This window comes from Nuphar pumila, chromosome 7 (assembly GCF_984573655.1).
Source record: "Nuphar pumila chromosome 7, dmNupPumi1.hap1.1, whole genome shotgun sequence".
NCBI lineage: Eukaryota > Viridiplantae > Streptophyta > Magnoliopsida > Nymphaeales > Nymphaeaceae > Nuphar > Nuphar pumila.
The window spans coordinates 109,330,932-109,403,020 of NC_143255.1; the positions used below are offsets into that span (position 1 = coordinate 109,330,932).

General features: G+C 35.8%; 1 protein-coding gene across 1 annotated transcript; it reads right to left on the minus strand.

Moving 5' to 3' along the window:
* Nucleotides 1-1,045: 1,045 nt before the first annotated feature.
* On the minus strand, nucleotides 1,046-48,131 carry LOC149832876 (Ubiquitin-like superfamily protein). The gene is made up of 18 exons (XM_090014759.1): nucleotides 48,015-48,131; nucleotides 45,128-45,245; nucleotides 34,807-34,924; nucleotides 31,807-31,917; nucleotides 30,577-30,695; nucleotides 30,398-30,484; nucleotides 30,098-30,277; nucleotides 29,938-30,007; nucleotides 29,707-29,861; nucleotides 6,974-7,138; nucleotides 6,825-6,896; nucleotides 6,593-6,719; nucleotides 6,021-6,515; nucleotides 5,784-5,941; nucleotides 5,429-5,704; nucleotides 4,626-5,255; nucleotides 1,528-1,683; nucleotides 1,046-1,442 (listed from the first exon to the last, which is right to left on the minus strand). The coding sequence occupies exons 2-18, from the start codon at nucleotides 45,242-45,244 to the stop codon at nucleotides 1,371-1,373; spliced, it is 3,108 nt and encodes a 1,035-aa protein (XP_089870885.1). The 5' UTR covers nucleotide 45,245; nucleotides 48,015-48,131; the 3' UTR covers nucleotides 1,046-1,370.
* Between the last annotated feature and the right edge of the window lie 23,958 nt (nucleotides 48,132-72,089).

Genomic DNA, 72,089 nt, shown 5'->3' on the forward strand with positions numbered 1-72,089 from the left:
TCGTTTCGTTCACATTTCTTTTTCCACTTCTCACAAGCTTCCAAAATGAATCCCAATTACCGCTTCACACTACTTTTTAACACACTTCCCGCTTCGGATTCACGCATAGCTTCCCGATAACTATGCTGCAAACAATATAGTAGACTTACCCTAAGCGTGAGGAATGCACCTATATAACACCATTATACCAAATGGTTAATTTGTTCTTCCAACTTTAGATAAGTGTCAACGTTACCAACAACTAAACTCCCCGGATTTCATATTTTTCCTAATTCATAAATCAACATGCATTAGATTTAGTTGGCCAGAGGATTCATCGTTGATTGATTTAATATTTAATACACTCAAGAAACATAAGCGATATTTAGTTTCAGACAGTAAACAAACAGGCTAGTTTTGAGATCGATTCTCCAATAAGCTACCAATATAATTCAGAAAAACAAGCATTATCGTTAGGGTAAAATCTCCAATAAATTGCAATATGATGAAAACAATTGTACTTTTATCACTACAATGAGCAGATCACCATTTGAACATCACTCATTCAATTTTTCAGCAAGTTCTTAAGAAAAAAATCCCCCAAACGTGTTTTGATGTACTTGTACTGGGAATTTTTATTCTTTTTCACTGAGGTTTCCCTGAAATATACACAAAGACCATGGTCAGCACAATGGCGCTGTGATGGATCAGGATGCTTACCCCCATAAATTTTGCATTTTCTCAGCAAACACTGAACGTGTGCATTTTCAAATATCATATTAAGAAAGCCATCTTACAGCTAACACTGCCTAGCACACCAAATAACAACTAATATAGTAACACGTTTCCAAATACTCCTACAGAAGATAAAGAGGAATTATATATCGCAGTTGATTCAAAAGGAAATAATTTACCTTCTTGCCAAGGAAAGAATGAACAATTCCTGCATACCGAAATATCGAACAGTCGCCAAAGACTAGGCTTTCTTGATATGCTCATAACTCTTCCGTTAGGAAAGGGTGCAAAGCATCAGTCCAGTGTCAGCCTCAAGATGTAGTTACAAAACCATTTTGTGAAAAGGCACTTAGGCCCCAAGGATTATACATATCACCAGCAAGCACAGTCACAGAATTGCAGAAAGAAACAAGCGGAATGTGTAACTATAAAACAAGTTAATATTGAATGAGGAAAGAAAAATAAATCACATATTAGTGAAATCAACTAACCCCAGTAATAGACTTCTACCAAACCAGAAAATCGGGATAATTAACTAAGTTGTAGAAAGGGGCTCATATTCTAGCAGATAACACATTGATGATTTGCTATGAACACGTCTGATACACTTCGTATGAACCCAAAAGAACAAAAACCGCAGGCACATTAGAGCAATGTCATAACTCCTCTGATCTGTGTTCTGGCTCAAGCCGACGGTGAAGACTACGATAAAGCATCTGCATAAAATCCTGCCACAGAAAATGAAATGGGGCATTAGAACACTTTCATGTAATTGAAGCTAGCACATAACGTATATATGTCAAGGTAGCATACATGGGCAAGTCTGTCATCACTGCATAGTTCATCAACAAGGCCTAAATCATCAGTGTTTAGACCATATACGCTGCCCGCATGCTCAACCATTGCACGAAAAACATCACCAGGTGAACTGAGGGACTCAATCTGCGAGGCAACATCCTGCATATCAATCTGAAATATAAAAGAGCACAGATAATGAGATTAAAAGCTAATATTAGAAGAGTAAATGTCATCTACTAAGGTTAACCACAACACATATATACAGATACAGTCCACTTGTCAACAAGTGGGTTTTTTTTTGCTAATCCATGCCAAATGCTTGTCTGGACATGCACCAAAGTCTAACATAAGACAACAAACCGCTTGAAACAAAACTCATTCGAGTTTAATTAGTCTAATCCAATCTCAACTGAACTCATTGGAGTCTAAGACTCACTTAAGTCCGTAAGTTTAGCTTTAAGTTTGGGCCCACCACTTGCACAATCAGGGAAGAAGATAGCTTGCTCTAACTCATGTTCACTGATGGACTCACAAAAAAAACCAACAAACCCACAAGGAGCAACCAGCTAACAAGTGAGTTCATGAACAGAACATGATAGGAAGAAATTATGAATCAAAATTTTGGTTTAGATCTTTTAAGTTACAATGACAGCATCTTTTTTTCTTTTCAAGTCAAATGAATAAATACATTAGAGAAGGAAGAAAAAATCTCAAGGGCTGTCAATGGTCAGATCTTAGACCAGGTACCCACCCGACCAGGATCTGGATGTTAGGGTTTGGCTATAAATATGAAAATCTGAATAAAAAAATGTTATGGGTATAGGGTTATATTTTGAAACCCAACCGGATACAGGTTTGGGTCTGAGCATAGACTTAAGATCATAGTCACTGATATTATCAGTATTTCAAGGTCAGACAATATTTCCACGGGATTTCCAAAATATGATATCGTGATATTTTCCTGAGATTTTCAAAATATGATATCACAATATTTTCCCAAGATTTTCAAAAAACAGCTTTTTATATATTTTAGGTATCTTTTTTTGTTTCTTTTATATTTTAAAACCGAGAAATTACCTTGAGCGATACAGGTGACTATGCTAACAAGGTAATATATTCTCACTTTAAAAAGAATGGAGAGGAAAGGATTTGATCCATGCTCTCTAGGTTGAGATGGACTGCTAACCACCATACCAACTAGTCAGTTTTGGTAACGTGGTTATACAAAAAGAAAAACTATATACATGTATACTTTCTAATGCAATTCTTAATGTGACCTGAATCAGCTATTTGCTAAGTTGGGTTTGGGTGCTTCAAATACTTATTTGGGTGGGTATAGGTCCTTTCATGTATTACTGGACAACTATCAGAACCAGAACAAGACCAGGTCATTATCAGTATAATTTATTGTAATCATCTAGGAATGGGACTTGTAATTGCATCTTGTAACTGAAGGTATCCTAATAATATGCCAGAACCCTGAACACTCTAAATAGAAGTGCCTCCAAGGGACTGCACACCTGGTCATTCATGTTCTTGGATTCCTTATAGCAGTTGGCAGCCTCTCTCTCTCTCTCTCTCTCTCTCTCTCTCTCTCTCTCTCTCTCTCTCTCTCTCTCTCTCTCTCTCTCTCTCTCTCTCTCTCTCTCTCTCTCTCTCTCGCGCGCGCGCTCGCTCTCTCTCTCTCTCTCTCGCTCTCACACACACACACTTTACGCGTTTTACACAAAAAACATTGCAGACATAGTCATATATAAACTTGCAAACCTCCTAAGACAAATACATTTCATTGAGGAATAGTTTCAGGTGTAGGAGAAATCAGCAAATGAAAGCTTGCAGTGAATACAAAATGGCATTCTGGGCTTCTATAAGGAACCAATGATGAATTAAACATACGGCAAGCTGGTAGCACTATAATAAGAGCAGGGATCCAGAGCGGCTAAGTGGCATGGCTATTTGACACAGCCAATCACATGGCAGCATTTCATGTGGGACCTGCACTCTGTAGCTATGGGCCCCATGCATTGCTGTCATGTGATTGGCTACTGTCACATAGCCATGGCACTTAGCCCCTCCTTTGATCTCAACTCCTCTAATAAAGGCTCTTTGAGAAACAACATCAAGAATAACAAAAGATCAACGTCATTGCAAGAAAAAATCCCAATACAGAAGCAATGCTGCCGGAGTTGCTTTCAAACTGTAACCGCATAAAAGATCCTGCATGTCATGACAATAACATACAAAGGTACTAAAACTCATTTTGAACTGTCAAAAACAGCAAAATACTATAAAACCAGCAAAGAGTGGAAGTAAGGGATCTATAAGCATAGGTTCAAGACAGGAAGAAAAGGATCTTTCGGAGTAGGTTAAGACAGGACAAAAGTGTCTGCCCAACATATGCTCAAAATCAAAGCGATCCAAAATCTGTGCATGAAATTATGATTTATCCATGTCCAGCAATAATAGTTCCATACTAAGATTCAATTTTGGAGAATCAAAGGAACGGACTTAATCAAAAAGAGGATAAAATCAAATCCCACACATGCATGTGCACACAGACCTCTTAAGACTGAATGATCCTTAACAAACTGAAAACTATGCAACTGACACAAATGATCACAAAGAAAATATCCCTAAAGGAATACAATAAACAGAAATTGATAGTAAACACACTAGACAACTTAACAGCTCCTATTCACCTTCTAAATAATATATTCAGGGCAACTAAACGTAGTCTTGGTTACAATGACAACAAAAGAGCTTTCATCGATGGTAACCATACAGTGGCAAGCAGTCACTTTGCTACCTTGAGAGGGGTGGGGAGAGGATAAGAAGACATCCCAACACAAATTAGTTAACCAAATTGGAAAATTCGACAGAATAATACTAGTTCTGCCCCCCACTTCTGGTCAGTGTCCAGCTATAAACTGTCACGAGACGATATATCAAGTTAAACCTTGAAAAAATAAATACCCCATGTCAAATGGTTTGAATACTGGATAGCAACAAACAATCTTCAATGGCTCAAACATAGAAAGAATTCAACCGACTTGTATACCATCATAAGGACATATAAAAAATACCAACTGGAAAAGTGAACAGGTGTCACTAACCTGGGACTTAAGATCATCCAGTCCATTCTTAAACTCTAGTGGCCTACGATCTTCATCTGCAGTCTGAGAACCAGTAGTAACACCATTGACAGAAGCAGGGTGAGCTGATATACTGCCCAACGCTTTTGTTGCGATTGGCATCATCTGTTGAATCATCTTTGAAAAATCAAACCCTTGACCAGTTCCTAAACCAGAAAGCATTCCTTCAACATCCTGGTTTCCAACCTCTTGAACAACTTGTTCAATAGCATTTCTCATTGAAGGACTAGAAGCAAATTGGCCCATTATGTTTCTCAAAATATCTGGAGAAACACCACCAGCTTGCTCTGAAATTCCAGATAGAAGGCTGTTTAACGTAGGATTGTGGAGTACTTGAGACATCATACTTGTAAGATCAACTTGTCCACTACCACTGGTCCCTTCTGAAGAAACACTGCCAGGCATCTGACCTACAGAGGAAAATTGCAGTGATGTGCCATTGGCATCACCGCTGGTTGTGCCAGACTGACCTCGAGAGACAAGTGACTGCAAAATGCTTTGGCCTCGAGAGATTACTTCCATGCTCTGATTTACAGGTACTGAATTACTTCTTTGGCCCTTCACTTGTTGATTCACTGGCCTATTTCTCCTCTAAATACAGTAAGATCACCAACAGTTAATCCTCTCATCAGATTATACAACGGCATATAGCGAAAAAGAACCAAGGAAAAAAAATCCAACTTTAGGTCAAGAAACAAGTAATGGTCTTGAAAGAAATTTTGGAAAACAGAGCAAACAATTGCAAAGTCCAATGATTATGTTACCTTCAAAGGTGAAGGCTGCAATCCCCCTAAGCCCAATCCCAATGGAACTTCTTCATCGTGATGAGATACAACTTCGGTTTGGTTGGATCTTGAAGCATTTTCTAATGCAGATGTAGAAACTTTTTTCTCCTTGTTCTCAGTCTTTGATTCTACAAGAAATGTTTCTGTAATGGAGCAATCTGTAGATTCTTCTGGAGTTCTGATGGATGTTCCGATAGTTGAAGTCATTCTTCTATCCATGTCATTGGGATTACTAAGTTGATTCATAATTGAAAGCTGCAGGAAATGATTAACCTCAGATATCCGTAGACCAATAAAGCAAAAACATACTATCATAAGAGGCCAATTGTTCAACCTCTACAAGTTCTGATGTAGTGCTACAAGAACTCTCAGGTTTCTCTGCTGCCTCAGTTCCATCAGTTGTTGCATTAGAATCAACATGGTTTACAGCATCAACATGTCTGTAGGAAGGATGACCAGTTGGCTGGGAAACAGAACTTGACAAGCTTGAACCTGGGAAGGATCACTGCAATGAGATGTTGTGCTGTTTATGATAATCTAAACACAGCATATTAATTTGTTGCATACGTACCTTCAAGAACTTGGGGTCTTTCTGCCGAGTGTGCTACACCAGAAGCTGTCAAGGTAGATCCACCTAAATGACTTACAGAACTTGCATTGCTTTCGACACCTCTAATATGCATCTGAATCTGAGCTGTAACAATTGGAATTGTCATAGATTGTGAAAGCTGCTGATGAGGAACAGTGTCTGAGCCAGACCCTGCTCCACCAGCAACTGCTGTGGCGGGCCCTTGTGAAGGAATTGACTGGTTGGTGACTGTCTGTTGGGGTCTTGCATGAAGCGGGTATAATAAATTCAAGACATGATTTGTTGCTTCTGTGGGCTGTGCTGGAACAGCTGCAACTGCTGTTCTCAAGGGCAAAACTCTAGCCCGGCTTGAATCTCTAGGGTCACCTGAGCTAGTTGCATTTGTGCTCACTTGTTCTGAATTTTGTGTTTCAGCACGAGATGCTCCCCCTGTAGCCCTTGCACCAGCCAGCGACAAAGCTGGAGCTGCTGAGGTCCCTGATGGAACAACAGGTCCAAAAGCATTAAGGAATCTGCATCCAGCTACAATATATTTGAAAACACGACTTCCTTACCAGCATGTATATGAATATTGACATTCCGTGGTGTATCTGATGGAGTGACTTGACCAGGTGAACCAGCAGATACATGAAGAGGAAAAGCAGAATTTGCACCGAAGGGACTCACTTGGAAGGGTAAAGGCTGCAAAATAGTATAACAGTGTCAAAAACAGAATGCTGTAAGTATGCAAGTATCACAATAAAGAAGAAAGGAAAAAGTAATCTTATCAATGTTTCTGGCTAAAACCTGAACCATCAAAGGATTTGGTCCATGTCGTGAAATATAAACTGCCGGACCAGAATTCACAACTGATTCAGCCTGCAATTAAACATACATTACTACATTTCTTTCCACAGATTAAAAAGTTCAGCTGAGAAGCAAGAAGAGAGACATACAGGAGACTGTCCCATACGCAGCATCAGAATTGTGCGACCAAGCTCTAAAAGTAGAGCACCTAACTGTTGCATAGCAACTCCAACATGGGCTGCTTCAGATTGAATTTGATTACGCACCACTGGATCGGTGATACCACCTTGTCCTTCTAAGCGTCCAGCAACATGCTGCATGTTCAAAATCCTGTGAATGAGTTCTAAATCTTGTACTCCTCATCCATTTAAAAAGTCAAATATTGTTTAGTGGAAATTATTGAGAAAGCAAGAGCTTCAAGAACAATTAATCCAATTAGGAAAAATTATGTGAATTACAGAGACAGTTACAGCATCCACTACAGTAACATGCACAAGACTTCAAATGAGATTCACATATACGAAATATTTGAAGCAACTAACTGGTGGCAGCAAGAAAATAAGCTGGAATATAGAAAACTTTTACCTATATTTATATCATTTAGGTGTGCGGATGACAATAGCATATTTTTTGCATGAAAAAAAATGGTTACTAGGCAAGATAAGCAGTGCAGGTTCATAAGCCACAGCATGAAAGAAAAGGAGAACCCACCCAATGAACATCCATAATGGTTGTAGAAACGAACAATGAGGACCATTTAGTTTTCATTGTTTTATTGCACATTTTGTAAATCACACCCTAAAAATGTGATCTCACATTCACAAAGGACTAAAAATTTGGCCTTTATTGCATCACAATTTTAAAACAAAGTATTCAGGATTTCTCATTGAAATTGCGCAATCTAAGACATGATTTATATCAAACAAGGAATAATAAACACTCAAATTTAGTAGAAACCACCTGCAACATTGAAAACTAAATGGTCCATTAACACATCCATGCCTAAATTGGTGAAAAGGAACCCAAGGTGACAGTCAACATCAAAGTCCGTGAAGGGCTATATATGGCTGTTGTTGAAACCCATCCACCCTGCCAGCATGGTGGAAGGTAATTGCAATAATTAGATATTTCCTCAGTACAAGAGTGAGGAGATCTTGAGGGTATGTTTGATGGTGTGTCCTTCGCGTCGCACGGGACGCTGTTGCCATCAAACCTTTGATGTGGCGTCCTATTTTGAGTGTGATTTTCGCACCCCCCTGTTACGGTGAGAACGGGAATGCGGGGGGCGGTGTTGAAAAAAGAGGGGGTGTACCCCTGACCCTCTCTCTCTCTCTCTCTCTCTCTCTCTCTCTCTCTCTCTCTCTCTCTCTCTCTCTCTCTCTCTCTCTCTCTCTCTCCTGTGCAGGTCGGGCGTGGCCACCGCCGACCTTCTTCTTCTTCTTCTTCTTCTTCTTCTTCTTCTTCTTCTTCTTCTTCTTCTTCTTCTTCTTCTTCTTCTTCTCTCTCTCTCTCTCTCTCTTTCACCCCTGTGCAGGCAAGGCGTGGCCACCGGTGACCGGCCACGCCACTGGAGACCTTCTTCTTCTTCTTCTTCTTCTTCTTCTTCTTCTTCTTCTTCTTCTTGCTCTTTGTTTCTTTGATTTACAATATTTAGGTTTTTTTTTCATTGATTAGGGTTTTTTTAATTTAGGGATTTCCATTAAAGCTTTGAATCAAATTTCTTAAATTAGGGCTTTTTTAGTTAATTTGATTCTTTGATTTTCATTGATTAGGGCTTTGAATCATTTTTTTTAATTAAGGCTTTTTATAGTTAATTTGATTAGGGCTTTTCTTGTATTTGATTAGGGATTTTTTTTTGGTTAGGGTTTGAATTAGGGATTTTTTATTTAATTTTATGCTTTTTCTTATAGTTTACAAATTTTTGGTTTATTTATGATTTATTTTATTGTATTTTAAGGTTTTATGATTTAATAGGGTTTGATAATATGATTTTTTATAGTTAATTTGCTTTTAGGGTTTGATATTTTTATGATAAACTTTCATAATTAGATGTGATATGACATTGATTAAATCATTTATATAAAAAAATATCAATTCTTATTTTTTCCCAAATTACTCAAATTGTAAGCATTTTATAGTTTTTAGATCCAATCCGAGATCTATATTTGGGGCTAAAATCTATAATAAACATGTTAAAACACTCATACGGTTGGGCAGATCGAGTCGTACGATCCAAAACGAAGTTATTTGACCCATTATTTGCGTGTGTTCATGTTGTCTGCACACAACGTAAAACAAACCTTGGACACAAGGAGCACAACTTCAGGGGCGGATCGGGGGGCCTAGAAGGGGCTTGGGCCCCTCCTAAAGTTTAAGTTTTGAAATTTTTCATTCCCTAAAACCAGTTTAGGTTTTGAAAATTTTGCAGCTATAAGGTTGCATTCCTATTATCTGCATGCCTATAATCCAATAATTAGGTTGCATTCCCTAAAACCAGTTTAAGTTTTGAAAATTTTCATTATTTTATTATAAACATTTATATTGCCCCTTTATATTTTATTTTTATATTTTATTTTTTATTTTATTATAAAAAAATTTTGCCCGCCTTTAAGCAAAATCTTTTTATTATTTTATTATAAAAAATTATATTGCCCCCTTTATATTTTATTTTATCATAAAAAATTTTTGCCCCCCTTTTAAGCAAAATCCTGGATCCACTATTGCACAACTTCTTACAATCAAAACAAACGTTTGACTTGGTACAGTTGTTACAAAACGAGTGTTCTGTCCATATTTTTTGTTCATTCCATCCAATCCTGGACAAGCCATCAAACAAGCCCAGATGGGTCACAGGTTAACATTTGGTCATGTCGCCGTTACCTACAAATGAGTTTTTTTTTTCTTTTTCATTTGTCATTTTTTGTTGTTTTTCATGAAACTAACCTTATAGATGTGATCTACATGTTTAGGTTAGTGTGAACCAGCTGTTAGATTTCCCAATTATGACGTGTAAGCAAGCTTTTATGAGTTTTGAAAAAACACCAGTCTATAATGTGTGATATTTTCTTCGCTTATAAAATCATTTTTTTCTGAAAAACACGATCCAACAGCCGATCCCAAACATTTGGACCATGCTCATTCAGACAGTCATGTCACTATGACCAAATCTTGCCCCATGTATATATATAGAGAGAGAGAGAGAGAGACTAGAGTACTCTCGGGAAGGTGGTGACGGTGGTCATGATTGGGGGCAGCCTCGTGGTCCTCTCAAAAATAACACTCCCAGGACGGTGGTGGCGCTGCTGCTGGTGCTCTTTAGCCCAGTGTTGGTGTAGGCAATGATCGTTGTCTTCCTCGTGGCCGTCGGATTCCTCTTGTCTGAGGGATTCGTGGCGGCCACAGGGTCGGTGCTAACATGGGCGTACAAATATGCGATGTGGAAGAGGTAGTCGAGGTTGAGAAGATGGAGGTGGTGCGGGGCCGGTTGGTGGGCAAGGCTTGGCAGGCAAAGGAGAGGGTCGAGCAGTTCGCCCATCGCGTCCACGCCAAGGCACAAGAGGTTGCCTCCCAGTAGACCTACCTCACTGACTTGGTGCCCTGTCGTAGTGATTGGTTCTCCCTCCCTTCTCTCTCTCACTCTCATAATTGTGTTCCTTAAGCATCCTTGTTTCTTTTTCCTTTTTTCCCACCATTGTTTGTGCTCTTTAGCCCTTTGTTGGGGACGGCAATGAACATTGTCTTCCTCGTGGTCGCCGGATTCCTCTCGTCCGGCAGATTCAAGACGATCGTGGTGTCGATGTTGAAGTGGGCATACAAGTATGCGATGGGAAAGAGGCCATTGGGGGCTGAGGAGATAGAGGCGGTGCAAGGCCGATTCAGAGCGTGGTAGGCAGAGAGAGGGATCGAATGGGACAGCGGGTTTTAAGTGCCCCGACTATTGTCCGTTTGATTTTAAACAAAATCAGATGGTCAACAATGGTTCGATGGGCATCCAACGGGAGTGTCGTTTGATGATACTCTCTCTCTCTCTCTCTCTCTCTCTCTATATATATATATATATATATATATATATATATATTGGCAACACTAAGTACCATACTCTTTAGCTAAAACTCATAGGTGAGAGTTTTATTTCATCAATTTGACCCACAAATGCATTCAACATGGTCATTTTAAGGCAAGACACTTTTGATTGAGTAGTTCCATCTTAAAAGGATGATTTTAAACAACAACAACTACGCCTTCATCCCAAAACAATTGGGGTCGGCGATATAAACCAACAAAGAAAATCATATTGGGTCTTCCACATGAATCCTTCTCCTCCAATCATTTCTATCCAATGCCATGTCCTCGGTGAGGTTCAAAGCATTCATATCCTTTCCTATCATCTCCATCCAAGTCTTCCTAGGCCTACCCCGACCTCTTTTAACTAATATATTTTCCCATTTCTCCATCCTTCTAACTGGAGCATCATTAGACTTTCGTCGAATATATCCAAACCACCGTAAATGATTCTCTCTCATCTTATTTTCAATGGGTGCAACGCCTACCTTCTTACGTATCTCCTCGTTCCGAATCTTATCTTTTATTGTATTTCCACACATCCATCTAAGCATACGCATCTCAGCTACACTCATTTTTTGAATATGATGTCTCTTGGCAGCCCAACATTCCGTACCATATAGTAAAGCGGGCCTAATAGTCGTCCTATAAAACTTTCCCTTCAACCGCAATGGCATTCTACGATCGCACAACACTCCAGTTGCACTTTTCCATTTCATCCACCCAACCTTTATCCTATGATTTACATCTCCATTAATTTCTCCACACTTCTGAATGATAGATCCCAAATATTTGAAACAATCATCCACCGGTATTTCTTGCTCACCAAGCTTCACTACACTCCCATCACTACTTTGTTGCTTACTAAACCGATATTCCATATATTTTGTCTTACTCTTACTTAACTTAAAACCTCTTGCTTCCAATGTCTGTCTCCAAAATTCTAACTTAGCATTAACCCCAACTCTAGACTCATCAATCAAAACAATATCATCAGCAAACAACATACACCACGGCACATTTTCTTGAATTGATCTCGTAAGTTCATCCATCACTATAGCAAATCTTTGATGTAACCCAACCGTTATAGGAAAATTGGTTGTCACCCCTCCACAAGTGTGGACATTGGTTACTGCTCCTTCATACATATCCTTAATTATACTAATGTACTTGAGAGAAACACCTTTCTTCATCATTGTCCACCAGAGAACGTCCCTAGGTACTCTATCGTATGCCTTCTCCAAATCAATAAAAACCATATGCAAATCTTTGTTCCTCTCTCTATTTCTCTCAATAAGTTGTCTAAGAAGATGTATAGCTTCCATAGTTGATCTTCCGAGCATAAAACCAAATTGATTCTCCGATATCATGACAACCTTCCTCAACCTAGACTCAATCACCCTCTCCCAAAGTTTCATAGTATGACTTATGAGTTTTATACCACGATAGTTTGTGCAATCTTGTATATCACCTTTATTCTTATATACAGGCACCAACGTACTCTTCCTCCACTCATTAGGCATCTTATTTGTCCGCCAAATCTTGTTAAAAAGATTTGTCAACCATTCTAAACCTTTCTCTCCGAAGCATTTCCAAGCCTCGATAGGTATACCATCTGGGCCAACTGTCCTTCTTAATTTCATTTTCTTCAAAGCTTCTGCAATTTCTTTCTTTTGAATCTTGCACATGAAATCACGATTCATCTCATGAAAAGGAATTGACAAGTCTCCAAGATCTTGAGCATGACTTCCATTAAATAGCTTATCAAAATAATCTTTCCATCTCTCCTTAATCTCCTCGTCTTTGACTAAAACCCTTTGTGTTTCATCTATGATACATCTAACCATACCCAGATCCCTCGATTTCCTATCTCTCATCTTTGCAAGCCTATAAATATCCTTCTCGCCCTCTTTGGTATCCAACTTGTCATAAACCTCCTTATATACCTTATACCTTAAAAGGATGATTTTCTTAATCGTAAAATTTTTACACATTGTGGACTGTTGAATTTTGAAGTCTTAAATAAATCTGCTTATACAATGCAATCAAACAATCTAAAACATATTTTTGGCTAAACAAACCATATAGATCGTATTTGTATGGCTTGATACAAAAAAAAAAGAAAGAAAATGTGATAGAATGGGCTATTTCTACTACTAGAGGGTATAAAGCCTAAAGGATAACTAAAGGAAAGGGGTGCCGATAGATTATGGCTCACCTTTTTTCTCCAAACCCTTCTTCACCCTCCCCCTATGTAGCTGATCCCATTGGTGACAGTCCTTCAATGAACTCTTTCTCTCTCCACACACCTTGTATTACAGCCAGCAGTGGGTCAGTGATGAACCAGGCATTTGCTGACTAAGGTTGCACCTTGGTCGCACCACTGATAGTCCACATGCAGTTTGACAATAGGAGTCTTGGACCAGGTTAGGTTGGCTCATTGACAGTGTTACTCACATGCATTACGGACTCAGTCCTTGAGTGAGTTGGGGAGCCAGGAGGGTTTATGGCTTCACCCAAGTTATGCATGAGCTAGGGAGCCAGGATGGTTTAGGGCTTTAACCAAGTTACGCAAGTCACCAGTCTTACCAAACACATGGATCATGAGTACTTTTCCATATTCTGTTTAGTTAAATAAGTTCTTTGGTCCGATCAAAGCAGAATGTAGCTTTAGCGGCCACAATGCCTTAAATGTCGTTCAAGTAGCCAAAAGACAACCTAGCTTAATCAACATCCAACACGATTTGAGACAGACACAACATAAAAGGCAAATCAGCTTGACTAGCACCAAGACCAAGTCATGAAGGAAATGGATCAACTAACCTGCATGAACACTAGAAAGAAGCCAACACCCTAGGACAGGTATCCATGTACTCTAGGACTCGTAAGAGCGATTTGGGGGGCGATCTGTGCACAAGAGAAGGATTTTGCGGTTTGCTAAAGTAAAAATGCATTTTAACCATTTTTTCACTAAGTGGGTTAAGGTAAAAAAATATTTATTATGAGTAAAATTACAAAGCTAGCCTCCAAAAAAATTTACCTCGCCCCTACAACCCACCGCCAATTTACCGCGAAATTGGATCCTCAAAAAATAGAGATTTATATCAAGGTAGAAATCAGGCTCCACACTCCAACAAATATGGCATCAAATGATCTAGCATGGCAATGAAGCACTGAAATAATAAGTAAAAGTGCATTTTCACCATTTTTTCACTAAGTGGGTTAAGGTAAAAAAAATCTTTATTATGAGTAAAATTACAAAGCTAGCCTCCAAAAAACTTTTACCTCGGGGCGCGTTGCACCCCTACAACCCACCGCCAATTTACCGCGAAATTGGATCCTCAAAAAATAGAGATTTATATCAAGGTAGAAATCAGGCTCCACACTCCAACAAATATTGCATCAAATGATCTAGCATGGCAACGAAGCACTAAAATAATAAGTAAAAACCGATTGAAAATCGATGGCAACTATTGCCATAATATTTTTGTTTATTTAATATGAAAGTATGAGTCTTGTGACATGTTCTTAATTGAAAGATATTTAATATTTTGCATTGTTCTTGTGAGATATGCAAGCAATATTAACTATGATTCTATATTAGTTGACGTTTGATGAACTTAAATGTTTCATATATGATTTTATGGTTGTATTTTATGCAATTCATCATTGTTTCATGTGATATGATTTTTTTAGAATTTTTTTCTATTTTTTTCTATTTTTTTAGATTTTTTTGAATTTTTTTATAAAAAATTAATATTATTTTACGATATGATATGATACGGTCTTAATTTGGGCCCGACCGATATATGATACTTACAACCTTGTATATTCTAGTTTATATATATATATAGAGAGAGAGAGAGAAAGAGAGAGTTTGGGTCTAGATGAAGTATGGATCCATATTAGGATCCATACTTGATTCAGACCCACATTTTTTAATAAAAGCAAAACCTCTTTTTTTCTCTCTCAGTTTGGATCTATATTAGGGTCCACACTTGATTCAGACCCACTTTTTTTAATAAAAAGGTGGGGGCATGAAACTCTCTCTCTCTCTCTCTGGTGGGTTTCGGCCGAGAGGGTACCCCCTCTCTTGGACAGATTGAAAGAAAGAGAAACAGAAGATGAAGAAGAAGAGGTACAACCTTACTGATATGCTCTCTCTCTCTCTCTTTCTCTCTCTGGCAGATTGGAAGTAGAAGAGGAGGTGAAGGTTCAACCCTTCCTCTTCCTCTTCCTCTTCCTCTTCCTCTTCCTCCCTCTCATCTTTCTTCTGTTTTTCCTTCTCTTCCTTTTCCTCTTTGGTCTTCTTCGTTCTCCTCCTTCGTTTTTTTTTTTCTTTTTTTCTCCGTTTTTTTTTTTCTTCTTCTTCTTCTTCTTCCTCCTCTCCTTCCTCCCTGTACCTGCTTTTTGTTTTTTCCCCGAGGTTCAGGTGCCATACCCGCACTCCGCCCGGTACCCATACATGCAGATTCTTCAAGAGCCTCAAAATCAATGCCCAAATTTAATATACTAACAATGAAAAAATTGAAATGAATACGAAAAGTGAAGTGCAGGAAACAGGAGCCAGGATATCATCCAACCCAACTGTGTATGTATCATATTGTAATATGTATCGTTACTATTTAGAATATCGATACGATAGGCAATCATATCGTGATATGAGTGAGTATTGTAGTTGTAAGGGTCAACACTCTTAAAAAATGCCCAAATCATAATTTTTCAGTTTTGGGTTTTAAAAACCTTTTGCGGCTTGCGTATGATACAGGGTCAACACTCCCTCATTTGTGTAGAAGTCATTAGATAGTTATCTGGGGGGGGCGATCTTTGCGTAAGGGTGAGGACTTTTGCGATTTGCAAAAGTAAATGTGCATTTCCCCCATTTTTTCACCCAAGGAAGTGGGTTAAGGTAAAAAATATTTATTATGAGTAAATTACAAAGCTACCCTCAAAAAAAAAGTTGCCTCGAGGGCGTTGCCCCCCTACAACCCCCCGCCAACTTACAACAAAGTTGGATCTTTGGAAATTAGAGATTCATATCAAGGTAGAAATCAGGCTCCACACTCCAACAAAGATGAATGACTGATCTATGATCGAGCATGGCAAAGAGGGACTCAAGTAATGAATGGAAACCGATTAAAAATTGAGTGCAACTATTGTCATAATATTCTTATTTATGTAATATGAAAGTATGAGTCTTGTGACATGCTATTAATTGTAAGATATTTTAATATTTTGCATTGTTCTTGTGAGATAGTTGATGTTTGATAATGTCTTCTGCAGCTCATAGAGGCATAAATACTTAATATGTAATTTTCTGGTTGTATTTTGTGCAATTCATCATTGTTTCATGTGTTATGATTTTTTTATAATTTTGCTATTTTCTGATTTTTTAGAATTTTTATTAAAAAAAACTTTTTTACTATATGATTAGTATCTTATTTTGGGTCCGACTAATATGGGTTATGATATGATACTTACAACCTTGATCCAACCCAATAAAAGTGCGCAAAAGTCTCAATTTTATACTAAAAAGAAAGAAAAGCAAGATTTGGATAGATCTAAGATTATTTGTCATGTGTAGTTTCATATATTTTTCATAGCAAGTCTGGCAGGCATATAATTGTGAAAATGTCTTCAAAGAGACAATGAACATAAGAACACTAAGTTCTTAGTGAGAAACAAGTGCACAAAGGCACAATAATAATACTTGGAACAAATGTTCACAAAGGCACAACACATTCAAGAGTACCCAAATACACAGGCATAAAAATATAAATCTTTATTGAAGGAGAGAGAGAGAGAGAGAGCTTTGCCTCAAAGCTTAAGAAATACAATGGGGTTCAACCCCTATTTATAATACATGGAGACCTTGGAGAGGCTCCACATATAGACGTTGGACAATTGTGATTGTTGGAGGGGCCCAACGTCTATTGTGTGGGCCCCCCAATGGTTAAAAAGAATAATAAAAAAAGGAAAAATAAATTACAATCATATTCTTAAAGTGAATATGCATAAAAACTAGAAATGACCTATTTACCATTATCGAGTATTACAAAAAGAATACATATACATATAGGATATATATATATAGGATATATATATATATATGTGTATGTATCTATATATATACATATATATGAACTTTATATTTTAACATCCTCCTCAAACTTACGGTGTGATGACCGAAAGTTTGCAAAAAAAAAATTGAATCTAGGGGAACATAGTGCCTTAGTAAAGAACTCAATCAGTTGATATTTTGATGTTACGTAGGGGAGATCAATGACTTTCTTCAGATATTTTACTCTAACATAATGGCAATTCATTTCGATATGCTTTGTTCGTTCATGAAATGTATGATTCTTGGTAATATATATTGCACTTTTGTTATCACAGTACAACTTTGTAGGCCCTTGAAAGCAAACTCCCATATCTTCCAGCAACTGCCGCAGCCAAACAATTTTCATGGTTATAGTTGCCATGGTTCGGTACTCAGCCTCAGTAGAAGACAAAGACACCTTCTGTTGTTTCTTGCATCTTCAAAAAACCAACAATTCACCTAAAAAGATACAAGAGACAGTGGTGGTGGGGTGACGGTTATTTGGGTCACATCCCCAATCACAGTCAGTATATGCAAAAGAAGACAGAAATAATGTCTTATTTATGGTCCCCTTTATGTATCTGATAATTCGAAGAATGACACTCATATGAACTAATGTAGGGGTATGTTGAAATTGACTTGCAACATGGATTGCATGAGAGATATATGGCCTAGTAATACTAAGATACATCAAAGATCCAACAAGTTGCCTATAAGGAGTAAGATCTTCCAAAGGAATCCCATCATCAATCTTCATTCTTGTTCCTACTACTTCAGGAGTTTCACAGATTTTATCATTTGTAATGTCTGACCTGTCAATGACCTCACAAGCAAGTTTAGTTTGAAACAAAAAATAACATGTGAGAATAGGCAACTTTAATGCCTAAAAAATGTCAGAAAACCTAAGTCTGACATTTTAAATTTTTTTGTTAATGCACACTTGATACACTTGATTCCTTTGGTATCATTACCTGTAATCAACATGTTATCAACATATAACAACAAAATCACAATTCTTGCATCTGATTTTTTGACAAACAAAGCAGTGTCAGTGTAATGTGAAATAAAACCATTTTCTATCATTAAGTTGTTAAATCTATCATACCAAGCCTTGGTGGCTTGTTTCAAACCATAGAGGGTTTTTCGAAGACGAAGAACTTTACCCTTGGGCACATCCATACCTGGAGGAGCATCCATATAGACTTCTTCGTTTAAGTCTTCATTCAAGAATGCATTTTTGACATCCATTTGATATATATTCTATTTTTTAATAAAAGCAATGGTAATTAAACACCTAACAATAACCATTCTTGCAACAAGAGCAAATGTTTCATCGTAATCTATACCATACTCTTGGCTATATCCCTTGACAACGAGACGAGCCTTATATCTTTCAAGTAATCCATCACTGTTGGTTTTTACCTTAAAGACCCATCTACATCCTATCGTTTTCTTACCTTTAGGTAAATTTTGGAATTCCCAAGTTTTAGCTCTCCTAAGAGCTTCAAGTTCATTATCCATTGCATTCGTCCATTCTATCATTTTCTTAGCTTATTCAAAATTCTTAGGTTCCACATAAGAATGAATGGTGCTAAGACATGCTCTATGTTTAGGTGAGAAGGATTAATAAGATATAAATCTAGAAAGGTTTCTTCTAATTCTCTCGGTTCTACGAGGATTGTTTATTGAAGAAGATTCATTGGATTCACTATATTTTTCAATTGCACTTCTAAAAGTGTTTATGTCTCTATGTGAATACGTGATTGGTTCATTAGATATTCTTTCTTCGATAGTTTGCTCAAGAAGGGGAGAACTCTCACTTTCTTGAAAATCACTATTAGGGGCTTAATATATTTATCATCATCACTAGAAATATCCTCATTTTTAGATAATAATTCATACAAGAAGGAATAATCGACATTATCTTCATTAGGCTTGTATTCTTCAAAACCACTTGAGTTTTCTAAGAAAGTAACATTTCTAGAAACATATAGTTTGTCATTGTTGACATCATAACACCTAAATCCCTTTTGAGTTTCCAAATAACCAAGAAATGCATAAGGGATGGCTTTGAGTGAAAGTTTATCATTTTTATCGATAAGAACAAAACATTTGCATCCAAAAATTCTTAATCTATTATAATCAGATTTCTTTTGATATAAAATTTCAAAATGTGATATTTTATTCAAATTTTTTTAAGACGATTTATAAAATAGACAGATGCAAGAGTCGCTTCAGCCCAAAATCTTTTAGGGATCTTTTGAGAGATAAGTAGAGTCCTAGTGGTCTCAACTATATGTCTATATTTTCACTCGGCTAAACCATTTTGTTGGGGCGTTTTGGGACATGATTTTTGATGAATAATTTCATTAGTTTCAAAATAATTCTTAAAATCATTTGAGAAATATTCTCTTCCAGAATCGGTCCTAAAAAATTTTAACTTACCATTAAATTGGTTTTTTATCATGTGATATGTCTTGAATGTCAAAAAGACCTCATATTTATGCTTGAGAAAGTATATCCAACAAAATCTAGAATAATCATCCACAAAAATGACATAGTAAGAAAATCCTTCTTTAGATATAACGGGTGCCGGTCCCCATATGGCCGAATGCACAATTTCAAAAGATTTAGTTGTAAACATGGTTTTTATCCAAAAGGTAAGCTTCTCATTTTTCAAGAATGCAATCATTACAAGTGAAGTTGTCTTTACATAGATTTTTGACAAAATGTAAATAAGAAAACTTGATGATATTGGGATGGCCAAGGCGCTTATGCAAAACATTTATATCTTTATATTTGGCCATGTTACAAAAAGAGTGTTTTGAAATTTAGAGAAATTCCATGTAGTATAGATCTTCTTTCTTAGAGCCTTCCCCAATCAACTTCCCGGACCGGCTATCGTATTCAACATTTATTTGATAAGAATTTGATATCACACCTATGGTCCGACAGCTGAGAAACCAAAAGTAAATTTAAATTTAATTTAGGGATAAATCTAACTTTAAGAATAAAAAAAACTTATTTTTCGAAATTTTCAATTCCTTTGATTTCAAGAGAAGCACCATTAGCAGTTTAGACAAAAGAGGGAGATAAATTTTTTATATATTCGGAAAGAAAAAAAATATTTAGAGTCATATGAAATGAGGCACCCGAATCTAAAAGCCAAGGAATCTTATCGGGAGGAGAGAAGGTTGACATGACGGCCCAGGAGACGGACCCCTTGAGAAGAGGTTGGAGAGCTTCCATGATTTGGCTTAGAGACAATGCTACATTGTTTGAAGTAGATGGGCCCTCCTCCTTGTGTGGTTGAAATGTAGTCGGCATGGCCACCATCTTCTTCCACTTAGGACACACTAGTTTAATATGTTCTGGTTCTTTGCAAAAATGACATAATTTTACTATAGTCCCTTCTCCCATTTTGACCACCAGTTTCTCTTGTTCCTTGATTTTGATTTTGGAACTTCTTGAAATGAGGGGGTTTATATGCTTTCACATTATTCCCCGGTCTAGAAACGGCATAAGTTGTAATGAAATATGCGGAAAAGAAATGTATGTCCTACAATGGACATTCACACATAGAAATCAAAGAACAAGTCCAAAAGAGGACATACACAAAAGCCAAAAATGGCTAGAAAGCATAAAATCTTATAAATGCACAAAAGGGCTTGAAGAAGCCACACATTACAAAGGGGGAGACCCCACTTATTTATAGGCAAGAGAGGAGTGAGGGAGAATTAGAGAAAAGCAAGAGAGAGGGACCATTGGGAGTCCCAACAAGGAGTCGTTGGGCTCCCAACGGTCACAATTGTGACCGTTGGGGGCCCAACGACTCTTTGTTGGGGCTCCCAATGGCTGTGCATTAAATGCACAAAAAGAAATAAAAAAGACAAAAAAAGAAAAAGGAAAAAATAGAAAAAGAAAAAGGAAAAAAAGAAGAAAAGGAAAAAGTCTAAAATGCCCCTATTGGGCGAGATTACAAAACTACCCCTTATCGGGTAGTGAATGAGAACTATATTTATATTTATATATATATATATATATATATATATATATATATATATATAAATATAGGTATTACATATATTTTAACACCCTCCCTCAAGCTTTACGGGGATACAACGGAAAGCTTGTTGAGAAGAAACATGAAACGAGGAGCAGCAAGAGCTTTGGTGAAAAAGTCCGCCAACTGGTACTCGGATGTGACATAGGGCAATGCTATGGTTCCTTTTAGGTATTCATCTCGAACATAGTGGAAGGTGTGGTTGCTGGCAATATAGATAGCACTCTTGTTATCGCAACACATCTTCGAAGGAATTAAGATGACGATGCCCATATCACAGAGGAGACTTCTAAGCCACACAAGCTCCATGGTTGTAGTGGCCATTGCACGATATTCCGCTTCAGTTGAGGACAATGATACTTTATGCTGCTTCTTGCATCTCCAAGAAATCATAGAGTCACCTAGGAAAACACAAAAACCAGTGGTTGAGACTCTATCATTGGGATTTCCTCCCCAATCAGCATCTGTATAAGCAATTAAATCAAGGGATGATGAAGAGGAAAGAAAAACTCCCTTAGTTATGGTGTTTTTAATATATCTGACAATTCTTAAGACGGCACTCATGTGCACAGTTGTAGGTGCATGTTGAAACTGACTGACGGAGTGAACTGCATGAGCTATGTCTGGCCGAGTGATGGATAAGTATGTCAGAGACCCAACGAGTTGACGGTAGGGAGTAGGATTCTCAAGAAGTGTCCCATCTTCCAGTCTCAGCTTTGCATTGATAACCTCAGGGGTTTCTGTCTTCTTATCATCCGAAATTCCAGACTTGGCACAGATGTCAGCAGCAAGTTTCATCTGAGAGAGGATGTACCCTCGAGGTGAATATGCAACTTCAATACCTAGAAAATATCTTAAGAAACCAAGGTCAGACATGTCAAAATTTTCTTTTAAAATTTTCTTAATATCATGGATTCCTTGCTCATCACTTCCAGTGATGATCATATCATCAACATATAGTAGTAGAATAACTACAGAGGACCCTGCACTTTTCACAAATAACGCAGTGTCAGTATAACATGAACGAAAATTTAAGCTAGTCATTACAGTACTAAATCTGTCATGCCAAGCTTTCGGAGCTTGTTTTAACCCATATAGTGCCTTTTTTAGTTTAAGAATTTTGTTTTTACCAATGGATACTCCTGGTGGAGGATCCATATATACCTCTTCACTTAGTTCGCCATTAAGAAATGCGTTCTTAACATCCAATTGATAGATAGGCCATTTTTTAACGAATGCAACCGCAATAAGAGTCCTAACACTAGTCATTCTAGCTACGGGAGCAAAGGTTTCTTCATAGTCTATTCCGTACTCTTGAGCATATCCTTTGGCTACCAACCTAGCTTTATAACGTTCTAATGACCCATCACTTTTAGTTTTAATTTTGAAGACCCATCTACATCCAATAGACTTCTTTCCAGTGGGTAATGAGGTTATTTCCCAAGTTTTAGCCTTTTCAAGGGCACTAAGTTCAAGTTTCATGGCTTCAACCCATTGAGGAATGTTTTTGGCTTCATTATAGTGTGACGGTTCATGATAAGAGTGTAATGCAATTAGGCATGCCCTATATTTAGGTGTGAGGGACTCATAGGAAACAAACCTATTAGGAGGATTGGAGATCCGGCTAGATCTCCTTAAAGAGGTTTCTTCTATGTTGGAATTTTGAGAATATTTTTCTAAAGCGCTAATAGGAGTTTCTTGACCACGCCTAGCATAGGTTTGAATGGACCTATTTTCAACATCATTACTTGCATTTTCAACATTACTAAAAGGAGTATCCTCTAAATCATTAGGAACATCCTCTTCGTGAGGAATCACATCTTCTTGAGAGAGAAGATCAAATAAGAAAGCATATTCGCTTTCATCAATATCTTTATTTTTCTCAAAACCGTTCTCATTTTCTAAAAATCTAACATCTTTTGATACATATAGTTTGTTGCTTTTGGGATCGAAGCACCTAAAACCCTTTTGATTTTCTCTGTATCCTAAGAACACACATTCGATAGCCTTGGGAGATAACTTATCTCTTTTATGTGTAAGGACAAAGCACTTACACCCAAAAATTCTTAATCTATTAAAATCGGGTGTTCTTTCAAAAAGTTTTTCATATGGAGATATATTTTGTAGGGATGAGGATATCATTCTATTTATCAAATAAGTGGAGGTTAAGGCGGCTTCGGCCCAATAGCATTTTGGAATTTCTTTGGAAATAAGAAGAGTCCTAGTGGTTTCCAAGATGTGTCTATGCTTTCTTTCGGCTAGACCATTTTGTTGGGGAGTCCTAGGACATGACCTTTGATGACAAATTCCATTGGTTTCCAAATATTCTTGAAATTCATTTGATAGATATTCTCCACCGGAGTCGGATCGAAGAATGGAGATATTAGTTGAAAATTGATTTTTGACAATCATATGAAATTTTTTAAAGAAGTTAAAAACTTCGGATTTTAAATTGAGAAAATAGATCCACACATATCGAGTGAAATCATCAATGAAAGTAACATAATATGAGTATCCTCCTTTTGATATGACCGGAGAAGGACCCCAAACATCCGAATGAACTAATTCAAAGGGTCTTTTTGACACAAATGTTCATTTTGGAAATGGGGTGGATTTCATTTTTCCAAAAATACAACTCTTGCAAACAAAATGTTTCTCATTACAAAATTTCTTTCCAAAGGGAAAGGAGTACATTTTTGAGAAGCTTGGATGTCCAAGTCTTTGATGCCAAGTTTCTATATTTTTATCTTGGACATGATTACAAAATGAGTTAGTAGGAAGTTTCAAGTGGGTCATGTAGTAGAGATCTCCCCTCCTATGGCCTTGCCCAATCTGCTTCCCGAACTGGAGATCCTGTATAGAACAATCCTTGGTTGAGAAGGAGATTTCACATCCATGATCACATATTTGGGAGACCGATAAAAGATTTAAATTAAGTTGAGGTACTACTCTTACATTTGGCACAAAAAAATCTTTTGAAAAATCTAAGGTTCCAAAACTTTTAACTTGTAAAGAGGTACCATTGGCAGTAGAAACAAAGGAATTTTTGGAGTTTCTACATACATTGGATAGTCCATTTTCAATAGGGGTCATATGAAAAGATGCTCCAGAGTCAAGGATCCAAGAAGGCGTACCTGGAGGAGAAGAAGAGGCAATGGCGGCTCCCGAAGTTGATGGCGACTTGAGTAGAATTTGTAGTGCTTCGGATAGTTGAGCAAGGGAGAAGGACTCTTTCCCTTTCATTGTCTCCTCCTTCTTTTGTGGGATTTCTTCAATAATAGCAACTTTACCTTTTGGAGGTTCATTTATCTTTGGACAATTAGGTCTTATATGACCCGGTTCTTGACAATGATGGCAAACGGCTTTCCTATAATTGCCATTATAGTTATTTTGCCTCCCAAAGTGTGGAGGCTTATATGCTTTCATATGATTGCCGGGTTTAGACACGGCAAGAACTTCATCTCCTCCTTTAATCATGCCAAGACGTGTTTCTTCTTGGCATATTTCGGCTATGGCATCTTCCAATGGAAGTGGTTTGGATCTATGAAGGAGGGAGGACCTAACTTGTTCATATTCGGGCCTAAGCCCATGTAAAAAATGGAAAAAGTGTTCTTTCTCCATTTGTTCTCTCCTCATTTCAACATCTTCACTTGATACCCATTTGGGTTCAAGAAGGGATAGCTCATCCCACAAAGGGCCAAGAGTGCTATAGTAATCTCTTACACTCATTTCACCTTGCTTAATGGTATGAATTTTTTCTTGGATGAAGAATTGACGAGCAAGGTCGTTTTGGGTATACATACCTTTCATAAAGAACCATGCTTCATTTGCTAGGCAGAATTTAGCAATGTTGGCGCAAATCTTTAACTCCACGTTGTTCATGAACCATGCAAGAATTTTTGCATGCTTACTTTCCCAATCTTCTACCTTGGATTGGTGATCTTCAATAGCTTTCATGCGAGCATTTCCTTCTAGAGCTTTTTCTTGATCACCATCAATTTTCGTAAGTTGAAGTTGAGGTTCCCTAATGGTGCCCATAACGTATCCCCAAAGCTTTTTACCTTTGAGGTTGTTCTCCATGGCGGCGGCCCACATCATGTAGTTAGTACCATTGAGCTTGAAGGAGAGATAATCCTTTGTTCTCCTTCCATTATATAATCAAGAATGGAGGATAAACAAAGAGAGATAAAACAAGACAACTAGCAATATGAATCAAGAGCACAACCAAGGCTCTGATACCATGTAATGAAATATGCGGAAAAGAAATGTATGTCCTACAATGGACATTCACACATAGAAATCAAAGAACAAGTCCAAAAGAGGACATACACAAAAGCCAAAAATGGCTAGAAAGCATAAAATCTTATAAATGCACAAAAGGGCTTGAAGAAGCCACACATTACAAAGGGGGAGACCCCACTTATTTATAGGCAAGAGAGGAGTGAGGGAGAGTTAGAGAAAAGCAAGAGAGAGGGACCATTGGGAGTCCCAACAAGGAGTCGTTGGGCTCCCAACGGTCACAATTGTGACCGTTGGGGGCCCAACGACTCTTTGTTGGGGCCCCCAATGGCTGTGCATTAAATGCACAAAAAGAAATAAAAAAAGACAAAAAAAGAAAAAGGAAAAAATAGAAAAAGAAAAAGGAAAAAAAGAAGAAAAGGAAAAAGTCTAAAATGCCCCTATTGGGCGAGATTACAAAACTACCCCTTATCGGGTAGTGAATGAGAACTATATATATATATATATATATATATATATATATATATATATATAGGTATTACATATATTTTAACATAAGCTCCTTCATTTTTATCTTGTGAAAGAGCGGCCAATACACTTTAATTGGTTTTATTCATTCTCAATCTAGTATTTTCTCTACTCAATTTAGTAAGAACATCTTCTAAAGGCGGAGATGTAAAAGAAGATAAAAGTGATGATCTAATTTGTTCAAATTCGGGCCTAAGCCCATTCAAAAAATTGAAAAAGTGATTCTCTTCCAATTGATTACGCCTTAGTTCAATAGCTTACAACCTCTCAAGATAATCCCAAACTTGAAATACCTTTTTAAATTTCAAAATATTGGCATTTATTCTTGTTTCCACCATGGAAAAAATCCATGAAAGGATTTTATAGTTCTTCATTTTTCACTCTTCATGCTTCTTATTGTATTCTTCAAAGCTATGTCACATGGATGCGGGTGCGGGTGCGGGGATTCGGCACTTCAAAAAAACCCGGGTGCGGGGGTGCGGCAGGGGCAAAAATGTAAAAAAAAATTATATATATATATATATATATATATATATAATTTTGAAGTTTTAACAGTTTAACATTTAACAGTAAACATTGTCATAAACTCATAATATGATTCATCATGCATGCAGTATATCAACCTAAATATCAAATTATCAATCAATGCAATCAATGTTACGTGAGGCATCATAATCAAGCAAGCAATGCATTATTATTTTTTCTTTTATTAGATAACTGATATAATGCTTCTCTAAATATCACTTCTTGATGTTGATAATGTTGCCTTTATGAAACTATGAGAAATTTTCAGTGCCTCAGTATTATGTTTGGATGTTCAGTGTTTTTCTTCATGAAAGAGATTTTCAACTGAGTTTGTTATTGGAATTTTTGTGCTCATCAAGATAATTGTGGCACAGGATGCGATAGCAATTCAGGGAAACTTCCAAATAATATACAGTTTAGAATTAATTCCAGTATTTTCAGTGTAGTGATGCATTTTGGTATTATTCTTTTCAATTTCTATGGTGTTGTTAACTAGTAATCTGGTATGTGCTCAATTAGGGAGTGGTAGGATTCAGAGCAGAGGTAGCAAAGAGAATGCCAGCAGGGGAGCTACAGAGGGTAGCAGAGGAAGATATGGTACACAAGAATTGGGTTAGAAGAGAGTATCTGGGTGTTCACCCCCAGAAGCAGAAAGGGCTTAACTTTGTTGGTCTCCATGTGCTAGTGGGCCGCCTCCAGGCCGACGACATGCTTGAGCTAGCTCGCTCAGACACCTATGGAACAGGGAATCTCAGGCTCACAGTGGAGCAGAACATCATACTCCCCAATGTTCAGGACTCTCTAGTTGATTCTCTGCTGCAAGAAAGGCTCTTAAAGGAGAGGCTATCTCCATTCCTCGGTTCACTAATAAGTACACTGGTAGCATGCATTGGAAGCCAATTCCGTGGCCAAGCAATCATCGAGACCAAAGGGTAGGCATTGAAGGTGACAGAGGAGCTCGGCCCCTCCCCTATCGACCCAAAAAAAAAAAAGATGGGGGAGGGGCTCGGCCCCTCCCCTGTCGACCCAAAAAAAAAAAAAAACAGATGGGAGAGGGGCTCGGCCCCTCCCCTGTCGACCCAAAAAAAAAACTGATGGGGGAGGGGCTCGGCCCCTCCCCTGTCGACCCAAAAAAAAAAAAGATGGGGGAGGGGCTCGGCCCCTCCCCTGTCGACCCAAAAAAGAAAAACATATATTTGAGGGGCTCGGCCCCTCCCCTGTCGACCCAAAAAAAAGAGGTAGATGGGGGAGGGGATCGGCCCCTCCTGTGCCGAAAAATGAGGGAGCAGGGGAGGCTCAGCCCCTCCCCTGCCGACCCAACAAGAGACCGAGAGAGGGGGGGGGGTGCTCGGCCCCTCCCCAGCCGACCCAAGAAGACAGTGAGAGACATACCTGCGAGCCGAGAGGAGGAGCCGAGAGGAGGAGTCTGGGAGGCGGAGCTGGGGGCGGCGGAGCTGGGGGCGGCGACGCTGGGGGCGGCGGAGCTGGGGCGGCGATGGGAGAGCTCGAGCTCAGGGGGAGAGAGAGGAGAGATTAGGGCAAAAAAAATTTTTTGCCCTAATCCTCCTCCTTTTCATCGGGGGGGGGGGGGGATTTTTTTTCGCCCAAAAATTTGGACAAAAATGACCCTGGGTGCGGCACCCGCACGCGATCCCGCGTTGACCGCACCCGGTGCCGCACCCGCACGCGATCCCGCGTCGCGTCGACGCGGGTGCGGCACCTGTTTTGCCGAGTCCCTGTGACATAGCTTCAAAGGCTTTTTCTCCTTTTTCCCCATCAATAACCTTAATTTCACCTTTTTCAATAATGGTGATTTTTTGTTCGGGTTCGGGATTTGTGCCTTTGACATAGTCCCAAAGACCTTTTCCCTTAGTATGGGCTTCCATATTGTCGGCCCAAACAAGATAGTTGGACCCATTGAGTTTAAATCCTAAGGAAAAGTGAGAATCATTTTTCCCCATAGAAGTGCCTTTAATGAGAAATAAAGAGTCTTCAAGAGTTGAAATCTTACCACAATGGATCTTCTTTGAACTTACCTGATGTATTGTGCTTTACTTGAAATGATTTGCAAGAGCTTCTTGTGCCAAAAGAATGATAGAGAATAATGGGCAAGGTCTATGAGGAGACCACCAAGATGACGTAATACCAAAGCTTTTATTCTAGAAACCTGGCTTTGATACCATGTGAAAATGTCTTCAAAGAGACAATGAACATAAGAACACTAAGTTCTTAGTGAGAAACATGTGCACAAAGGCACAATAATAATACTTGGAACAAATGTGCACAAAGGCACAACACATTCAAGAGTACACAAATACACAAAGGCATAAAAATATAAATCTTTATTGAAGGAGAGAGAGAGAGAGAGATTTGACTCAAAGCTTAAGAAATACAATGGGGTTCAACCCTATTTATAATACATGGAGACCTTGGAGGGACTCCACATATAGACGTTGGACAATTGTGATCGTTGGAGGGGCCCAACGTCTATTGTGTGGGCCCCCCAATGGTTAAAAAGAATAATAAATAAATAAATAAATAAATTACAATCATATTCTTAAAGTGAATATGTGTAAAAACTAGAAATGACATATTTACCCTTATTGAGTATTACAAAAAGAATATATATCTATATGTATATGTGTATAGATACATATACATGTGTATATATATATATATATCTATATATATATATATATATATATATATGTATCTATATATACATATATATATATATGGACTTTATATGTTAACAATAATGTGGGGACATTTAATTACCAAGCAGAATTTGTTAGTCTGGCCGTGTGATAGATCATTATCCTCCTAGGATCATGGTGGGTCAATTATTTTTCTACTAGTTTATCAACTTTTTTACTATTCTTTTCACTTTCTTCGCCGCTCATAGTGTACTATGGATTACATAAGACTAGGATTTCTTGCAATTCATATTTAAGTCCTTAAAGAAACACTAATACAGCATATCAACAGGCCCAGTTTCTTACTTAATGCCAAGAAAATGCTGAAAAATTATTCCCCGTAAGGACATTCAAGTCCCAGAAATTAGCAGTAAATAAACAACTCACAATGTCTCAACTCAACTTTCAGTTCAGGTATCTCTATGAGAAGATAGCATGACAGATCAGTGGCAATTTTTTCCCTTGAAGAAAAAAACGGATGAAACAATTATGGGAAAATGGATTAGAAAAACATTAGTTTTTATCCAAATAGAGCTATTTAACAGCATAAATAAAATGAGACACATTATATGTGATGCAGCCACGTGTATAAACCAGCATACCAATCTAATGGGTGAAAAAAAAAAGTTCTTGAGATTAAGCATTAGGCAAAGAGCACAAAGGAAGTACCGAAAGTGCTGACCCAGCATGTCCACCAAGTAAATGTTGCACTCTGTGCATAACAGAACCCAGCGACTCAGGAGTTGGCAACCCCCTTGACCGAGAAGATGAATTGTCCGAAGACTGAGTGTTTACCACGCTAGGAGGTGAAGATGATTGAATACCTACACACATTAAAAATTTATGTTATAATAAAACATAACTAAATGATTCTCTAATGTCACTTCAAATGACACCCACCACTGAGTGAGAGCACCAGCTCCATGCGGCTTATGAATTCAGTAAGCGTGGTTATTGAGTCAGGGATAACCTGAAAAATGGAAAAAGAAAACCATTGCATACATGTAAGCCACTGCAAATATGGAATCTACGTTTAGATGGAGGAAACTAAAATCAGTACCATAGATTGAGGAGCTGCAGTCACTCCTGGTAACTGAAAGGACGGAAGCAATGATTGAAATATGATATTTGGAGGCACTGTTCCAGATGGAACTTGGTTTTCCGTCTGACCCCTTCCACTGCTGCTTGTCCGTGATCCATCCCTTTCACCAGCCTCAGCACCCTGATTAGAAGTATTATTCTGCTACTCACAAACAACAGAAAATAACCAAAAACAATGAGGTCTCAGCAGAAGTATACTGGCAAAATGTCACTGATAGGCCCTTCAAAAAAAATGTCACTGATAGAAAACATTACTCACTGTCATATTAAATGACTGATTGATAGCATCACCATTGGCGGCAGACAGATTTCCGAGTCCAACAGAATTAAGAACAGCTCCAATGATCTAATGAACAAAGATTACAATGTAAAGAAGTAGAGAGAATTAGAGGTGGACAGACGTTGTCATAGCTGAAACAGATGAACTGTAGAACATACCCGTGTGATGTCTGGCATGATGCTTTCACCTTGATCACCAACATTAAAGGACCCAAGGACTACACTATGTGAAACTTGCCCAACCCTGTTGCGAGAGCCACCAGCTGCAGGCTCCCTTCCTGTCATGTAGCATTCATTCATGCATGAGAGGCTAAAGAAACACCCATTTCAAACCAACAAGGGAAACCCAATAAAATACAAAAACATGTGAACTTCCAAAATTCTCATGCAGATGATACATCAGACAGAGTGAGGGGCTTAGGGCCCACAACCCACAAAATGGCTGTACAAAAAACATCCCTAATCGGAGAATATATGATATGGACATAAAATATGTAGCTCTTCTTAATGATCTTGAAATTCTTCTTAAAGAGCAATGGGGAAAAAAAAAAGAAAAACTTATAAATGTTATGATCAATGAATCGCGCTGAAGGACAGATCTAACTAGGACAGACCTCAAGGCAAGCACCACCATATACTAAGGCACCTCACTATCTTCAGAAAGCCTCTTGCAGACTATTTCTCTCTTCTATTTTCTTGTCCAAATGTCCTCATATTGGCTTCGGGAGAAGATCAATGCTCTGGAGACTCCCTAGAAGAAGGTTTAATACTACTTCAGCCTATTAGCTCAGGATAGAACTCCATTTATGAGCAAGGAACTCGAAATCCATAGTTGAGCTCAGACTCTCTTTCACCATTAATCACCAGCATCAAACGATATCTTGGGAAAGGTCAAGAAACATTCTTGGAGGCAGCGCCAGTATTTTATCTTGCATGAAAATGAAACAGAAGCAACTGTCATGCTTAGACTAACTCCCAATGCTCACCCAGAATGGCCAACCACCATTAGCTTCTCATTTCCAAAACTATATGTTAGTCAACTCCACCACAAGCTAAGCAGCTCTTGTCACATCCTCTCCATAAAACGCGCTAATTCTTCATTTCTTTGAAAAAGATGATCTCATTTTGATCAACGGGCTACTAATTACTTTCATTGGTTCCATCTTTATTTCACTTGTTGCTTTCATTCACATGGTTAATCGGTAGCCAATCACCAGTATCATCACTGTTCATTTTCTCTTGTTTAGAGCCTACTCCAATGTGTGGCACACTCACATTATGGAGTTTAGGTAGCAATAACCATGAATCAAGCAGAAGTCTCCAGCAGAAAAAAAGTAAACACAGAAGAGAAACTACAAGGGAATCTGTGGATAGTTAAAAATGGAAGACCTTGCTGATCAACATTCCCACTGGCAGTGGTGGCAGACCTGATTCCAGCTTGAGGCTCTGATTGCACTGGCTGCCTCACAACCAAATGCAGAGTATGTCCATCCTCCACATCTAGGTACAGTCAAGGAATTCATGCACAACCGCAACACCAATACTAACCTCATATAGAAGCGGTAATCTATAAGAACACACAAAGAATACACATTGACTTTCATAGAGCTAATAACAACAGTAAAATTAATTTCTGCATACCAGTATTAAAAGGATTAAGAGAAACCTAAGCAAACATATACGACATACAGCACAAAGTCAACAGTTAGCAACTCTGGACAAAGATTATGAGACGTATAATTATTTGTAGTAAACAAAAACTTAAGAATACAAGTTAACAACTTTATAATATTAAAACTTACATGTCATTCATGGTCCCATACCGATGCTATACAACTCAATGCCAACCTAAGTAGAAAATCAATTCATTGAAAGAGAATCTTGTAAACTATTAAGTACCTTCATGTTAAACTAAAACCTGCACAAAAAGAAAGCCAATCCCAAACCCAAGTAGCAACGCTATCACAGACACCCTTTATCTGTTTATTGCCCTTTTGCTCAAATTACCCAAATACCTTTTTAATTCAGAATATTTTTTAATCATAAATTTTAAAAGCCCCATGTTGTTGTAAAAACACCGTATGGTATTCTAAGAATTCTGATTTCCCTGGAGAAGACACAATAGTTTCAAGTAGTGTGGTTCCTAAAAATGGCAATCATGCTTACAAGCAAATAGGAATGTGACCCTGCATTTGGAAAGCAAAAGTCGCTTCCTACTTCCAACGAAGTGTGCTCACTGCTCCCCATTGTGTATAAGTGCTTCCACTAACAATAACAAACCTACCTAATGAAATGAGCAAGAAAATCATCACTCTCAATACAACATTCTAATCTCTAGCAGCAAATTTATGGAAAAATATCAATAACTTTTGGGTAACACAAAAGAAAAAAAGAAGCATAAAATAAAAACTCTATGCTTAGATTCCAGGCATACAGTTGTGATTCAATTCATCCTAGATCTTCCAGAAACCAGAATCATCGCTAGAATGATACATTTTGTACATGCTGAATAGCAGATACTTCATTGTTACAAACCTAACCACCACCACCCCTTTAAACCCATGTCTAATCTAATTTGCTGCAGGTATTAGCATCCAAGTGTTGATGATGTTGAAGGACAGACTAACCACCATGCACAATTATCACAGCCATACTTTTTTAGACAAATTTTCTCAGAAAATTATCATCCCACACCTACACTCTAGGAGGTCTATGCCAATATGATATGAACAACCAATATTCTATTATTTTCAGAGGTCTCATGTTCATAATACAACATATTCATCAATCAATATCATCAGACAGCTAATGAAAATGGTCACCACTTGGACATAATACCAACAGATAAATGATCAGATGCACAGGCATGCAGAAATCACTGTAATGTATAATCAATATCTTCCTTCAAGATTAAATTACCATCCCAAAAGCTAAATCGGAGAAATATAGACTAATGAATAGCCAATAGAATTGACTGCCACAGGTTAAATCTATTCTGTGTAGTGAAATTAGCAGCTTTAAGGTGATAAGGCATTGAACCAAAACAAATCGATCATCAAAGCAGTACATGCACAAAACTATGACCAAGTAAATAAATAGTCCCACTGTTCCCGTGAGCATGTGTCTGCCGTATCTCCTTCCTGTAAAGCAATCTTGCAAGAAAAAGCAGCCTACATGTAATTAGATCACCATGGGAAAAAAATAGCAGTTATAGGCAACTTATGAAACACAGAAAATATAATGCAACTTGGCCATACTTCCAATCTCATAAGACTGGGCAATATTATCAGTATTGTATTGTATGATACAATGCATTGTATTGCAGTATCGATGCATGAACTGGTATGATATACTCCCTGTATTGTATAATTCATCATTATAGATATGTATCAGACTATATTGTACGATACAGAGGTGTATCCTACGAGCCTAATACTTTTTTCTTTTTCTTTTTTCTTTTTTCTTTTTTGGCGCCAGAACAATTGTGATCAGGCACTTATGGGAGGCCATTTTTAAGGCCCCAAGGGTCATTTTGACCCCATTTTTTGGCCTTCTCCCTCCCAAAACTTTGTTTTCAACCTATCCTTTTCCTTTCTAAGATCAAATCAATTTTTCCAAATCCAAGCTCTAAGGGAGTGTTTTATATTAAATCTACCCGATAAATCCTAAATGACCTTTTTTTATTGCCTCTATGCCTCAAAACTAAGCCCTGAGAGTTTAATTGAAGGTACTTGGTGAATCATAAACCATGAAGGATGAAAATAATGATTATGCACACCCAAAGCTAAATGAGGAGGAAGGAGAAGACGACTCGGAAGAAAAGGATCCATCATTTTACTATTGTTTTCATCATGATTGATGAATATAGATAGATTAGGATGTTTTCACCTTCGTTTTGCTATGAAATGTGTGACTAATAGTAAACAGTTCTGCGTGTAACTCTGGTTAGTTAGCAGCATTATCTGTTTCATTTCAAATGTTTTACTAGTTCATGTGTATGTTTAATTATTCATAATGCTTACATTTGATTTTTTTTCTATTCCATTCTATGAGTATTCCTTAATTTTCCTATTTTTTGGAAAATTTTCTGTTTTCGCGTATTTTTTATATTTTTCATGATTTTTAAAATGAGTTTTCTGTTATCTTGCGATACAATATGATACGGTATAACACAACAGTATCCCTGGCCCTTCCGATATGGATTCCTTCCAATACGAACTTTACAACATTGAACTAAGACCGATTAATATAACATGTATATTGTTCACTCGCAATATAGGCACTACAAGATAGATAAAATATGTCAGATTTTAAATGGACCATTTTAAGACATTAACTAGATGACTAAAACTCAAAAGGCTAAGACAAAGACCACAACGAAAAGGATACTATAATCAGAAAGAACGTGATCATCCTTCAAGACCTTTCCCCTGAAAATAAGTCTTTGCTGCACCGCAGGGACACCAACTGCAGTTGCAATTTGTTCCTTGAACAACGGTATGGGCATCTGAAGAAATTAGAAGTATCCTACTCAGAAGGTGGAAATCACATTCACAACAGTACAACAGTTTTCATTATTTTAACTTAATGAGAATGATTAATAAACTAAACATATAATTAGATGTAGTGCTACAAGTTTTTGAGTCATCAAAAAACACAATTCATCAAGCTCTCATAAAAAGAACCAAACTAGGACCAAAAGTAAAAAATCAATGAAAAACCTAATAGAATTAATTAACACAACTAACATCAAGCCTATCAGGTGGCAAATATACCGTTATTGATACACCTCATGTCAACAGCATTCCACATTATTCACAAACATTTTAAAAGGCAAGCAACAAAAAATATCTTTCAAATAATAGCTAACCAATACAATACTAGAGATGATGAACTACACCAGAACCAACAGAATTATGATTATGTATTTAGCCTTCAAGGTACTGAACTATTGATGCAGAAATTCTGCATTATGGCTGCCATTTGTTAGGCATTTATTAGTCTTTCTGCCCACTGAATAAAACCCACGGAATGCCTTGTAACCAAGGAATGTATCTAATTCTTAAGGAATTGACGCCTTCATCTAAAGGCCATATCGCCCAGTTTCTTATAAAAGCCTTGCTTAATGTTCCATCTGAACTAGCAACGTTCTTTATGCAAAAGGAAATGTTAGACACGCTTACAACAATGACAAAGTTCATTTCATAAAATAAATGAAAACTGCACGATCCAATTTCCATGTGTGAACACCCCAAATTTTCCAAAAAATCCAAAAAAAATCCTTTTTGCCCCTGGCCCGTTCTCTCAATAAACTGGGTCAATTTCTGATCATATTTCTATTCATTTCTTGGATTCACTGGAATCCAGACTCAATTTTCATCTCTGACCCAATTTCTGATCCAAATCGGATATCCGGATCCAATTCTGATCTCGGATCTCTTATTATTTAAAAAATCAAAAAAATCAATTCTTTGAATTTTATCGGATGTTTTATCTGGATCCAATCACAATCTGAGATCCAAACCCAATATTTTCTAAAAATCTTGGATCCAAATCCATTTTGGAATTCATTTTCTGAGATAAATCAGGTGTTTTTCCTCAAAAACCTCATTTTAGAAAAATCTTAAAGTTTAAAGCAAAAAATTTGTAAAAATACTTCAAAACCTCGTCTGGATCCCATCTTTTGAAAATCCTTAGGTTTTTCCTCATATTTTCCTCATGATTTTAGGATTTCTTTCAAAACATAAAAGACTTCAAAAAAAAATTTAGTGTAAACCCTTTTCTTGAAAAGCCTTGCAAATAAGAAGATTCCTTTTGGAATTCTCGAAACTTAAAGAGCCCTCCTTTTTTAATATCTTCTTTCAAAGACAACCATTTTGAAAAATTTTACAAAATTCAAGGGATTTGTTTTGAAAAACCTCCAACGGATTTCAGTTATATAAACACGCCGAAGGGGGTCCTTCAACCTCATCGCTTCTTCACCTCAGCATTTCCCCATTCTCGCATCTCTCCCTGCTCCTTTCCCCTTCCTCTTTGCCTCATCCCCTGGTCTTTTTTACCATCGGCTAAAGCAAATCGGTTCACCATCGGCGATCAGAAGGAACATCGCCCCTTCTGAATCATCGAAGAACATCCATTGCTCTGGTGCCTTCATCAAAAAATTCGTCTTCACCCTAGCAGATTTCACGCTTTTTCCATATTTTTTCCCCTCTTACTCTGATCTTCTCTTCCTCTCTGATCGAGTGAAGGAGATCCAATCTCCAGTAACAGCTACGGTAAGTAATTATCATCCCCTTTTTTTCTTCTTTTTCTTTTCATTTTCTTTTGACTTCCTGTAAGAATTGTTGCTTTATTGCACTCCTGCCTTTAGAATTTCGTTCTTCTTCGCTTCTTTTTTACCGTAAGGTACCAAAGGCATGATCGACCTGCATATGGCAGGGTCGATCTACCTATTGCTACAGCTACGAAGTGTTTCTGCTCCAACATTTATTCATGTTTTATTTATAAACCATTTCCAGATCTTGCTGATTTTTGTGTTTATTTGAACCAAATCAAGGTTTTAATCATCATCTCATGTATCGTAATCCTGACTTGTACCCTGTTGTCATTTTAATTTGCAATTTACCCTTGATTACCATGTTTCGTCTGATTTCCCGTTTTACATTTGGTATTTCTTGCTTTGATAGGATCTGATTGTGTTCCATCTTCTTTTTGATATTCTGCTCATTCTAATTACATATGTGCTTCATCACACACGGTGGTTCTGTTTATCATCATTCAATTGTATTTATTTACTTGCTATATATTTATTTTTATTTTTTTTTAGAAGTTGATCTAATGCATTATCCATTTATCTGGTTATTCCTGTTTTATATCCATCGGATTATGCATCATATATTTGATTCCATCACCACATTCTGCCTCTCTATCTAGTCTGCCGATTCATCTCTTCCACTTCCCAATTTTTGTGTCTCAAGGATTTTGATTTAATTTGTTTTCAGTATTTCCTTTTATATTAACTCATTCCTGCGTTACATTTGTTGAGCTTGTGTATCATCTGAATGGCCACTGGTCATCACTTTGAATAGAGCAGATCTGGAGGAGCGTCACTCTTGTGACAGAGAGCTCTCTGGACCCATTTTGTCTTTGTAAATATTCCTGTTGCTAGGGTAAAATGAAGGTGGACAGCCTGGTTGTGGCTTGTCCCATCGCTGAACAGAAATCAAAAGCAGATTTCCGTCATAAGCTATTCGTCAACAACAACGTTATTTACTGCATGAATTTGGGTATATTTGCATTTTGTTGGAACGAAAGGAATGTACAATCCGCTAAGGAGTGTGTAACTCACCTGCTGAATCTGAGGGTTTTGCCTCTTGGTTCCAGTGAATTCACAGGTTACATCTTACTTACCCTTGGGGAATTTATCAAGGTTGAAGATTCTTAGTCTGGGGAATAATATATCGCCAGGGATCATACCCCATGAGATTGGCCAATTCCTCAATCCGAGGATTTTGGTGTGGCCACAGGACAACCCAACCGCGTCGTCCATAATCCCTATATTTTTAGAGTTACATTATCTTCATATTGTTTCCAACATTTTGTTAATAATACTCTGTTGATTCCGAACGTCTGTTTCATTGCTAGCATACCTTCACTTAGCACCATCGTCCCCTTTCCATATCCCAGTTTACATCATGTAGGCTCATGTTGATAGAGTAAGAAAGCCAGAACAAACAGTATGCGGTGATCCTCAGATGGTTTCTACAATTTATATTTTTAAAAGTTGATATTAAAGTAAAGTTGTATGGAAATTTCCTTTCCTGTGCAAAATCCAAAGAATGACACAAAATTGATGCTTTAGCATGTTTTCACATACAGATCATGTCATGGTTTCTGCAATGATCAGTTGAAGGTTCTGAGTTTGCATGTACTCAAAATCGTTGGCACTGATCTAATATGGGATGGAAAGGAAATTTACCATGACCATGGTAAATCTTTCATAATCACAATATTGTGTCTTTGATGGAAGTCCTTCTATAGTTGTTCTGGTAGGTTTTCCTTGGCATGCCCAGACAGTTAGGCTAATTACATTTTTTTTTAGTTTTAGTTAAGTATTAAGTTAGTGGTGATATTCTTGAGGTATCTCATGAGAATTCTTGTGTCAATATTCAATAGCCTTTCTTACAACTTCTGATAGTAATGGCTTTGTGGAATAAAAATGTGTTGGCTCTCTTGTTTTATTTTCATAGTTTTCTGTACTATGAATCTTTGGTGAAGAACACACCAATTGAATGTCCGTGTCTATACAAGCTTCATTTTTGGGAATTGTTATGTCATGTTCATCACTGCAATCTTCATCTCATCCACGAGGGGTTGGTTTTGAGAGTTCGTTTTTTTTTATCTATTAGCTGAACCATGAGTTTCTCCACTATTTTATGTCTTTGACTCCTTGTATAGCATTCCATTATCACCTTGGATATCTTCCATATTTTCCACTTCTATTGTGCTGTGAATAAACTTCTAAGCATGGTACTTGCCTCTAAGTTGTCCTTCGTCGTTCTTGGCATCCATCATAGCATATGCCTCACACTTCCACCACACCTTGCACACAGTGCATCACCTGCATCACCACATTATACCCCACAGCACCTTGAATCACTATGTGCACCAACACCGCTTCCTTCAGCACTTGCTTTCCACTTTCCTATCTATATTACCTTTCCAGCAGCTGCATTTACTGTCTACCCTTCACTATACTACAGCCACCACTGTACCTATAGCCTCTTACACAACACCTATCACTTCACATCCTTGCTGCACATTCATACACTTTGCACCTCATCCTCATATTCCACCTACACACCATTTCCATATCAGTACCTATACCATAATTCTCATCCACTTACCACACAGCCTCCTAACTCACCAACAGCCACAACATTCATTTTTCCTTCACTACTGTACCATCAACAGCCACTATTTTCATATAGCACTTCACTCTCATATTTCAGCACTTACAGTCACACCTCCTTAACCTGCCATACACTTGTGTTCCCCTGTAAATTGCACTATTCACCCGAGCATGCATATCTCCCGTCATTCCATGTATGGTAATATCACTTGCCAATAGCTGCACTTTTACGCTTGGTCATTCACACTCTTATATCCACTTCCTTAGTTCATGTTATGCAGTCCTTGTAATACAGCCCCATCATTTTTTTTTATCTTCACTTCATGCCTTAAATTTGTATCTACTTCTTATAGACCTCTTCCATTCGTATCATGTCAATACATGTGAATTTTGCATTAGGCCCAAGCGTGACCCTTATGCATATATATACATTGTATTTTCCCAAGAATACATGCATCTCTTTGTTAAATATATATATCCCACTTAGGCTAGTCCATAGGCACCTCCTTATTAATATGAGTAGGGTCATATATTTTTCATTTGCTTATTTGGCACTTTGTTGCGTACTAACCCTGTTTTGCAGGAATATATGAAAAATATTGTTTTCTTTCTTAGTTCAGGGATTTTTCAATTTAAATGATGTAATAGTTTAGATATTAATGAGAAACTTTATTTTTCAGTCTTATATTAGAATGTATGAGCATTGTAGATATCATAAATTGCTTGTTTCAAACTATTTTTCCTTTATTTTTCAAAAATCCACAAATGGTGAACATGAATAGCATGTGCAATATTCTAATAAGAGGTAATTAATCTTAAGCAAATGATTCATATTGATGGTCATAGTCAAAATGTGAACAATGCATAAGATTTTTATCTTTTATGGAATAACATTGGATCCACACTGAATCTCTTTCAAAATCATCATATTTTTTCTAAATATTTTTTTCCTTTATCAGAGTTTAACTTGAAATTAACTCAAAACATATATCAATGGCCATAGTCAGGATATATTGAGAATTAATTTCATTTTAAAATTTATGAATGCACCAAAATGTATTTTATTATTTATCTGAACTTAAATATAGATTATTTTATAATACATTTTATGACCATAGTCAGAAATGTATTATATCTTCAATCTTATTTCAATCAAATATACTTTTCAAAATCTAAATTTTCAAAATTCTTTAATTCATTCATCATTTAGGATAAAATTACATATTCTTTCAAATTACTTCAAATTTTCTCCAAAAATCAAGTGATCTTGAGATAATTCTTCAAATATCTTCTTTATTTCTCAAATCAATCTTCAATTCTTATTTATTCATATTCAAATTCATCTTTCTATCCTCAAATTCTATCTTATTTTCAAATTCAAACTTCAATTTCAAAGTCCAATTTGACTTTGAAATTTCAAATTCACTTCTATATTCAAAATTCAATTTCCAATTCAAATCAAATTTCAAATTCAATTCAACATTCCAGATTGAATTCCAAAGTTCAAATTAAAACTTTGAAATTTTCATATTTATCTTCTGATCTCAAAATTCCAGTTCAAAATTAAGCTTATTTTTTATTTTTCAAAATCCCCAAAGTTCTATCTAAAAATTGAGTTTTGATTCTCAATTCAATTCATTTATCCAAAATCAAGCTTTTGAGATTGATTCTGAATCTCAAAATTTGATTCAATCTGGATTTCAAAATTTTAGATCCATCTTCAAAATCCCACTTGGATTTTGAAATCCAATTCTATATTGGATTCCAGACTTCGGGTCCAATTTCATCTTGAATTCTCGACTTCGGATCTGATTCCACCTAAGATTCCAGATTTCGGATTCAAATCCCATCTAGGATTCCAGACTTCAAATCCAATTTCATATTGGATTCCAAATTTAAAACCTAATTCCATCTTGAATTCCAGATTTCGAATCCAATTCCATCTTGGATTCAGATTTTCAAATCCAATCTCATTTTCCAAATTTGATTTTCAATTCCCAACTCAATTTCATTTTTCAAATCTCATCAGGATTTCAAGATTGTCATTTCAGTTCCTATTTCCAAAACCATTTTCAAATCTATTTCTTAAGTCTAAATCCAAATTCAACTCCTCTTTTAGGTTCTGAAATTAAAAATTCCTTTTTCAGAATCAATCCACTCAAATTCAAAGTCCATTTTGACTTTGAAACTCCATTTTCTTCAAATTTCTATCCCAAGTTAAAAAATATCCTTTATTTTTATTTCTTCAATTCAAAATCCATTTTTCGAACTCTGATTATTCCAAGACTTGGAATTTCAAGTCTCTTCTTTCAGATCTATTTCAAGTTCTGAGTTAGATTCAAAATCTAACTTTTTCAAAACCTTCAACCCTTTGAATCATTTCTCCAAGTATCTTCAAATTTATTTCAAAAATCACTTGGATAAATCCAGAAGTTTCTAAATTATTCTTCTCAAAAGCATACATATTTGTATTTGCATTGCACAAGCATGATTCTTTGTGCATACTTAGACTTAGAATAAATTCTTAGACAATATTTAGGCAAAGCAAAAAGCATAAGTTCGATCCTTGGTTCGATTACTCCTGGTAAAGGCGCCAAGAACGGTCGAACCTCGTACCGACGAGTGAATCTCGTCTCTCCATTTTTCCGCAAAATTTCAAAAACGAAGGCGAGTAATTTTCAAAATCTTTTCAAAATTAAGGTCAAGTGAGACCTTTGCAAAAGAGTTCCTCTCTCTTCTTTCTTTTCTCTTCTCTTTTCTGTTTCTATCTTTTATTCTCCTTCAAAAAGAGAAATAGAGGCTAGAAAGGCAAAGAGAAATAAAAGAGGGAACATAAGAGGAAAAATTGTGCAATGATCATACCATGAAACACAACATTCTTCACTTATTTCTGACTAAGACACTGCAACCCAAATGGAAGATGATAGGCGGTTTTGCAAACACCAAAAAAGATAAAGACAAAAAAATACATCTAAAAGGCATAATACCAGATAAAATTTTATTGGAAAAAGTGATGGAAGAAAAAAAACTATAATAACTATCAGCATTTATAAGTAGTCAACTAATTCACAATTATAAAATAGCACAAGGAACAAGGTTGGTATAAAAATGTAATCTCTATATTTTTTTAGTGGAAACCATGTATTATACTATAGAATTTTATCTTTATACACATTTACATTGGAAAATCTAAAAATCAACGGTTTATAGTGTCTATAAAATTTACAATAAATATTTCAAATGTCCTCATTACAATAATCCCAACAAAAGCATGTTTTCTACCAAAAACCAATGATAAACACATTTGTGGATTCAGATAAAGCAAAAACCACCTGTAATATTGAAAACTAAGATCATTCATTCCTTTTCCACACATTAAGGTGTTAGGAGCAACCAATAACCTATATATATAGGAAAAGTGGTAGCTGCGTACCACTTTTCAAGCCTACTGCCAGCCTACCACATGAAAATGGGTGTTTTTGGTTATTTTTCGCAAATCTGGCCTTAAAGATGTGTTTGGCATGGTCGATTTGCTAGGAAATGACACTTGGAACATGTTTTTTTGATGAAATACATGATTTTTAAGCCTTGAATATTTATGAAAATCTTCGACCGTCGATTTTTAAGGCTCGTAAAAACCTACCTCCTTATCCGAATCAGATGATCCAAGAGTTGAGTCCTATAAAAACAAGCATGTGGAACACATCTGTATGGTCATATTTAAGAAAAACATGGAAAATCCTTCAAAAGCCCGGTAGGCTAGTAGTAATAGGCCAGAAAATTGGTAGGCAGCTACCACCTGCTATACACACAACAAACACGAAGTCACAAGACTTCACTAAGGGATGCTCGATAGAAAAAGGAATACTTTCACATAGCGGGGAATATGTGCCTACAGTGAGCAAATGGTGGTCTCAGGGTGTTTTTCACAAATCTGACCCCACAAGTGTGTTCAGCATAATCGATTAACTAGAAAACAACATTTGGATTATGTTTTTTTATTAAAAAACATGAAATTTTAATCTTGAATATTTATGAAAATTTTAGACCATCGATTTTCAAATCTTATAAAAACCTACCCATGTGTCGGAATCGGACGATCCAAGAGCCCATTCCTATAAAATCGAACGTGTAGAACACATCTATACGGTCAGATTAGAGAGGGGGCACCCTTTACAAGCACATATGCTGGCGGTAGACATGGATTGGAGTCGGCACACTACGAAGATGAGTAATTAGAGTTTCAGCAGCTTTACCAAGAGTTGGGTTCAAACAGTATTAACAAGACACCAAATAAATCATTGGGAGGACAAACTGCCTTGCAAAGAATTGCCAATAGCAACAATATTATCAATCACATAATTACAGTAACAAAGTCATCCAAATGTTGTAATATGTTATCTTTTCATATCATTATCAAATTTAAGAGCCAACATGATGCATATCAATCTATGTGACATTTAACATTTAAATCCACCGTACTGCAGCTCTTCCATCAAATTTTCTCATTAAGTTCAAACCCCAAGCATCATACAAATTCTGTTTATCATATTCAATTCATGATTCATTTGTTCACTTGAAGCAAAAAAACAATTCTCTAAGGGTGATTAGTCAACATTAAGTGAGATAATTCCAGTAAGTTAATTAACCTCTATTTCAAAAGGCACAGAAAGATGTGTGCATTTGTTTAAACCATAATTTATACAGCCAATCTATCTCGATCATAGTCACAAACCCCAATCTTACATTTTTCTTGACAAGGAAAATTTTGTAAACTCTAAATAGTTTGCATTTAGGAATATATCAAGAAACACTGTAAATTTTAAATATAAAATTAAAAATGTCAAGAAAAGAAATTTGTCAAATAAATATAAAATATTATTTTAAAACTCATGATGTATTGAAAATAGATTATAAATTGGTTTTATCATGCTTTTGTCAGGATTTTCATGTTCTGTGAATTTATTGAAATAAAATAGTGAGCAATTAAATCACTCACTAATATTTGTCGGTATGATCTCAAAAAAGGATCACATACCAAGAAGTTGCATGAGCTTTAAAGATACTGTAATGGGCCTACAAATATTAGGCCAATAATCTCAACCATGGTGACCAGTATCATTCAAGGTAATTTCTCGTCTGGGGTTTTTCTTGGAAATATTTTCAAAAATTTGTTTTTCTCAGAAAAATATTGGGAAAATCTCTCAAGCTTTAAAATTTGAAATATATACATCTATATATATATATATATAGTGAACAATAAAAAAGACAAGAAAAAATAGGTTTTGCAGTATTTTCTTACAAAAATATAAAGAAAACAATTAGAAAAACTTTTAAAATACAAAAGAAACAAAAAAAGATACTTAAAATATGTAAGAAAGATGTTTTTGAAAATCTTGGGAAAATATCGGCCAACCTTGAAATACCGATAACAACACGATATTTTCAAAATACTGGTGATATCTGTGACACTTATCTCAATCAATAATGCCCAAGTAAAATAAGCAACGGATACAACATAGGCTGAACTACTTAGCACATCCAGCTTAGGATCTGACCATAGCCAAGTAGGAACAAGTATTAGAGAAGGACAACAATAATGGTGTCATTTTGATAGTCCTCCAAAATTTCTTAAAAAGTTCTACTACTACTACTCTTCGAATTGTTAGCTGCCTCAACAACAAATTCGTGAAGCCACCTCAGACGGAAACAAAGCAAATAACGAAACAGAAAAAATAGTAATTCACAAACAAAAAAGACATTCTGTTTTTTATAAAATAGGGAAAAGGGAGCATTTACATTTCGTTTCACCCGAAAGGTGTGGATTTGTGAATCTAGAGTCTTGATATTGAGCTCAACATGAGAATCAGAAGTCTCAGCTGCAGTTTCGCTAGAACTCGTATTGGTATCTGCCATGCTGTTGACAAGAACAAAAACAATCAAACTTAAGCATCATGCAATAGCATGAGCAACTATAAATTGGGAAACTCATGTATCAGCATCACAAAACAATTCCTTACCTACCAATCAAATCTTAACCATCATGTGTAACATGAGCAATTCTAAATTAGGAAACTCACGTATCAGTATCACAAAACAATTTATTACCTACCAGGCAGAAGTTTTCCAAGTGAATACACATACATAGATAAAGAAATAATGGAATGTAAAAGATGTTCACAAGGATTGCCAAATAGATGTATGCCTAGAAAACAAAACCGAACAAGTGTGATCTGCAAAAATGGACCTCCAAGTGACTACATACTCAACCAGCTAGATTGCAGTTGTCTAATACAAGCAGATGTAGTGCGTGTGTGTGTGAGAAAGAGAGAGAGTAAATTGAGATACAAGATAGACGTGAAATGATGTGCAAAGAATTATTGCTTAAAACTTAAAAATAAACTTAAAAGAAACCCTCCAGTCGTGAAATATGTAACACTAAAACAAGGGCTTTCAAGGAGATGACAAGCGGTACTTAGGGTCTTGTGGGAATAAGTTTTGAGTATGGAAGGTTGATCCTCTCCGACCATGAAAATAGGGAAAACTCTCTGCAATAGAATGCAACGTAGAGGGAAAAAACTCATGAGTGAAAGTTTGATGCATCGAGATGGTGGTGTTGGGAACTTCTTTCGCTCTTGTCGTCTTTCACCCGGTACCGGTGAAAGTTGCTCGACCAGGCCAAAGCCACAAATGTATGAAAGCACCGCCTGTGTCATGACCCTAATCCAGGTATAAGCATGTGAGCTAAGAAGTGAAACCTAAATGTATGTACATTAAATAGGCATTACATGCATTATCTAAGAAAAGTTAATTAAAGATAAGAATTGACTCATGCATATGATCGGCTTTTGCAATGGTAAGTGCATGTGTTTTTAACTGTTTATGCATTTTTTATTATTTTCATGCAATTTTAATTATTTATGCTTAAATAAATGATGGATTAAGATTAGTTTCGCAATTGTATGCTTGTATGAGATATTATAAATGCACGCCTAAATTCGTTGTATTTACTTTTATTAAGTGCATAAAAATTTGTGATAATTCCTGCTTGCTAATTTCAATTTACATGTTTTGTATAGTTTTACCCTACTGAGACAAGTGTTCTCTGACCCTATAGATTTTGATGTTTTTCAGAAAGTGAGTGAGATCATGTTCGACGGCGGGAGGTTGTGACGGAGACCGAGCCATGCCTTTCACAATCTTCGAACGTTTTGGATTGACAACAGTTTTAGTGGTTCAAAGACTGATAATTTAATTTAATTTGTTAAGTGGACATTTATATTTAATTTGGACATGTATGGACTTTTAATTCAATTTATGAATGTTTGATTTCTTGTAATTGTGTCAAAACACCCAATACTAAAGCCACACAAAATATGTTCCAATAGCAGAAAAAAATATGATTTGTCATTGTCTAAATCAAAATCAATATCAATGAAATCATTTCACTAAATGCAGTTTTAACTCCAAGGTGGAAATCCTGCTGCAGTAAACACATGGTGAAAAGTTACCGAAATATGTTGAGAAACAAAGAACATGAGTCAGGACATCACAACAGGACTCAGCCTTGTCAAATGCATACCCACCCAACAATTGCAGCATAAAACAATACAAGGAAAACCTAATAGACAATATCTGCACATCAGTTCCTCTTCAGCTTCATCAATGTTCACCATAATTAGCAAATGCAAGACTTGGGAAACATTCTTTACATATAGAAATCTTAACCCAGAAAAGCTTATCATTTTCCATAATGCAGAGATAGTAACAAGCCAAAAATGAGGGGCAATTTTTTTTTCAGGTAAGGCAGAGTAAATGACATGTCAAAGATGCCGGGCATAGTTTTTTCAGATAAAACTCATGAAGTCAGTATGTTTTCTATATCCACGCTGCTTTTTTGAAACCTTCAAGCGCAATCTCATATCCAATCACATCCAATCCTTTGATGTTGCAGAATCCACTTTCTTGATCAAAGTATACACGTGAAAGTTGAAACTCCATTAGACATTTCACTGCAAAAAAAAAGTAAAGAGAAAGCAAACCAACAGAACACAAAAACCCCCAACTGTCGATTCTATTCCCCGGCAGATCAGTCCACTAAAAGCCATCTAAACGAATATGGTGAATGTATAACCAACTCCATCTGATCGTCGCAAACCAACAAATACCCGCTCAATCACTTCTCTACTAAGTCTGTACCGACCTTCCGCCCACCAGCAAAGCAATTCCTTCTGATCCCAACCACCAATTGCCAACAGACAAAACAAACACCACAGTAAACAATTTCTCTTCACATGAAGCATCATCTCCTTCACTCAAACAACCAACCACGTCACTGTTATCCAATCCATACAAACACAAGCATGCTCAGAGCGATAGAAACAGATAGAGTGCTAAGGGACCGTTTATTCAAATTGGGGCAAACAAGAAAACGAAGAAAACACTCCGAATCGAGGTGATTCATAACCAATCAACCGAAAAAACTGTGGCACGGAGAAACTACCGAAAAGAGAAATACCAACAATCATCGATGATCAAAAAAGAGGACAGAGAGAGCACGAGAAACTCTGAGACGACCCAAAAGACGACGAACCAAACATCAGGAGAGAACGTCGATCGGGTTCAATCGTGAAGATTCAGAATAAAGGAACAATAAATCCATCGGAGAGAGAGAGAAAGAAAGCACCTTGGTAACAATGACCGGAATCCGACCAACCAGCGACGGGAACGGCGGTCGGAGGAGGGCAGTCCCTTGGCGGCTAAGAGAGAGAGAGAGAGAGAGGAAGAAGACGGAAATGGACCCTTCTCGAACGTGGCGTTTAGGGAAATTTTTATTTAGTGTCCAAGCTTTTTACCTTTAATTTCAAAAGTAACCTCATCTTTTAGAAATTTCAGATATCTGTCATTTTTCGTGAAAACAGTCGAATAGGAACCTCAAATCAACATCCATGAGTCATGACATTGAAAAAACGTGATTCCTTTTTTCAGTTTTCTTTGTATTGTCTTTTGAAATTTGAAACTTGTTCAAAGAAAAAAAGTAAACAATTTAAACGCTCAGTGATGAAGGTTATTATTGTAATTCGATCTAAAATTTAACCTGAATTAAAAGAAAACAATAAATGTAGGTTCTTGGTAGTTTTCAAGAAAACAAATACTCGTACTTGAGATTTCCAAAAGTGCGGCTGTATTTTTTAATTAAAGATAAAAGATTGACCCTTGGAATTTTTATGCTGCCGATTGAAAGGATGGCTGCTTCTTCTCGGGTCGGGTAGACGCAAACCACAAACCTTCTTACCGCCATCACCCATTCCCGTTGCCGTGCGCGCGAGCTAGACCTCAGTGGATCCGAGGGATCTAAACGGGTCAGGTGAAGTTTGACCCGACACTCTATCGGTGGGTTGGGTCCTGCTCCGGATATGCATCCATGTTGGATATTGTAATGGAGCTATATGTTCATATATGATGCAAGTGATACATGAGTTGGAAGTTAACAATGTCTTATATCTTTTATGTATATTTTTAATAGTTTGCAATGAATAGTTGTAAATCGTATTAAAAACATCTCAACAAAAAGTAATTCAAACCCCATCCCTCAACTTTAAAAAATAAAGCAATTGTAGTGTTCAAGATATTGTAAAGGTTGGTGAAAAAAACCAAAAGAGTATGAATTTAAAGAAGATGTTTTAATAGCGAGTGAAGTAAGTATTAGTTTTGCATATTTGTTTGTTTGTTCTTTTGTTGTATTTGTATGTATACTTAAATAAATCTAATGTGAATGTATCACATAGCAAAAATTATATAGACTTAAAAAAGCTCATAACCGAAACATAAAAAATATATATAATCTGTCAATGATCATTTACAAAAACTAATTTGTAAGCATTGTTTGATCACATCGAATGCTCATAACTTAAGGCCAGGAAGAGGGAGTGGTTGGATGCTTGGATGTTGACCATAACATGTCATATGTTTGATTTGAAGATAACAAGGTATTCGTTAGACAATGTTGCGTACATAGTAAACATAAATTTGGGCACCCAAACTGACCTTAAACTCGATTTATGTTGAATGTCTTGTTTTCTGTTAATTGAGGCAACATGCATTGAGTTATTTGAAAATTAGAGTTAAAGGCAGAGGAGTTCAAACTGTACAATTCAATTCATATTACAACTTGCACACGTAAGAACATTTGCAATACAGTAAGTTAAGAATACTTATTTAAACATGATCTTATTGCTCTTTCGTACTCGGTAGGTTTAATGTTTTGTTGAAGGTTGGATTTTTTACAGCATGGGTGAGCTACAACCATTACTCTGAATGAATTGTCTCACTTGTGGATGATATTCCTTAGCATCAAAACGGGTAATTATTTTGATTATATGTTTGTTAAATCAATTAATGTTTTATACATGTTGACTTGGAATATTTATGTTACAACTATGAATATGGTATATTTGTTCTTTTGTTTATGCAATATTTGAGCATAAAAAATGAATTGCACTTCACCCATGTACGTGTTTATATGTTTTTATATATGATGTTTATGAGGGGTAAGCTATATTAATTGTTTGTTAATAATCTTTTATTCATAATTATGTCATAAACTACAAGAATCATATGATTTTGTTCTATAAGGAAAAAAGGAATAATGATAAGGTAAAAAACAAAAATCAGATCATAGCATAAAACAATGAATACCAAAAAAGCAAAGGTTGCGGCTGTAACACCTCAATTTTCAAGCCTCAAAATTTATGATTTTTTTTTCAAGTACTTTTAGATGTTTTTATAACATTACAGTGAAAAAAATTAGATGGGACTAAAATTTGGCGTGTTACTTCTCATTTACATTCATTTGAACTTAAGAATTAAACATTCATAAATGAAATATAAGTTCATACACGTCTAAAATTAAGTAAATATATATATATTTAATAATTTAAATAATCAGTCTTTGAGCAACTAAAATTGCTCTCAATCCAAAATGTCAGAGGTTTGAAAAATGTATGGCTTGATCCCCGTCACAACCTCTCGCCATCACACGGGAGCTCGCTCACTTTCTAAAAATATTTAAAACCATAGAGTTAGACAAAATTGTTTTAGTAGGATGAAACTATACATAATATGTCAAGTGGACTACATAAACATGAATTACTTCAGATTTTCATGCATTTAACAAAATCAAATACAACAAAGTTCGACATGTATTGCAAAAATCTCATGTGCTTATACAATTGCAAAATTTAACATTTATCAATCATTTATTCAATATTAAACAATTAGAAATACATGAACAATTAAAAATGCAAGCACTTGCCAATGAAGAAGTTGGTCTTATGCATGAACTGATTATTATCTTTAATTATCTTTTATTTATTAGATGATGCATGTCATGCCTTTCTAATGCACACATAGTTATGTTTCTCTTCGTAACCATATGGGTACAAACACAGGCATGTAGATCAGGGTCATAGTGCATGTAGTATTTTCATACATAGGTGGCTTTGTCCTGATCGAGCACATTTCACCAGTACCGGGTGATGGACGATAAGAGTGAGAGAAGCTTCCATCACCACTATCCTAATGTATCGTACTTTCACTCATAAGTTTCTTCTCCCTACATTGCAACATATTACAAAGGGTTTCTCCTATCTTCCTGGTTAGAGATCAGTAACCTTATGTACTTACAAAATGTATTTTCACAAAGCTATAAGTATCATTTTCCCTTCCCCTACAAGCCCTTGTTTTAGTGTTACATGTTTTACTTATTAAATTAAGTGACTTACATGAAACACCATATATGATTTCATAAAAGAGGATTCGACATTTGCAGGGTTAATGGCTGCATATTTAAAACATTACATTTGCATTCATGCTTGTACTTCTTTCTTGTCAATCATATGAGCATATGCATAAACATCATAATGAAATACTTGAGCATTGCATGTGTCCATTCATTTACATCATCATTACTCGCATGATCATCATGGCAGTCACATAACAAAAAGTACAATATAAAAAGTCTACTCACATATGTCTTTAGTTCGCATTACGGACGTCTCGGTCCCTAAAATAGCAAAGGGTCATATGGGCATGCACATTCATTCGCTTAGCATTCAGTTCATGCCCCAGAGATGGGCATTAAATTCCATGTAGAAAAGTACTTTGCGATAATACATATATAAATTATCATACATTTGTAAAGGCTTCCATGTCAAAAAAAAACTTTTGCAAGCATTTGGGGTTTGGTTCTTAAACAAGTTTCAAACTTGCAAAAACTTAACTCTGTCCGATTATTACAGAGGTTATAATTTTTTCTTCATTCGATAGTTAAAATTGAATATTTTTTATAGTTTGTAAGAAATATTGTCAGCTCTCTGATACCATAAACTGTTCATAAAAAATCATCCACATGAGGGAGTTATGAATGTTTTGGTGTAAAACCATAGTTTTTTGTTCCGACAGTCACATAACAGTTTTTAGTCAACGAATAGAGCTTAAAATTTTATAGTAGATGTAAAATTAGCTTTCTAACTCAACAAATCTCTTGTTAAAACTCCTTCAAATGAGAAAGATATAAGTGATTTACCGGTCAAATGTCGGGTCAGAATTATGCTTTGATGGGCATATGCATTCGAGTGGGGCTAAAATAGGCTACCCAAATTCATATTTCTAGATTTTTTTATAAGAACTCAACTGGAAAAATTCTCAAATCTTAACTAAATTAAATTAAGTTGAACTACAATGGACAAATTTTATTTTTGCAGTTGTTGGGGCATGAAAACAGACTCGCCTCATCGAGAATATTTTCTCAAAAATGAGTTTGGTAAAATTTTGATAAAGCATGATAGGTTTGTATTTTTTTATCGAAAAAAAAAATTCAGATACTCATACCATGATTTTAGAGTATTCACATGCACATACACCACAATCTTCAATTAAATTTTTGCATGAAAATAATTAGACACGTCATGTTTTTTACTAAAATTACCAATTTTTTTAGAAACTTGATAACAAAAAAACACACATTTTCCTATGAAAACAACCATGAAAATTATTCTAATTTTCACAGTGCATCCATATGAACATGATCTACTAATCCTAGTAAAAAATTTGCAGAAAACAATTAAGTAACATATTATTCCAAAAATTCTACAGATTTTATTTCTAAGAAATTGATTTTTAGAGGGGTTTTCTTTCAAAAAACTCTTTATATCACATACTTTGAGAGCTCTAATCCAAACCCACACGTGGAAGACATTGATCAGGGTCTATACTTGTAAAAAATTAAAGAAATACATGCTCATGAATTTTGATTTACATATAAAGCTTATGCCCCCCTATCTTTTGGCAAAAATGGTTTCTACGCTTGCGAAAACAAACTTCAAGCACGAACCAGCCATCCAACATGTATACCAACGAACTCCTTCCACTTCCTACATGAATGTGGGTATCCTCCTTGTTGAGCCAAGAGAGTATACACTTGGATTTTCGTAAGAAAGGGAGAGACATAAGAAGGGAGTTAGGGGAATCAAGGAATCAAAGGGGGGGAAAGGGGAGCAAAGACTCAAAGTGGGAAATAGTGGTGGTGGTGGTGGGGGAGGGGGGAGTGCTTCCACTTTATAAGCTTAGAGAGAGGTCAAGGGTTGAGTTAATCAGCCCTTGATCTCAATTAAGGGTCACTTTCCTTTTTTCTAAAGTTTTTTACCTTCATTTTCCCTTTTTTTATGTTTTTTTTTTTTGTATTACACTACAATTAGCCTAGGTTATGATATAAGTTATACATATATATCATATTATGTAGCTTATATGGTGTGAAATAGAACATAATATGAGGCTGGTCGACACCCCCATTGGGGTTTTAATCTTTCAATATTACAATCTTGTCAACTTGCTTGCTTGGCAAGCAAGTTAACTTGTTATATTTTTTTTTTCTTTTGTTTTCTCTTTCTTTTCCTTTTTTCTTCCTTAGTCTAGCTCACCCCTCCTAGAACTCTTTAGGAGGGGGCGCCACTCTCATGGAAGCCTTGATTTGAAACAAGACAAGTTTTGACTTTTTCAAAACTTGCCTTGCAATTGGTAAGTTGTAATTAAAACTTGATTTTGAAGTTTCTTGTTTTTTTATTTTAAACTTTAAATTGGGGTGCCACATATCTACTTAATTTTTGAGTTATATTTCACTAAATGAAACTCTAAATTAAGTCACATTAAATTCAAATTAAATTATTTGAAAATTCAAACATAGAATAAAATGAAATGGCATTATATGTGATTTGAATTAGGCTTAATTATAATTACATGTCACCTATTAAAGTTCAAAAAATCATGTATATTAATTCAATTTGTTCATAAATATTTTATGAAGATTTGAAACTCAATAGGGTCAATGAGACCTTTGTGTGTGTAGGAGTGTTTTCTTGCACTTAGAAACAAATTTGAAGTCCTGCCTACCCTATATCACAATGCTTAGCTCAATTTAGAATTTTTTATTTATTGTTCAATAAGAGAAACATGAAAATAAAATAAAATACTCAAAAAATTATGGGTATTATAACGGCTACAGATATTGTGGAGACAAAGGTTAAATAGATGGATGATGCATAACTATGAGAAATTATGGAGACTATATGATGATTAATATAGTAATTTATGGAATGTCAAACTTTAAAGATGTAAATTGTGAGTTTAGATTTGTTCTTTAAATATTTTATGTTTAAATAGGCCAAAAATTATAGCTAATTAAAATTTTCATGTCTATTAAATTTATATTTGTCAAACTTTAAGGATGCAAATCATGAGTTTCATTAGTATACTTTAAAATTCTTAAACATAATGTTCTGTAAAATTTGTATGGTTATAAAGGACATGTGCAAAATATATAAAATTAGCATAATCATCATTGTTCGCATATATTCGACATTATTCATAATTTTATTTTTACAAAAGTCCTGAAACCCCTTATGTTCGCAAATCACATATCTTAAATTGAAATCACATGTAAGGAAACACTCTTATTTAGTGTTGTGAATGTCTCCAACTCTTTATTCAAAAAATTGTTTTGCGAAAGTCATGAAATTTCTTATGTTTGTATAACTTTTTTGCAAAGTTCTGCATTCTCGTGCCAACTTAGTTTAAACACACATATCTTAGGTTGGAATCACATTTAGTGTTGCGAATGTCTCAAACATTTTGTTTGCAAAGTTGTTTTGAGAAAGTCATAAAATTCCTTATATTCGCAAAACTATTTTGCAAAGTTTTGCATCCTCGCTCTGACTTAGGTTAAAAACATGTATTGTATTAAAATTGTATACGAGGGATAACACTTATTTTGTATTATAAATGTCCCAATTTTTTTTTACATCGCATATTTTCGGCATTATTCACAATAATTTGTTGTAGAGTTCCTTGTGATCATAACTCTTTGTTCATAAAATTGTTTACGAAAGTCATAAAATTTCTTATGTTCATAAAATATTTTTACAGAGTTTTGCATCCTCACACCACCCTTATTGTGAAATACTCAGGTTAAAACAATAAATCTTGTATTAAGATTGCATACAAGAAAAAAATGTTTATTTTATGTTGCGAATCTCAATTTTCTTTCACATCACATATATTCGTCATTGTTCGTAATAATTTATTGCATAGTTTTGCATGATCTCAACTCTTTGTTTGTAAAATTTTTTATATTCGCAAAACTTTTTTACAGAGTTCTGTGTCCTTGCACCATCCTTATCGAGAAACACTTAGGTTAAAATCACATATCTTGTGTTGAATTTGCACATAAGAAAAAATCACTTATTTTATGTTGTGAATGTCATAAATTTATTTCAAAACACATATATTTGTCATTGTTTGCAATAATTTGTTGCGGATTTCTTAAAAAAAATACAACTATTGATTATGATTCACAATAATTATTTGCAAAGCTCCCAATATATGAACTTGTTCATACATACATTCAATTATTTATTAAAAAATGAACTTGCTTATAAATACATTTATTTGTTTATTTAAAAATGAATTATTCCGTACATTATTCATTTCTTTCATTCAAAATGAACTTGCTTATTTATTCAACTCATTCATTATAGAATAAACTTGCTCTTGTATACATGTATTCGTTTATTAAAAAATGAGTTTGCTCATACATATATTCAATTATTACTTAAAAAATAAATATATTTATATGTACATTCATTCATTTAAAACTGAACCAGTTCGGTACTAGCCTTTTCTCTAACACATCATAGTTTTTTTTTTTTAACTATGCTCACCGTGTTGGGGTCAAAGTGACTTCTGAGTCATAATAACTTGAGTCTTTCTCCTAGGAACGCATCATTATTCACTCTCAAATAAATATCACACGTGTTTCAAATCTCTTTATAGATGTCCACTCACTGGCTCTCCATGACATTTAAATATGGTGATTTTTACTACGTCCTAGAATGTGATGCTCATCTTAATATCTCTAAACTGAAATGTGTTGGTTGTCATATTTCAAATTATACAACGACCTCTATGAGAAGGTGACTAATGTTCCATGGTGTGATCTCTAAGAATTTAAAAAATCACATATGATTAAGCATATCATTTGCATCCTCTAATATATAGATAAGAACTATTATTGTGCTTGGAACCAGCATAATCGATGCATATGGCCTTCACTCTCCTCGCTTTGTCGCTCATATAATAATAATAATAATAATAATTTATTAAATGATTGAATATAAAATATAAAATATAAATTTTTTGAAAACATATTAGAAATATTTATATACAAAATAACAAATAATCAAAGTACCTGTCCATGAGCATCAAACCTTCTTCCCACTTTAATCTCGTTCTCAAAGATTGCACTTTCTTCTTTGCATCCTTTTCTTGTTGACGTGCCTCCCCTCTTTTTTTGCAGAGTTATTTATTTCCTTGCAGAGGTGTCTCATCTACTTACTAAGGTGTCTAACCCCGTTATCTTTGTTGAGGTGCCTCCCATTTTTTGCAGAGTTTGTTCTCTCCTTGTCGAGGTCCCATTCTTCTTTGTTGAGGTGCCTTATTCCATTCTCATTATTGAGATACCTCCTCCCATTTCTCTTGTTGAGGTGTCTCCTTCACCCTCCTGGCATTCACATTATTTGTGGTTGTGTCTCCAAATTCATCTGCCTGGTTATTGAGGTTAGCAACAACCTCACAGTGAGTGCATGTGTCAAACTTTTTGTTCATTGACCCCCCCTATTTAAATGCTTTCGGGATGCGAGATATGATTATGACATCAAATTCTTCATAATTTTTTTTCATATTCTGCTTCAGTTTTGCGCTACCCAAGAGTTGTTAACTGTAATATACCAACATTTAAGTGTGTTGTGTTGCTCATTTAGGGTGACTCATAGCAGAGACTGCATTTTTGGTGCTAAATGTCAGACAAAAAGTATTTTGGACTCAGACCAAACTCACTGTCTATCCACATGTCAAGCTTATGATGTATATCATAGTAGATAGGACAACTCAATACATAATTTTTCTTCTTTAACAGTGTTGTAACACTAGTAGGCGATGTTGGTATGATCCCTTTAGACACAAACTTCTCATTTACCATATTGTATTAAATTTTGTAAACTCAATATTAAAGTATACACAATACTAAAAAGTGCAGTTTTTTTTTATTAATGAAATTAAATTATTAGTTGTAGTTGTTATTACTACACCAATAACAATACAATTGCATACAAAATAACTTAAAGAAAAGTAAGCAGTGAACTAAACTAAAAACATGAGTCTCAAGCCTCTAGGATTTAGAAGATGAAAGTGTTTGTAGCCATCAAACAATGTTTGTATGTAGTCTATAAAAATTAAACTTAAAAACATGCTTAAAAAACATGAAATAGTGTTTAATTATATTAGACAATTTTTTTTTTTGCAATACCTCTAATACTACTATAGTTTACTGAAAACTCATAAATAGTAGTATAAGAGAGAAGATACAACTTAAGAAAAATGGTTACCATAAAATTCATCAAAAATATTATGCTTAACGAAAAAATCATCGTTAAGAATGTACTTACTGAAAAAATAAATCTAAAAAATTCAACGATGGAGTGTTATCAATGAATCACCAAAAAAGTCATCATAAATAGTTGCCAAAAAAGTCGATGATTTACTTTTTGGAAGATCAAGGATACTGCAAAAACTATAGAATATACGAAAAAGCCTTGGGGTGCGGACAATCTTTTTTTATACCCTTGAAGACTCGTATTTATTTTATGTTGGTTGACACGGTTTTCAATGACTTTGGTACCATTTGTTAAGGTATTTGACATATGATAAAGTGATTCACAAAACTTGTTTTAAGTGAGAGTTTGCAATACCCGATGAGCATAGAGATATATTGCACAAACTTTATGAGTTTTAACACATGTGAAGGGTAAAAAGGTCAATACAAAGTTCACTATTTGCAATTTTGGACTTCAAATGTATTTAGTAAATTGTAGAGTTTTTAGAAAAGTCATTTTTACCATGCAGTATCGTCATTTTTCCATTTATCTTACATGTTTGAAACTTGTGGTAGCTAAAATCAACACTAATCTTCACTCAACACACTTGGTTGATCAAGTGGCTCAAAGCCAATACTCATTGGCTCTGAGTCGTAGCCCGATCCCAGTCTATGATCACATCATTATCATCACTTGATATCAAAATAACTAGCAAATAAGAATTACACATAACTATACAATCGGTAGTGGCTCCATTGTTCTATTCATTCAAAACACCGTCACAAATATCAATTTTTATTTTTTAAAAAAATCAAGCTCTTTCAACGGCTAATATAATCTTGACAAAAACGTAATTGTTTTTAAAAGTTGTCACCATGATATTATGTCATTATTAATGTGATATTTACGTTACATATTTCATGTTTTTTCTTATATTTTACATTTCTTTTATACAACTTAAGAATTTTATATATATCGAAAAATTTCCGAAAAAATAGAATCCATCGCTTCATTTGCCGATAAAATCCCGATAACGATTTCCGTTACTATGATTCGAAAACACCATGCCGGCTGCGGTCGTGAAGAGAGAGAGAGAGAGGGAGAGGGAGAGGGAGAGGGAGAGAGAGATTTTCATGGACGCGCTCTCTTTAAGTTGATCACAAACCATTAAACATGGTCCGTTGATCATGAGGGTTGATGAAATAATGAAGGTGGTGATGTAAGATTCTTGCTTCTTTCACTCAAAGAAGAAGAAGAAGAAAAAAGGAGGGAGAGGTGGGGAAGGAGGAGGGCTATAGAGCGAACTATGATCACTCGATCGAACTTAGCGGAACAGCTGAGAGAGTACCAAATTCGTTCGAAGCATGATTGGGCGACAATTTCGTTCTTCTCGTCCACAACCAAAGCCGCATCTAGGTACGTTTTGATTCTGCAAAGGGAGAACATTTTTTCTTGTGTTTGTTATTTTCATTGGGTTGTTCCTTGGATCGAATCTATTTTAGGTGTTTGATATTGGGTTCTTTTTCTTTTTGTTTGGTATTGTTTGCTTTGTTTCTGAATTTGGCTTTGAAAGGTGGGGTTTTATGTGGTTAATGACCCAGTGGCCTTTGCAAGAAAAGCTGAAGATGGGTACCTTGGTTATTGAAAGATGGAAGGAAATAACGAAGACCCACTCACATATGTGTTGCTTTCTTTTCTTGGTGATGAATTTCTGTTCGATCATGACAAAAAGGGAGTTGATTTTGATCCTCTTTTTGTGTTTGACATGTTCAATCTGGTTACCTATAGTTGTTTTTTTCTTCCCTAGAATTGAAGGTGTAATGATTGATAAATTTTAACAAAATTAAATAGTTATTTTCCAACTGTTGAATCGCGTGCTGAACCTTGATCCATTAGACTCTACGCTAAGAAAATAGAAATACTATCATTACGAGTAAGATTCACTTTATTGGATTGAATTTCTGTTTTATGTGGGCACAATGCTGCTTTCAGTTTGTTTGACAAAATATGGATTAAAGGGTACTGTGTTTTTAACTTTAATTTGTTGAATTGTTGATGCTGGGGCGGTTTCCTTCAACAAATTTTGAGCATTTTGAAATTTCTACCTGCTCAATATGATCAAAGTCACGATAAAAATTATCGATGTCTAGATTAATGAAAACGTGGTTTATGAATCCTTCTTAAGCAAATTTTTAGTCTTTGATATCCTTAATGTTGTTGATTTGAAGATACGGTGCCTTTTTTTGTTGATAATGAATTGAAGCATGCTAAGGATATTTACTGTGGATTTTAGATGGTTTGTCTGCTTTCTACAGTGTTATATATTTGTAATTTAAGATTTCGTTATTTGGTCAATGAATACGTAGGTACTTGAATTTTGCTTCATTGGTATGCTATCAGTAAGTTATCTGTTTATTTTTTTGTTCTAATAAGGCATATATACTTGAACTTTGCTTGAATGGTATACCATCAGAATGTACCTGCTTACTTTATGGTTCTGTAATTGCTAGAGGGAACATATTGCCAATTGCCTTTTATGGCTTTTTGCCTATGTTTTAGAGATGGAAAATATACATGCCCTATTTTTCAACAGTGCAAGATTTGTCGGTTTGACCTAAAGGGTCCATTATCTTAATGTGCAAAACTTGAAATGGTAAAAATTCCTCTACTACCAATGTGACGTGGTAGCTCAATTGTGCCTCAGTAAGGCCCACCTTTGTTGTGGTAGCTTTGTGATGTGTGACATGAAGTCAAGAAAAACTCAAATCCATGAGAATGACCTCCACTGAGAAAAGAATAACAAGATTTTCTTTTTTTATTGTCTAATTGTGTCCATGCTTGTATTCACATTGGGACGTTATACCTTGTAAAAAAATAGCATTTTAAAAACAAATCATTTTATTGAAGAACTTTTGACTATGGATTCTTGGCCATCTTACTAAATTCATACTCATTTTTACTCTTAGAATAATGCACAGTTTATTTTACATTAATAAAATGAAGCTATTTTATGAAACCCCTAAATGGTCAACTTTGGGAAATGATATCCCTCTTTTTTATGTATCCAACTCTGACAAGTGTTAATGCTAAAGTTTAAGATGTTGAAAAACTATCCACTTTATAGATTCCAATTAGAATTCCACAATTAAAAGTTATTGTCAACGGATGACAACATTGTAGGTTATAGCATTGGTTTGACAACTTTTCTAGTTACATTGCAGAAACATCTTGTGATGTGAACATTGTAATGAAAACACAAGTGCACAAGAACAATGCCACTAAGGGTTACACTATGTCACATGGGTGCGGGTACGGGTGCGACACGGGTGTGGAGCAATTTCAAATTTTTTGGACACGGGGACACGGCTATATATATATATATTTTAAATAAATAAATAAATATATATAACAATAATAAGATTGTAAATTTTAAAGAAATAAGTTGACCGGTCAAAGTTGAAAAAATATATATAACAATAATAACAATAATATATATATATATATATATATAACAATCATAAATGGACAAAAATAGACTCAGTCAAAGTTGACTGAGTCCAAAATGTGGATGGACTCAACCCCGGTGCGTTGACCAAGTCCGACACTTCGTTGACCGTGTCCGCCCCGTGTTCGAAGCCGCACCCGTGTTGGGGCGTGTCGACGTGGGTGCGTCGACCTTTTAGCCGAGTCTGTGTGACTTAGGGGTTACAATGTGTGCATACACCTCTAATGGGCAAAATACAATAAGCCACAAAGGGCGAAATCACACTAGGGATGACAGTGGACTGGGGCGTGGGACAAGGTCTCCACCCCCGCCCCGTTTCAAAATCTGAACCTTCATCCCCGCCTCCATCCCCGCACGGGGATGGATTTTAACCTCCACCCCCGCCTCCATCCCCGCCTCATGTCCTCCATCCCCGATCCAAATGGGGGTGAGGCGGGGCCCCATTTTCCCTCGGTCTATAGTCATCCCTTAAAGGATTGGGGACGGGGCATGGCGGGGAAAGGCGGGGCGGGGAAAGGCGGGGACGGGGTAGAGCGGGGGAAAGCGTAAGTCCATCCCCGTCTCCATCCCCACACGGGGATAGATTTTAACCTTCATCCCCGCCTCCATCCCCATTTCATGCCCTTCATCTCCGGTCTAAACGGGGCAAGGCGGGGCCCCGTCGTCCCCCGCGGTCCACTGCCATCCCTAAATCGCACTCACAAAAGGAGCAAGAGAGCACACTAAAAATAAATATAATTTGTATTCAAAATGCTTAAGAAAAACGTTAAGAAGAGAGGGGTTGAAACCCTCTTTAAATAGGCCACAAGGTAGCTCAATGGAGTTGTTGGGGATCTCCCAACAACTCCATTGTCTGTTTAAAAAAATGCCCTTTCACATTAGTGAAAGAGACACCAAACAAAAAAATAAAAAAATAAATAAAGATTACAATGCTGCCCCTAATGGGTCATTACTAATTTATAATCATAGGAACATTATATATATATATATATATATATATATATATATATATATATATATATATATATATATATATATATATATATATATATTAACACCCCCCTCAAACTGACGATGAGATCATCGAGAGTTTACCAAGAAGGGCAAAGAAGCGAGGCAATGACAGAGCTTTGGTGAAGAAGTCTACAAGCTGATATTCTGATGTAACATAAGGAAACACAAGAGTGCCTTTTAGAAATTCTTTTCTAATATAATGACAATCCATCTCAATATGCTTTGTGCGTACGTGGAACGCGTGATTGATAGCAATATAGGTCACACTTTTGTTGTCACAATATATCTTCAAAGGAGTGGAGATGATGACTCCCATATCCTTGATCAAACTCCTCAGCCAAACAAGTTCTGTAGTAGTAGTTGTCATTGCCCTTTATTCAACTTTAGTGGATTATTGTTTTTTACATCTCCATGATACAAGTGAATCCCCAAGAAATAAACAATATTCTATAGTAGAAATACGATAATTGGGGTTACCAACTCAATCAGAGTCAGTATAAGCAATTAAGTTAAGAAATGAAGAAGAGCATAAGAAAAGTCTTTATCACTGTCTCCTTTAGATGTTTGACAATTGGCATGACGACAACCATTTGAACAATAGTAGGTGCATGCTGAAATTGACTTGCACTATGAACAACATATGCTATATCCGGCCTGGTGATAGATAAGTAGGTAAGAGACCCAATCAACTGACGATAGGGAGTGAGATCCTTTAAAGGAGTTCTATCACGAGCCCTCATATTTGCATTAATCACCTCTGGGGTATCCACTTCTTTTTCGTCAGTAAGATCAGATTTAGCAATAATATATAATGCAGACTTTATCTGCGAAAGCACATATCCCCAAAGAAATATGCAACTTCAATACCTAAAAAGTATATCAGAAAACTAAGGTTAGACATATCGAAATTTCTTTTAAGAATATTTTTAATTTATTTAATGCCTTTTTTTATCACTCCTAGTGATAATCACATCATCAACATATAATAACAAAATAATTATACTGTTTCCTGCATTTCTCACAAAAAGAACAGTGTCAGTATAACAAAAAATAAAATCACTATCAATAACAACTCTACTAAATCAGTCATACCAAGCTTTTGGGGTGTGTTTAAGACCATATAAAGCCTTTCTAAGTTTAAGCACTTTACCCTTTTCAATATTAAACCCATGAAGATGTTCCATGTAAATTTCTTCACAAAGGTCCCTATTAAGAAATACATTTTTGACATCTAAATGATAGATAGGCCATAATTTGATGGATGTTAAGGCAATCAAAGTCTTAACATTAGTCATCCTAGCAACAAGGTAAGGTTTTTTCATAATCAATGCCATGCTCCTGCGAGTATCCTTTGTCAACTAGGTTAGCTTTATATCTCTCTAATGAACCATCATTTTTTATTTTTACTTTAAAGACCCATCAACACCCAATATTCTTTTTCTTAAAGGATAAGTTTACTACTTCCCATGTGTTGGCTTTGTTAAGAGCTTTTGATTCTAATGTCATGGCATCTACCCAATGTGAATGATCTTGGTGAAAAAGACTCACATGACACATCTTTGAGGAGGTCTAGACATCCTAGGAGTTTTTTTTAGGAAATGGTTCAACTAAATTTTCTTCTAAAGGCATATTTTTGGGAATAAGTTTCAAAAGTATTTTGATGACTACTTTCACCATCCCACCGGGCATACACACGAACTTCATTGAAGTTCTCATCAAGGGTATTATTCTTATCAATAAGAAAAACACTCTCATCACCACATTCAATACTATCGAAATTAATTGAAACATCAAAATTGTTCTTAGGTAATAACTCAAAGAGAAAAGAGTAGTCGACTTCCCCCATAGGTTCATTGTGTTCAAACCCATTTTGATCTTCTAAAAAAATCACATTTCTTGACATATAGTTTGCCATTTTTACAATCATAACATCTATATCCCTTTTGATTTTCTCCATAACTTATGAAAGCACATCCAAGAGCTTTAGGCGAAAGTTTATCCTTTCCTTGTAAGAGAACAAAACAGTTACACCCGAAGACCCTTAAACTTTTGAAATCCACAGATATTTGAATAATTTTTCAAAAGGTGAAATATTTTTTAAAGAAGAGAAAGACATTCTATTGATAATATGTATAACTATAAGAGCGGTTTAGGCCCAAAAAATTTTAGGGACATTTTTTGAAATAAGAAGAGTCATGGTTGTTTCAATAATATGTCTATATTTTCTTTCTGCAAGTCCATTTTGTTCGAGAGTTTTGGGTAAGATCTTTGGTGAATAATATCATTTTGTTTAAAATAATTTTGAAATTCATTTGACATATATTCACCACCCGAATCAAATCTAAAAATAAATAAGTTGGTTCGAAATTGGGTTTTGGTAAGGTTATGAAATTCTTTAAATATGGGAAAAACATTAAATTTGAATGTAAGGAAGTACAATCAAGTATACCTAGTATAACCTGTTAAATTGTAATATCAAATCAATGTATTATATATATATATATATATATTATATATATAGGAAGATACATGCACATATATATTTCATATATATGTACACGTACCTACCTACATACATATATAAAGTATATATATATATATATATATATATTTCTTGTAATAGTCGTAGGGGTAGTTTAGTCTTTTTGCATACATTCATTTTTCGAATATGTTATAATTATTTTTCTTTTATTTTGTAAAAGGTAGTGTACACCTTGGAGTTGCCCACCATCTAGTCGTTGGGCCCCTTCAAGGGTCACGTTTGTGACCGTTGGAGGGGCTCCAACGATTAGAAGTGGAGCCCCTCCAAGGCTTCCGCCTCCTCTATAAAAAGGGGTATTCTTCCTATTGTATTCCTAAGGGCTTTGGGTCAAAGCCCAAGTGATTTATAAAGTTTGTTATTCATTTTTATGCCTTTGTGCATTTGTGATATTTTGTGAGTTGTGCTTTTGTGCACTAGTGCTCTAAGTGTTCTTATTGTGCACATGTGAACGTGTTTGTTATAAAAAAATATTGAGGTCTTGATCATAGTATTTTATTGAAGATACTTTCGCATGGTATCAGAACGCGACTTGAGAAAGAAAGATCGTGTGGATTCTCCCTTTTTTCGGTGCCTCAAAAAGCATGCTTTCAAATTTTTGGAGATTGGAGTGGATCCTCTTGTTAATCCAATATTTTAGAAGACTCTCCTATCAAGAAAGATCTAAAAATCCTTTGTGGTACGTATTCTTTTTCATCATCTCTCATCTCTAATGGGTGAAAAAAACTCCCATTTCTCTCTCGGCTTCAAATTCAATGAGTCCAACTATCATATTTGGGCCGGAAACATGGAAGCTCATATTAAAAGAAAAGGGCTTTGAGGCTATGTCCAAGGCTCGATTCCCGAACCGGAGCCAAAGATAATCTCGATGGAGAAATGAGAAATAAAAATCCTTGAAGGCGAAGAAAGAGCCAAGGCTCTTGAAGACTACACCAAAAAGCATGAAGAATGAGAGATGATGAATTTTAAAATCCTCTCATGGATTTTCTCATCCGTAGAAAAAAGAATTAATGCCATTATTATCAAGTTTAAGAAGGCTTCTCAAGCGTGGGAGTACCTTGAGAAAATGTACACCTCTAGAGACTTGTCTCATAAATATTATCTCCAAAAGAGGGCACTAACCTTTTATCAAGGGGAGATGATTATAAGGGAGTATTTTGCCGAACTCTCTTTTATTTGGGACGAGCTTGCTATGCTCGAACCCAAGTGGAGTGGAGAAGCCATAGAGCTTCGTCATAAACAATTGGAAGAAGATAGATTTTTCAATTTTTTGAATGGGCTTAGGCCTGAATTCCAACAAATCCGGTATTGTCTTTTATCCGCCTTCACTTCCTCCTCTCTTAAAGATGTATTTATTAAATTAAGTGGGGAAGAGACTCGTATGAGTATAAGCAAGAACAACCCAAGTGTTACTTTCCAATAATAAAGAAAATGAAGGTGTTAATGCCGTCTCAAGACCGGGAAGTAACTTAAGGACCTACAAGCCTCCTCACTTCAAGAATCAAAACTCAAGCGGTCAAGGAGGGTAGATAGATTATAACAAGCTTTTGTGCTACTTTTGTAAGGAACCGAGGCACATTAAGCCTATTTGCCCAAAGTGGAAAAAGTTACTAGCCATGACTACTACATCCCAACCTCAAAAGGAAGAGTGCTCGTCATATTCAAATGGAGCTCTCTCATTGCAACAAATCGTGGATGCACTTCAACCTTTTCTAAAAGGGGCTATTTCAGGAGCCGCCATGTCAACCTCTTCTGCTCTCGGTAAGATCTCTTGGCTTTTAGATTCAGGTGCTTCTTTTCACATGACCCCAAGTTTTAGTTCTTTTTCCAAATATTCAAAAAATCCCTCTCCTTCTTTTGTTTCAACCGTGGATGGAATATCTCTTGAAGTAAAAGGAATAAGAAAATTTGAAAAACAAGGGTTCTTTATTCAAAAAATTAGATTTATACCCAAATTAAACTTAAATTTGCTTTTCGTTTCTCAACTCTCGGATCATGGGTGTGATATAAAGTTTTCATCTAACAAATATTGGATACAAGATCGCCAGTCCGGGAGATTGATTGGGGAAGACTTTAGGAAGGGCGACCTATACTATGTCGATTCCCTTCAAATTCCAAAGAACCCGTTTTGTAATGTTGTTCAACAAAAAGATATTAATGTGTGGCACAAGAGACTTGGACACCCAGATATTGTAAAAATTTCTCATTTACCTTTTGTTAAAAGTCTACGTAAAAGTGATTTCACTTGTAACGACTGTATACTTGGGAAAATGAAAAAATTGCCTTTTTGTCAAAGATCTATATTTACAACAAGACCTTTTGAAATTGTCCATTCAGATGTATGGAGATCGACACCCGTTTTATCAAAAGGAGGCTTCGCATATTATGTCATTTTTGTTGACGACTACACGAGATATTGTTGGATTTATTTTCTTAAATACAAATACGAAGTTTTCTCGATTTTTAAAAACTATCATATGATGATTAAAAATCAATTTAATGAGAATCTAAAAATTTTTAGAACCGACTCTGGTGGTGAATACCTTTCAAGTGAATTAAAAAATTATCTTGAAAGTCATAGTATTCTTCACCAAAGATCTTGTTCGAAAACCCCTCAACAAAATGGATTAGCCGAAAGGAAGCATAGACATATAATAGAGACAACTCGAACATTACTTGTTTCTCAAAACATCCCAAAAGGTTTTTGAGCTGAAGCGGCTTTAACATCTGTTTATATGATAAATCGGCTACCTTCTAAAAACTTCAACAATATCTCGCCTTTTGAAAAATTGTATACCAAAGAACCCGACTATAGTTGGTTGAGAAATTTCGGTTGTAAATGCTTTGTTCTTACTGACAAGAACGACAAGCTTTCACCAAAAGCCATTACCTGCGCCTTTCTTGGATATTCCGAAACCCAAAAAGGGTTTCGTTGTTATGATATTAAGAATGATAAGCTATATGTTTCCAGAAATGTGAGTTTTCTGAAAAATGTTAATGGTTTTGAAAGGAGTGAACCCTTTGAAGATAACATGGATTACTCTTTTTTATTTGAAATGTTAGCACATGATGATGATAGTGATGGCGATTTCATTCATAATGATGTCAATGATAGTTCTTCCCATCCTCCTATCTCCCAACATAGTAATGAAGGAGCATTGAGAGATCCTATAACATATACCCATTGAGCTAAAAACAATTTTAGGAGTGCAATTGAAAAATACAGTGAACCTAGTGGTTTTAACTCAACAAATGATGAAAACCTACGAAGAACTGAGAGAAATAGAAAGATGCCTTCTAGGTTTATCTCATATGATTCCTTTACTCCTAAACATAGAGCCTGCCTCAGCGCCATTCATTCCTATATAGGACCCATAAACTTCGAAGAAGCCAAAGAAAATAATGAATGACTGAAAGCCATGGAATGTGAGCTTTCAGCTCTCAACAGGGCAAAGACTTGGACGTTCCAAAATCTCCCTAAGGGTAAGAAAGCAATAGGATGTAGATGGGTATTTAATGTAAAAACTAAGAGCGATGGATCTCTTGACAGATATAAGGCTCGATTAGTAGCAAAGGGATATAGTCAAGAATACGGGATTGACTATGAATGAACTTTTGCCCTTGTGACCCGAATGGTTACTGTCCGATGTCTCATCACCGTCGCCTCAATCAACAAATGAAACATCTATCAAATGGATGTTAAAAACGCCTTCCTAAATAGTGATCTGAATGAAGAGGTATATATGGATGCTCCACCAGGAATGAAGACTCCCAAAGGGAAATTGCTTCATCTTCGAAAAACACTTTATGGTTTAAAACAAACTCTCAAGGCTTGGTATGATAGGTTTAACTCTGTAATGTTAGAAAATGGATTTTCATCCTGTTTCACTGACACTGCCTTATTTGTTAGAAAAACCAATGTAGGGATTGTCATACTGCTTTTATATGTGGATGATATACTTATAACCATAAGTGATTCTAAGGGGGTTAAAAGCATAAAAACAATTTTGAAGAATATATTTGAAATGTCTGATTTGGGACTTCTAACTTATTTTTTGGGTATTGAAGTAGCATACTCTCATAGAGGGTATTTTTTTATCTCAAACTAAGCTTGCCTCTGAGATTATTGACAGGTTAGGTATTACGGATGATAAGATTTGTGAAACTCTTGCTATAGTAGGAGCCAAAATGAAGATTGATGATGATATTCCTCTCTCTGATCCCACCCCGTACGGATAACTTGTGGGATCATTAATGTATCTGAGTATTACTAGACCAAATATCTCTCATGCAGTTCGCAAGTCAGTTTCAACATGCACCAACATCAGTCCACAGGAGTGCCATCTTGTGGGTCGTAAGATACATAAAGGGCACACTAAATAAAGGAGTATTCTTGTCTTTTTCTTTTGAATTAAAGTTAATTGCTTATACTGACTCTGACTGGGGAGGTGACCCAAATGATCGTCACTTCACCACTGGTTTTTGCGTATTTTTAGGAAACTTGCTGATCTCATGGAGATGCAAGAAGCAATAGAACATGTCTCTATCCTCAACTGAAGCTGCATATCGTGTCATGACAACTACTACTATGAAAATTGTATGGATTCATCAGCTGTTAGAAGACATGGGATCACAATAGAAGGGCTCACCAAGATATGCTGTGATACTAAGAGTGCAATATATATTTCCAAAAATCATATGTTTCATGAGCGGACTAAACACATTGAGATGGACTGTCACTATGTTCGGGAAGCCTATCTGAAAAGAATCATAGAACTTTCGTATGTCACTTCAGAATATCAGTTGGCAAATTTCTTTACCAAAGCACTGTGTTCTCCGCGGTTCAACTTCCTTGGCAAACTTTCGGACATCATGCCCTAAGTTTGAGGGGGGGGGGTGTTAAATTGTAATATCAAATCAATGTAATTATATATATATATATATACTTCTTGTAATAATCGTAGGGGTAGTTTAGTCTTTTTGCACATATTCATTTTTCGAATATATTGTAATTATTTTTCTTTTATTTTATAAAAGGTAGTGTACACCTTGGAGGGGCCCACCATCTAGTGGTTGGGCCCCTTCCAATGGTCACATTTATGACCGTTGGAGGGGCTCCAACGACTAGAAGTGGAACCCCTCAAAGGCTTCCACCTCCTCTATAAAAAGGGGTATTCCCCCTATTGTATTCCTTAGGGCTTTGGGTCAAAGCCCAAGTGATTTATAAAATTTGTTATTCATTTTTATGCCTTTGTGCATTTGTGATATTTTGTGAGTTGTGCTTTTGTGCACTTGTGATATTTTTGTGAGTTGTGCTTTTGTGCACAAGTGCTCTAAGTGTTCTTATTGTGCATATGTGCACATGTTTGTTATCAAGAATATTAAGGTCTTGATAATAGTATGTTATTGAAGATACTTTCACATAACCATCAATTTAAATGACATAATAAAAAACCCTCCTTTAGACATGACTGGAGCCGGTCTCCATACATCCGAATGCACCAACTCAAAGGGTTTTTTAGAAACAAAGTTACTATTAGGAAAAAGAGAAGAATGCATTTTCCACGAATACAATCATTGCAAGTAAGTTTCTTTTCATTACAATTTTTTTCTAAAAAAGGAAAGAGATATAATTTAGAGGCACTTAGATGACCAAGTCTTTTGTGTAAAGTTATAACATCCTTAGATTGGACATGATTACAAAAAGATTTGGAGGGTAATGACAAAAATGTAGAGATCCCCTCTCGCACAATAAGCTTTTTGGACTAGAGATCCTGCACAAAGCAATCCGTAGGTGAAAAAAAGACTCTACAACCATGATTAGATATTTAAGAAACTGGAAAAACATTTAAATTTAGTTTTAGAATGATTATAATTTTTAGAACAAAGAATTCTTTTGATTTATTTAAAACTTTTTTTAAGATTTTCAATACATTTAACATCTAAGGATGTATATCGGTTGTAGAAACAAAATATTTAAAAAAGTTGGTGCTTTGTTCGGATCAAAGAGAGGCATTCAGTCATATGAAAAGAAACACCTGAGTCAATTATCTAAGAAGACATACCTGGAGGTGATGAGACTGCGACTCTGAAAGTGGATGGAGTAGAAGAGTGACTCTTCATAAGTTGTTAAAGAGTTTCTGTAAGTTGAGCAATGAAGTGTTTGATGTCTCTATCCCTCTTTGATTCTTCATTTGCTTTGAATGACTTCCCTGTAACGGGAGTCGCTTTCCTTTTAAACTTGGGATAATTAGGCTTGATATGTCATGACTCATTACAAAAGTTACATATAATCTTTCTCCCTCCACTATAGTTATTTCTCCCAAAATGAGGAGGCTTATATGCTTTCATATTCATATACTTTATCAACTTTCTTATTCAAGGATAAACGAGTCTTCTCTATGAGATGTCGTGAGGGGTCTTTACCATAGCTTAAGCTGCATAGAAAACGGAGAAGAGAGAGAGAGAGGGAGATGCACAATGGTTGGGGCGACAAAAGCTGCATCCACATCCAAGCCCTAATTTTTTTATATTAAAACTCTTTTACAATGGGGACTAAAATATTACATTACAACAATCATATTATAGAAATGCCATTAATGAAAAAGACGTCAACAACATAGTTAAACGAATTGATGTGCGTATGGATCAGGATCTAGATCCAGATCCATACACATGCTCTATTTGAACACCCTCCCTCAAGTTGTACATGGTTTGGGAGCATGTACAACTTGCTCTTTAATAGCCAAAATTGATGTCCTGTTAACCCTTTGGTAAACAAGTCTGCCACTTGATCTTCTGTTCGAACATGACATAGTTCTATCTCTTTCATCTCGACTTTCTGCCATATAAAATGTTGATCAATCTCAATATGCTTCGTTCTGCTATGCTGAATAGGGTTACGTGTGTAAAAGTATCTTCAACAAGATACTTTAGTCGATAACGCAATAACCTTGAGAATAAACGTGTGAATATACACACCCAAGAACACTTGTGCACAACAAGCACAACACACCGAATCACAAATGTGCAAAAGCACTCATAAGATTCATAAACAACTAAAGAGGTTGGGCTATAATCCCAAATCCCTTGAGAAAATACAAGAGGAGCTGCCCATATATATAGGGCTTTGAGGAGGCCTTGGGAGGGGCTCCACATAGTCGTTGGAGCCTCTCCAACGGTCACAAATGTGACCGTTGGAGGGGTCCAACGACTAGTGGGTTGGGCCCCTCCCAATGCAAGTACAATGCATTAAATGCAAAAAGAAAAAGGAATAAAGAAAAAAGAAAAAGAAAATAAATACAAAAACATATTCTTGAAAAAGAATATGTGTCAAATTCCTAAACTACCCTTACTAGGAATATATATATTTTATATATATAATTGGTAAATACATATACATATATTATATATATGTATATGTATTACCTTATATATAAAAAATATATATGCGAAATTACAAGTTTGATTACATAATTTAACACCCCCCTCAAACTTAGGGCAAGATGACCGAAAGTTTGCCAAGAAGGAAGTTAAACCGTGGAGCGCACAAGGCTTTAGTAAAGAAATCTGCCAACTGATATTCGGACGTGACATAAGGGAGATCAATAACTCCTCTGAGATATGCTTTACGAACATAGTGACAGTCCATTTCGATGTGTTTAGTCCGCTCATGAAAGGTGTGATTCTTTGCAATGTAGATTGCACTCTTGTTATCGC

Excerpts from the sequence above, each read along its gene's own strand:
- LOC149832876 (XM_090014759.1), bottom strand. The coding sequence starts at position 45,244 with ATGGCAGATACCAATACGAGTTCTAGCGAAACTGCAGCTGAGACTTCT. Across the intron at positions 30,696-31,806 it reads TGGGAATGTTGATCAGCAAG|GAAGGGAGCCTGCAGCTGGT; the intron begins GTCTTCCATTTT and ends GCTACATGACAG. Across the intron at positions 5,256-5,428 it reads TGCAGCCTTCACCTTTGAAG|AGGAGAAATAGGCCAGTGAA; the intron begins GTAACATAATCA and ends TACTGTATTTAG.